At 39.0% G+C, this 72,089-nt stretch overlaps 1 protein-coding gene across 1 annotated transcript; it reads left to right on the plus strand.

Annotated features, from left to right (window-relative positions):
• The first annotated feature begins 239 nt into the window (after positions 1–239).
• Positions 240–37,195, plus strand: LRRC66 (leucine rich repeat containing 66). Its single transcript, XM_036764888.1, has 5 exons — positions 240–319; positions 604–1,104; positions 16,180–16,349; positions 30,896–31,229; positions 33,427–37,195. Exons 1-5 carry the CDS (start codon positions 292–294, stop codon positions 35,433–35,435), a joined length of 3,042 nt encoding a protein of 1,013 aa, XP_036620783.1. The 5' UTR covers positions 240–291; the 3' UTR covers positions 35,436–37,195.
• Positions 37,196–72,089: the final 34,894 nt, after the last annotated feature.

Here is a 72,089-nt window from a genome sequence, read left to right on the forward strand (position 1 = left end):
ACACCTGCAAAGACAATGATGTAAAAACCACCGAAGACTAAACAGTCCATTCCTACTTATTTATTTAATTCATATATAAATTCTAAGCATACAGGATCCGTGTGACCCATTGAACTTTCTGCCATTCAGTGCTCTAGTAATAAGCCACATGTCTCACTCGGGAAAGAATTGTAGATAAGCATAATCGACTTTGCTCCTGCCGTAGAACCAGGGAGGAAGCAGCAAAGTTCCAAACCTTGATAATGTTTCACTAATTCCAAAGTAGCCTGCCGGGTGACTGCTGGGTGACGGATGTTTGAAAAACAAAAGCATTTTAAAGGTAAGATCCAGGGGAGTAAATTACTTTAGGAAAAAATAGATTAGTCGTTCTAAAGTGATACAAACATTAATTCTGTTAAATCTTTAATCTTTTGGAAAATAAATCTTAGCAAAAAAATCTTTAAGAACTAAAATGTTTGGTATCAGAAGCAAGTAAAAGTATCTTTGACAAAACCCTTAAAATTCTTTCAGTTTGGATGTGTATCTTTCTATTTGCTTCTGGCTTTAAAAAATGTCGTTGTATATGAATAATATAATTCATTTTCCTTTTCTTTTTTCCAATAGGCATTATGAAAAGCTCTTACCTCGATGTGATTGCTGTAGTGCTAAGTCTTTATTTTACCAGAACAGCAGCAACCAAATCAAGAAAACCTGATATTCTCTCTGACTCCGGATGTCGATGGAATGGGGACCTTTTGATGGATTGTTCTTTTACTGGAAAATCTGATATACCAATGGCTATACCACAAACAGTGACCACAGTAGATTTAAGTTACAATTCTATTAGAGCTCTCTCAGTGTCTAACAAGAAAAAGGAAGATTGGACCATAAAACACCTGAACCTTAGTAACAATAGGATATCTGAGCTAACTTTCAGCTCTTTTATGTGTTTTCCCTCTTTGGAAACGTTAAACCTAAGTGACAATGGAATCTACTCCATCTCATTGGATCTACAGAGACATAGCAGCTTATTGGGGAAATGCCAAAGAAAGGGTTTCAGAAATGTCTTTACATCTCTCAAAGTTTTGTCAATTCAAAGAAATCATCTTAATGCTACTCCAGGGGGTAAGTTTAAGTACAAAAAATAGAATGTAGTGTACAATAAATGTGTCCACTTGACGTGGGATGCCTTTGTGTAAATATGGGCTCCATATTAGCTTTCAGTTTTACTTGCGTGGAATTAGAGCTGAAAAGAAAGCAGTCTGCTGTCTTTGTAGCATGTGTTGTTTTTAAAAGAAGAGTCTCTTGAATTTAATATAATGTTAACCTTAGTGCTATAACTTAAAGGATTTATTTAAACCACTGGTTTTCTTTCCCATGATATAAATTTCATTCTTGATAATGTCAACGTATCAAAGTACATTAGGAAGTATATAAGTGCTGGATTTTAAATTACCTTTTTATGTGGCCATCTGTTAATTACTGAGCATGCCAAATTATTCCAGTAACAAAAGTCTCTAAGAAATGACTAGGTTTGGATCTGATTCGTTCGACATAGAACTGGATTTAACTTCAGTGTTATTACTAAAGAGAGCATTTTCATTTTTTTTATCTTATTAGGATATATTTTTACCACAGCTTGCCTGATGGGCTGGAGATGAGGATCATAATTACAGTACTTTTGTCTATTAGTATGCAAAGTACCTTTGATTGTTAAATTTTCTTCTTCTATTTGCAAAACAGACTTACAGAAATACATTGTGCTATCAAAATGTAACTAAATCACAAACCCAGATCCATCTCTGGTTCCTAACAAGACTCTAGCCTTCTCCCATAACAAGATTACCCCTTCCAGGGCTCCTACGGTCTAATGGTAAATGTTCTAAGTAATAAATGGTGCTTCCACTGATTCTCTTGGGAGACTATTCAATAATGCAGTGTTTTATTCTAGGAAACATATCTTACTATTCAGTCTAAACTCTCCTTACCTTCCTTTCATTTACCTGTTGCTACTCAGTTTACTATAGTTTTTTTTTTAATCGGGGGAGGGTTGAGATATTTATATATTCGGTCAAAATTTATTTAGCATCTGTTATGTGCAAGACACTGTGCTAAGTGTTGTAGGTCATGCAAAGAAAAATTAGGAGATCACCATCTTCTCTCCATCCCAAATTATACCCATTAAGCTTTTCCACTGAGTTCTTATGTTCCATTTTCTGTTTTTTGTGCCTTTTCTCCAAACTTGTTTTTAGCATCTTTTGAATAGTGGTGGTCTAGAGTTGAAGAGATAATTATTCTGAGGATAATATCAATGGAACTGCATAGAAAAGAATGGCTTCCTCCTTCCCTTTCCTTTTGGGACATAGCCTATTGACTTTTCTCTTTTATATTTCATGGAATGAGGTCAGACGCTTTGTTTTGTTTTGTCTTTCTTTTTTAGTGAGGTGGTGGGCTCTCTTCCTCCATAGCCAGTGAAGGGTATATTTATTGCCCTTTGCTATACTGGTAATCTAGAGGTTATACTACTAGCATTTGGACATCTTAGACATCAAAATAGCATTTTGTTGTGCACCAGTCTAGTAGATGTAATCAAAGAGCCCTGAATCTGGACTTAGAGGGCCTCAGTTCAAAATCTAACTTATCAGTTACATATTGAGCAAGTTATTAAACTTCTCTAGTCTCAGTATTTTCTGCAGTAATTTGAAGTCAAGGTCATATAGCATCAGGGGCATCCCACTCCAGTCCACCCCTCACATGTGGAGCAATTCCAAAAGCTATTGTAAGTTCAAGGCCCTTAGAGGACCCTCATCAACTCAAAACCACAGTTCATGAGCCCCTGTAAAGGTAGTGACTTTTGCCAATCAGCCAGAAGACACAAGTAGTTCAAACTGAAAGCATTTAATGAAATATTACAGAGAGTACAGTAGTAATAGAACCTTTGCCCCACTGCGCCCCTCCATCCCAATAAAATTAAGTCACACTTTCCCAGAAATACACATGCCAACAGTGGGAAGAAAAGTCCAAATACTTTGCTCTAGAAATACTAAGAGGAAAATATCTGATGGAAGGAAGGAAGGAAGGAAGGAAGATAGATAAGGGGATTTTAGACAAGATTCTGTGTATAATTCTTTGTCAGGCCTTTCCAATTCCTTACATTTTTATGACTTGAATTATTTTTCCTTAATTGTACTATCTGACATTTACCAAAAGTAATTTTGTTGTTTTTCATATATGCCTCTGTGGCCAAATTCTCACTTATTTTTGTGAGGTAAGAACATTCTAGGGAAACAGGGCTGGTGAGAGAGAGGTGCTGCCTGGAACCACTTACTATACAACAGGAGTTCTTAACATTTTTTGTCTTGTAGACCCCTTTAGCAATCTGGGGAAGCTTATGGACTGTCTCAGAATAATGTTTTTAAATGCATAAAATAAAATACATAGGATTATAAAGGAAATAATAATATCAAAACATTTTTTTAAAAAGTTCACAGACTCCAGCTTAAGAATCCCTGCTCTAGAGAATAATCACATGATCTGAACCATCTCTGACCTTCCCCATAAAGGCTACTCTGATTTCTCCCAATAGCCATTTGTGCTATTTTTAGTCCTCCCTGCCCCACCCTTAGAAGTTTATAGACATACTAAATGTTGTCACCATAATGACGGGCCACTTCTACATATTCAGAGAGTTTCAATGCGGAAGAGGTAGAGTGACTGAATCAGTCAATGCTGGAATGATTTGACTGTAGCACTGCTCTGTATATAGTTCTATATGGCTGCTATTGTAGGTTCATAGATATTGAGTGAGGAAAGGCCCTTTGATGTCGTCTAGTCCAATAGCCTTATTTGACAGATGAGGAAACTGAAGTTAAGTGACTTGCCCAAAGTCACCCATTTAGTAATCTGCAGAGCTAGGACATAAACCCTGGTCTTATGAATCTAAATCCAGAATTCTTTTCATGGTACCACAAGCTTAGTCATAAATTTGGAATAATTCACTCTTTAATTACAGCTCCATTTAGTCCAGTTTATTCTGGCCTCCTTTATTGTCCTTCCATACATTTTTGTTTACCTTTTCTACTTCCTCAGGCGAGCCTTTAAAAATAATTATCCACTATACATCTTCCTATGGGGAGGGCGCCACATTGTAATGGAAAGGGTAACACCCTTAGAACCAGAAAAAACAGAATTTGAACTACAGCTCTGGCACTTTCTAGTTGTGTGACTATGGGTAAGTCAGTCAGTCAACAAGTGTTTATTAAGTACAATAGTGCCAGACCTTGTGCTCAGGGCTGGGAAAACAAAGGCAAGCAGAAAAACAGTCCTTGCCTTCCAGGAGCTTACATTCTAATGGAGCATAGTGCCTTACACATACCTCACAAATGTTTGCTGAGTAAGTTCATGCAGCTAATCCTTCCTTCCTTCCTTCCTTCCTTCCTTCCTTCCTTCCTTCCTTCCTTCCTCCCTTTTTCTTTCCTTCCTTCCTTCTTTCCTTCCTTTCTTTTCTTTCTTTTTCTTTCTTTTTTTCTTTCTTTCTTCCTTCCATCGGGACCTCACATAAAACCAAACTGAAAGGGGACAGGGAGAGATGGGAATGAAGGTGCTGACACCAGGTACCTGAACTGTGTCTTAGTAGAGCAAGTCAGAAGTTAAGCCTGGAAAGTAATGAAGACATGACTGGCCTGGGCACCTTCCTTAAAAGAATGTCCTGAAGGAGCTATCCAAACAGAGGGAGAGGCCAAAGGGTGGACAGTACTTCCAATGTGTGAATTCCAGGGCCAGAGGGAGCATTTAGGAGGAAGAGGTTTCTGGGGCAGGTAGAGAGAGTCTGGAGTGTAGCCTGGAGAGTAATGAAGACCAATAAGTTAATTAATCTAATCTAATTGTTATTACTTTAATTAATATTTAATAGCAGTAATTTACTTAATTTCTCTCAGCTTCACTTTCCTTGCCCATAAAATGAGACTAAGAATACTTATGCTATCTAGCCCACGGGATTGTTCTCTGTAGAGTATTTGACAAACCTTAAAGAATTAAATAAACGCGAGTTATTAGTTTGCATTATAATATATTCCTTTGACCTAAGCTTGAAGTTATCAGGAAGAAGTTAGAAGGAAATAGTGAATCTAATTTTTTTCTCCCCTAATCAAAAAATAGCTCAGAAAAAAATGTAAGTAAAAAACATAATAGTTTACAAATTAAGGGTTTTATTGCAAAGTGAGAAGGGCAATATGCAGTAGTGGATCTGGGTTCAAGTCACCCCTCAAGCATATTGGCTACATAACTCTGGACAAGCCACTTAATCTCTCAGTGTAATCAGTTCCCTGAGACTATAGGTTGCAAAGAAGCTGCTGACCTATAAACCCCTAAAATAGTAAAAACCACAGGTCCAATCCATATCCCTATTACAAACTTAACATTCAACAGTTATACAAGCTTGCTTCGTAACTAGTTAGATTATAATTAATTAATTTCAGGAGTTTGTCCATTTGTTCACTTCACCTCTCATATAGTCATGACCGGTGAGTCACCTTGTGTTATCTCACCAAAGCCTTCCCATATTTCTGTATTTTCATCCTACTCTTAAGGTACCATGATTTAGTTAACTAGGTCTCTGTTATAAACCAGCCATGTTCATGTTTGAAGATAATTATTTGGGTACACTCCTGGAAAGAAGCAGAGGTGTGTGGGATGAAAGACCTTCACCAATTAAAAGTTAATAAGGAGCCCTCTCAGGGTGGGAACAGAAATAAATTTTATTCAGTTCTCAAGAATAAAGCGTTCTCTGCTAGCACAGAGCAGAACCAGCAAAGGAGGCGCTTTGTAAGAGGCAAAGCACCAATAATTATACCTAACACAAGAGAATTCCTGCCCACCTCTGACCCTTTTCACCATTGACTGGGAGGCAGGCTTACAATCTAAGCACGAAAGCTAGACAAAGAACTGGGAAATCAAGGCACAGAAACTCCAATTCCCATTCCCTTAATTAATGATTACAACTGAGGTGACATCTATAAATCTAAAGAAGAAGAATAGGATAAGGGGAGGGGGAGACGCTCTCCATTCTTCTACAGTACTTTTTATTTTATTTTTTTTTTTTGCTTTTTGGCAGGGCAATCGAGGTTAAGTGACTTGCCCAAGGTCACACAGCTAGTACATGTGTCAAGTGTCTGAGGCCAGATTTGAACTCAGGTCCTCCTGACTCCAGGGCTGGTGCTCTACTCACTGCGCCACCTAGCTGCCCCTTACAGTACTTTTACAGTAAAGGAAAGCAGGTCACAGCGACCCTATCCTTACTGAGCAAATCTTTAAACCAGAACCAGAAGAAAGAACAAAAAATTTCAGGGTAAACTTTCCCAGAGGCTGAGCCATCAGAATCTCATGGCCTCAGAATTTTTTTTTCACTTCCCTGTTTCCCTATTTCTTGATTTTTAAACATTTCTTAGTATAATATAGATATAGATATAGATTCATACATATCTTCCCTTGAAGTCTTCACATTTTATTTACCTCACACGGGGCAATCTGGGGAGCTTTTCTAAATGAGTCTGATAAGGATAACTCATCTTATTGAGTATGTACATGTGAGCATACTTCTCCCCCATGGTGTGTGGGCCTGCCTTAGAGAGAAGATATAGACCATTCCCAATCATTTTTTTCAGGGACTGACCCCCAATATCATTGGTTGGCTAGAATTCTAGTCAGGATAACTGACCCATAGAAGAGACATATGACTTGTTTCCAGTTTTTTTTTGCCTTTTCACCTTTTTCTTTGTCCCTTTCTTCTGGAGCATTATAAAAGTTTAGAGGAGGGATTTCTTCTCCCTCCCTCTCTCTATGCCTCTCCCACCAGGAACAGTTGATAGCAACTTACAGCAGGATGTGACAGAGGGAGATAGGCTTGCCCATATGGCCTGAGAAAAGTTCAGCTTTTCCAAGCACAGGTACAGCACTAGCCGTGGAAATGATAAAATTACTGCAGAAGCATAGAGTGGAGGAAGGCAAAAGAATTCACCATGTTTCTGAACTCTAAGTTCTTGTGTAGAGGAAGAGAAATTTCTGTTTCCAAGGCAACATGATCTAGGAATCTATCCTCCTAGGCGGAGAAGAGACATTTCTTAGCAAGTGAAAACCTCACGGGTAGCTCCCAATTTAAGAGTTAGAGGATAGACTTTCTGGAGAAAGGGATTTCCTGAGCGAAGTCTTCTTAGAGAAATAAGATAGTGGCTCACATGGCCCTGTAGTTTGAAAAGCTAAGAGAGTTGAAGTCCTATCATTGAGTGGAGAGTAAGATATTGGGATCTGTCACCTCCAGCTATTCCAGTGAATTATTCGGAAAGTGCAAATATAATGGGAAAGGTGTTGCTTGTTCCAAAGTACATGTGCTTAAGGGAGGAATCTAAACCACAGAATGGTACAAGTCTTGCAGGGAAAGGAGGGGACTTTGTAAGTCTCTGTGGGAAAGAAAGGTTTCCCTGGAATATCAAAGCATTACCCAGTGGCAACCCTAAGGTCAATTTCCTTCCAAGGGGAAGCTTATGGGCCTCTTTGGGTTCTTTGAATGCCTTTTGTGTTTTCTGTAACTGGGTATAGACTTCTGCAAGTGCTGTGTATTTTCTACATGTTCTCCACAATGAAATATAGGTTGTCCTTTATTTGATACGAATTTGTTTCCTTCAGTGCTCATTTGGGAGTTGGGGATCCTTTTTATCCACATTTGTGGAAACCTAGACATGAATTTTTCTAGAGTAAACTCCAGGCAGGGGTAATGAACCCCAAAGATAAAACTAACTTTTTAGGTCAGCCCCAAAGACTACATAAAGCACATTCCTCCCAACCCTCTAAGGTAAGATAATGTAAATATAATTGCTCTCATTTTTATAGACTCAGAGAGAAATGACTTACCCAAGGTCAAACAGCTTGGAAGTATCAAAGCGGTATTTTGAACTCAGATCCCTTTGATGCCAAGCCTAGCACACCTTTCACTACACCACAATAATCTTCAGCTATAAAAATGAGGAGGGTTGGGCTAGACCAGTGGTGCCAAATTCAAGTAGAAACAGGGCCATTAAGACCTGCCATTGCATGCTGACTTAGAAAACCATAAATTAACATCATCTATGTTTTATACTCTTTTTGTTAATTTTGTCAAGTTTTTCCCAATTATATTTTCATCTTAATTAAATCTAATTTCCCAATTACATTTTAATCTGGTTCAACCATACCTCTAGACTAGATGGCCCTAAGACCCCTTCCAGCTCTGACATTTTGTGATTGTGATTCTGTAAAAAGTTAATTTCACTCTACAAAACTCATTTCTAAACAGAGAGTGTCACCTGTTCCTGACCCAATGACAGCTAGTTTCCTGAGCTCGGTGACAGCTGTGATACTACTAGCATGTTGCTTGTTTGGACAATAGCCAGGGAAATAGCTGGCAGGTGCAGAAGACAGAGGAGAAGCCTTTGGTGAATTTAACACCAGGGACACACCAGCCCTCTTGCACAGGCTTTTTGACTGCAATATTCTTAGCTCCCCTCCCCCCAGTCAATTTAAAATAGCTTTAAATAATGGAATTGATCCCAGGTCAGATTGTCCCAGCTTCAGCAAACAATCCTTTCCAAGCGCCTGCAGGAGATTAGCAATGTATTAGTCTACAAATATTTTATTATTCCAGTTAAGTGTATAGTCTTCAAACAACCATCCAGAGCTAAGTGAATATTAGAAACAGAGGGTGAAAATTGTTAGAAATACAATGGGATGACCACTTAACTTTGAATCCTTCTAGAACAAAAATGAAGTGCGCTGGGACATTTAACCACTGTCTCTTCGGGCGGAAAAGTGTACGCATGACAACTTTTAAGTTTAACTTACATTTATAGCATTTTCTTGATCGTTTTCTTAAGTATAGGCCAGTAGGTCAAACTGAAATAGAAATGGATCCCTGGAGGCCGTATATTGACTGAGAAAACATTATCTACGTTATGTTATTTTTATTAATTTTGTTAAATCTTTCCCGATTACGTTTTAATCTGGTTCTGTCTAGACACTCCTGAGTGTCCAGACCGCTGTTCTAGATCATCAACAAAACAATAAATCAAGCCCTGTTTTGTAGCATTTACTGATATCGGAGGTGTGAATGTCCACTTTGGAAAGTTAACAATTGGCTCTTGGTCAAGCCAGCTTCAGCACACCTTTGCTTGTTCTGCAAAAAGAAGATATGGTTTTTAAATGTATAGGCTTTTGGTTACAAGTGAGTCAGTTACTCTTTTTAAAAACCACATTTTCCTAATTGCTGATAAATTAGTTGTTGTTTTTCAGTCGTTTTCAGTCATGTCTGACTCTCCACGACCCCTTTTGGGGTTTCCTTGGCAAAGATACTGGAATGGTTTGCCATTTCCTTCCCTAGTGATTTGACAGAGGAGGAAACAGAGGCAAACAGGGTTAAGTGACTTGACCAGGGTCACATAGCCAGGAAGTATCTGGGACTGGATTTGAATTCAAGTCTTCCTGACTCCAGGCCTGGCACTCTATCCACTTCACCACCTAGCTATCCTTGACAGATATTAACCCTATATAAACTGTGTGGGATGAAAGACCCTCACCAATTAAAAGTTAATAAGGAGCCATCTCAGGGTGGGAACAGAAATAAATTTTATTCAATTCTCAGGAATTGAGCACCCCCTGCTAGAATGAATCCAGCAAGGGAGGCCCTTTCAAGGGGCAGGGCACCCATAATTATACCTAACACAAGAGAATTCCCACCCACCTCTGACCCTTCTCACAATTGGCTGGGAGGTGGGCTTACAATCTGAGTGCAAAAGCTAGACAAAGAACTGGGAACTTGAGGCACAGAAACTCCAATTCCCATTCCCTTAGTTAATGATGACAACTGAGGTGACATCTATAAATCTTAAGAAGGAGAATAGAATAAGGGGAGGGGGAGGCCCTCTCCATTCTTTACAGTAGAGAAAAACAGGTCATTATGACCCTGTTCTTACTGAGCAAATCTTTAAACCAGAACCAGAAGAAAGAACAAAAAGTTTCAGGGTAACTTTCGCAGAGGCTGAGCCATCAGAATCTCACGGTCTCAGAATCTTCCCCTTCCCTATATCTTGATTTTTAAACACTCCTGTATATAGATATAGATAGATATGAATATTATACACATTCTCCCCTGTGAAGTCTTCACATTTCATTTATTTACCTCACACATTAACCCTACAAATATTGCTCCCAAAGTCAGCACTGAGTTACTATGTGACACATGGGCTCATGAATTTCGATTCAATTCAATGAACATTTTTTTTAAGTATCTACTTATGTGCCCAGCACTTACAGATGCTGGGGTTACAAAGAAAAAATGAGCAGGAACCATGGTACATGCCCTCAAGAAGCTTATATTCTATTGGGGGCCAAAGGAAGGGAGAAAGGGGACATGGACCAGCTATGTAGACAACAAGGTAGGAAGTGACGAGAGCACAGGAGGAAGAAAGGAGACAGTGCTTCTGGAGCCTTTGAGGAGAGAAGAACACTGGAAGCTGGAAAGAAGGAAAGGATTTCCTGGAGGAAGTGACACCTGGACAGAGCCTTGAGGGCCCAGGAGGATTCTGAGGCTTATTTGGTGAAACTCTCCTCAGTGGAGATTTCCCATAACATACGTTGTACACAGGGCACCTCTAATTCCCTTCCTTCTCTTGTTCCCGGTGCTCTTTGGACCTGACATAATTATATCTGCGTCCCATTGGTTTGTGTTTCTGATCACTAAAACCACTTCATTAATCAAAGGAAATGTTTACTAAGGGAGTGTTCCCTCCTTAGCTGAAAGCCTCTTGGGACATTTTTCAATTAGGTTAGAACCATGTGGAATAATCTTTTAAGTTCAACTCCGCACACATCATGTATCCAGCAAACATTTATTAAAAAACACCTACCATGGACAAATCTCTATATCAAATTAATCATGACATTGTTCAAAATGTCTCTGACATGCTCTTTTTTTCTTGTTATCTTAAATTTAGGTCTCTTTCACCTCAGTTACTACAGCATCCACTTACTTCTTGCAACCTGCAGCCTCTTTCCCATTCCAGACTATCTTACATATGGAGGTCAACTTTTACTTAAATACCTCACCTACCTGCCCTGGTCATGAATCTGTTGTGGCTCCCTAGCCTGGAGAGTTCCAACTCCTTTTTCTCGGCTTCCTAGTCCTTCTATAATCTGGTCCCATAATCCTACTCTTACTTTATTTCCCAATATTCACCAATATATTCCTCTGCTCTTGTGAAGTAAGTTCCTTCATTGTCCATTTTATTCACCATGCTTATTCCCACATGTATATTTCCTTCACCTGGGATGTCCTTGAGGTGATACAGTGGGATAGAGCACCAGGCCTGAAGTCAGGAAGACTTGAGTTCAAATCCAGCCTCAGACACTTCCTAGCTGTGTGTCCCTGGGCAAGTCATTTCACCTCTCTTTGCCTCAGTTTCCTCAATTATAAAATGAGATAATAACAGAACCTACCTTTCAGGGTTGTTGTGAGGATCCAATGAGATAATATTTATAAAAATGCTTAGCACAGTGCCTGGCATATAGTAGATGCTACATAAATGCTTATTCCCTTCCCTCTTCCCTCTTCTGTTTCTCCCCCTCCACCTTAAATCCTGTGTACCCTTTGAGGCTCGGTTTTGTTTCCACTTGTCTTTGAAGATTACTGCTCAAGTGGGGTTGGCATCTTCCCTTTTCTTCATTGAAGCCGGAAGGAACTGTAGAACCTCAAAAGACTGAAGAAACTCACAAAGAAAGTCCCCAGCTTTGCCCAGCCCCTCTTGCAGGGGCAGGGCCTTGGTCCTTATCAATGAGGAGAGTCCCACACCAACGGATTTTGGAACTTGGGTTACAAAAAGACTACTTCAGCCTAGTATGCCCACATCATTTCCCTGCCAAGAATGCACACCTTCCCCCAATTCGCCTTTACTCATTCTCCCCTTCCCGGGTCTAGCTCAGCTCTTGCCTTCACTGGGATCCTTCCCTAGCCATCCCTTACTGAAGCTCATCTATCTTTTCTCTGAGGTCTTACAATTTGTTGTCTGTCCCAGTCGTTTGGAACTTACCCTTTGAAAGGCATGTAGTAATAAACCCAAAGAGTCCAGCTTCTGGGATAAGAACTTACTATTTGACAAAAATTGCTGGGAAAACTGGAAAAGAGTATGGCAGAAGCTAGGCATAGACCTACATCTTATACTGTATACCAAAATAAAGTAAAAATGGGGACACAATTTAGATATAAAGGCTGACAATATAAGCAAACTAGGAAAGCAAGGAATAGTTTAACTGTCAGATTTATGGAGAACAGAAGAATTTATGACCAAACAAGAAAGAGACAGAGCATTACAAAATGCAAAATGGATGATTTTGATTACATTAAATTGAAAAGATTTTGCACAAACAAAGCCAATGCAACCAAGATTAGGAGGGAAGCAGAAAACTGGGAAAGAATTTTTACAACCAGTGTCTCTGATAAAGGCCTCATTTCTCCAATATGTAGAGAACTTAGTCAAATTTATAAGAATGCAAGTCATTCCCCAATTGATAAATGGTCAAAGGATATGAACAGGCAGTTTTCAGAGGAAGAAATTAAAGATATTTATAGTTATATGAAAAATACTCTTAATCACTATTGATTAGAGAAATGCAAAACAACTCTCAGGTACCACATCTCTCCTGTCAGATTGGCTAACATGACAAAACAGGAAAATGATAAATGCTGGAGAAGATGTGGGAAAATAGAAACACTGTTACATTGTTGGTGGAGTTGTGAACTGATCCAGCCATTCTAGAGAACAATTTGGAACTATGCCCAAAAGGCTAAAAAATTGTGCATACTCTTGGACCCAGCAATACCACTTCTAGGGCTATATCCCAAAGAGATCGCACAAGTGGGAAATGGACCCATATGTACAAAAACATTTTTAGCAGATCTTTTTTGTGGTAGCAAAGAATTGGACATTGAGGGGATACCTATCAGTTGGGGAATGGCTGAACAAGTTGTAGTATATGAATGTAATGGAATACTATTGTGCTATAAGAAAAGATGAGCAGGAGGACTTCAGAAAAACCTGGAAAGACTTACATGAACTGATGCTGAGTGAAGTGAGCAGAACCAGGAGAACATTGTACACACTAACAGCCACAATGTGTGATGGCTAACTTTGATAGACTTAAGTCTTCTTAGCAATGCAAGAACCTAAGGAAACTCCAAAAGACTCATGATGGGAAATGCTATCCACATCCAGAAAAAGAGCTATGGAATCTGAGTGCAGTTCCAAGGGTATTATTTGCTCTCTCTCTCTCTCTCTTGTTTGTTTCTTCTTTCTCATGGTTTCTCCCATTGGTTCTAATTCTTCTTTACAACATGACTAATGTGAAAGTAGGTTTAATATGAATGTATATGTAAAGCCTCTATCAAATTACATGTTGTTTTGGGGTGGGGGAGAAGAGAAATGGGGAGAAAATTTGGAACTCATCTTATGGAAGTGAATGTTGAAAACTAAAACTAAATAAATAAATTTAATAAATTTTTAAAAAATAATATAGCAGAAAAAACACTAGACCTGGAGTCAAGAAAGATGTGAGTTCAAATCCTTGCCCCAACACTTATTAGCTTTGTGCAAAGCAAATTGCTTAACATTCCTGATTTTTGATTTCCTCATCTATTCTATAAAGACAGTATTTCTTGCAGTTGCTAAAACATAGGGTTGTGGGGAAAGTGCTTTGTAAACCTCATAGGGGCTATATTGCAGAATAGCTAGAACAATGGAGCTGGAGTCAGGAAAACTTGAATTCTCCTACCAATATTTACTAGTGGGAAGAGTCATTTCTTAAATTCTCTGAGCCTCAGTTTCCCAGGTTGTAAAATGGGGATAAGAACACCTATAGCATTTACCTTATGGTAGTGATTCTCAAACTTTTTGGTCTCAAGCCTCTTTACGCTCTTAAAAACTATTGAGGACCCCCAAAGAGCTTTAGTTTTTGTTGGTTATATCTATATTTACCATATTGGAAATTAAAATGTCTTAGTATTATTTTAGAAAACAATTTTGACTTCACAGACCTCCCTAGAAGGTTCTCATGGACTCTAAAGGGGCCCCAAGATCATACTTTGAAAACCACTACCTTAGAGGTTAATTGTAAGGTTTCCATGAGATAATGTATGGAAAGTGCTTTACAAACTTTAAAGACTAATACAATTGGCAATAATTATTCTATCTTAAAAGATCCTAGAAATGTGAGATCTTCTTATCACCACTTGGTATCCTTGGTTATTTTTTCATGCATTGGCTCTTCATATTGATTTTATTTATTTATTTGGCTTTATTTACCTTGTCATAGTCATCGTATATACTTGATCTTCTGGCTCTGTTTTTTTCTGTCTGCATTACTTCATGCATGTCTCCCCAAATTTCCCTGAGGTTTTCATTTGTCGTTCTTTATGGCACAGCAATAGTCCATTATCTTCACATGTTAAAATTTGTTCAACCATTGACCAATGGTTGGGCATCTATTTTCTTTCCAGCTTTCCATTATTGCAAATAATGGTGCCATGACTTTTTTTCTTGAATCGATAACTCAGGGAAGGCTTTTTACACATTACTAAAATCATATCCCATACATGTACCCATATATCTCAAAGGCAGTAGGATTTTATACAAATATACACATATATGCATATGGGAAATAGAGCAAGAGAAACTATGATTTCAGTCATAATAAGTAATTATAAGAAAGGACTTAGACATATAGGAGACTTGGGCAACTTTAGAGCTGGAGAGAGCTCTAGAAGTCTTCTCAACTGAAGACTGCTGCCACAAGAGCTAGCAAAGATAAAAAGTTCTTTGTTCTAGAATATGTAATGGGGTCCTCTGCCAGGGGGACTCCAGTCCAAAAGCACACGCAAAGGGCTCTGCCATCAGCCAGCCCTCACGTGAGTTTGGTGAGCCTATAATGGAGGGGACCTTGGCCCCAGGTTAGAGCAAGGGCAGGTCTTCTGTGATTGCATCCTTTCTGCCTCCTACCTAAAGAAGAGCCTTTTAATTTGCTGTTGAGCCAGCTCTGACTATACATGCCAAAGGGGCCAACAGAGAAATCTTGTCTGTCTTCCCTGGTGGCAAATGAGGAAGAAGAATTGCAGTGAGGTGAAAGAGGAGCTTCTGCCGCCATCTCCTCCTGATACGTGGCCATGAACACATGAAACCTCTATTCAGTTGCCTCCTTGCATTGGTTCTTTCTTGCTCTCAGGTGAATGAGTATTGAGACAGAGAGGACCAGGTTATGACCTTGTGAACTTCAGAAGGCTGGAGGAGCCACCAAAGATCCTGTGTTGGGTGTCCAAGGCAGCATCCATCAATGGCTGCTGCCACCAAACAACAGAGAAATCAGCAAAGAGAGCAGCCCTAAGAAACAACCTGTACAACTCAGGCCACCAGGGAATCTATCCAGCAGCTGAAATTCTGTGTCCTTCAGGCAAGTCGACAACTCCTCCAGGAGCTGGACCACAGCCAGAAAGGCATTTGGGGGGGTGGAGAGGTGAACATTTAGTTTCAGCCATTTTTTGAAAGTTTGAGCCCATTCTCCCCAGGGACTGAAGTGGTTCCTCCAACCAAAGCTCAGAAGGTTGCAGTCTAGTCTATTCTGTCTCAATACTCATTCACCTAAATGCAAGAAAGAACAAAGGCAAAGAGAAAAGAAAGGAGATTCCATGCGTTCACAATCACGTGGCGGCGGAGGATGTGGCTGAGGGAGCTGCTGCTTCCCTCACCAGAGGCTTATTGCTTCTGGGAAGAGAGATGAAACTTCTCTGCTGGAGCCTTTTGTATTCACTCTCAGGCCTAGCTCAACTGTCAATTTAAAAAAAGGCTTTTATTCACCACACAGCAAGTGGACGGGAGCATATGCTCCAAAAATGGGGGCAAGGTCCCTCCAGAAGCTGGTGGCCCTACTGTCCCAAACTACCAACCCGAATTGGCAGCAGGCATGCTCTGAGGACTGAACCACTATGGGCCAGTCTTCCTTCCTCTCCCCATTCTACATGTAAATCAAATCAGATAAACAAAGATGTTCCATATGTAACCTTGTGCAAGGCACCAAATTAAGTCATCTGTTAGATCTTAAATCTTTTTTTTTTCCTTTTTCTTTGAAACTCAGGTCTATGGAAACTTCAGTCTTTACAAAATCTGGATCTGTCATCCAATGCCATATCACAGATTGAGGTGACTGATTTTCAAAACTGTCTACAGCTGGAGAAGCTTTATTTACAAAATAACAGGATATCCAAGATTCACCCAGATGCCTTCAAGGATCTCAGCAATCTTCAGGTTCCAAAAATCAGCTTTTGTTGTACTTAATATACATGTCTACATGTTTATTAGATGGTCAATTTTTCAAACAGTCCTCCATTTCAATGTCCTCTCTGTCCCATGATGCTAATTAGTCATCTAGAAAAGTGAATGCATTTTTTGCTCCCATAGAGCGGGGTGGGGAACCTGCCATAGAGGAGTTGATATAATCTTTCTTACCCGAAAAACATAGGCCAGTTTCAGACGAAGTGTGATTACCTCAAAAAGTCTTCAAACTTAAGAAGCCCAGCAGTATTCAGTGCACAATAAATATTCAGAGGAAAGATACCTTTGTGATCTCTTCAGTTTCTGTTGCCGGGGTAACAGCACAGCATATGCCAGGTTGTCTAACAAGCTTCCATTAGTGTTGGGCTTGGTTACCCAAGGTCATTGAGGACGGAAATACCACAAATGTCTGAAAGCTATGACTAATCCCTAAGCTTCAGCTTAACCATTAATTTCAACCCTCCCAATCTTGTAGCCCACCTTTCCTGGGGCTGGAAATAGGTGGCAAAAGGACTGAGCTTAGTGTCCTGACCTTCCGCTTCCCCTGCTACCCTCTGGTGGTGGAGATGTCATGGATGACAGGAATGATTAAAGAGAGGAAGGAACTACTTGCAATAAGGCAGAAGTCAACCCAAAAAAGCAAAACAAAACAAAAACTATTTACCTAAAGCTACAAAGACTCTTGAGAATACAAACATGAAAGAACCTAGAACTTTAAAAACCTAGAATTCAGTAGACTGGGAATTAAGACCTAGCAATGTAGCCTTGGGCATGCCAGTCATTTGACCTCTCTGGGACTCAGTTTCCTGATTTGTATTGTTAGAATACTCACACTACCAACTTCATGAAGTTGTTGTAAAAATTAAATTAGAATGAAAAACCCTTGAGGAAAGGTACTGATTCACTTTTGTGTTTGTATCCACAGCACCCACCAAGTACCTGGCATAGAGTAGGTGCTTACTAGGTGCTTTATTGGTTGGTTGATCAAATGATACAACAAATCTAGAGCCCTTTATACATATACAAGGTGGTGGTAGGTACTAGTATTAGAATTGAAGTCACGGAATAAATGGATAATTACAGCCAGAAGAGCAAATCCCATGCATGTAAGATAAAGAACTAGTCTCTGAAAATGTGGAAGATGAAAGTGGGGCATCATACTGGACCATTAAGCTGAGTATCTTGATAAATGGGCTATTTAAAAAAAAAAAGGAGATCTTAGCAGGTAGGAACAAGAGTTAAATGTTTTTTTTTTTAAAAAACCATGAGGCTTTCTCCCTGCTACAAGAAATTCCATTTCAAAGTCTCCAGGATTCTTAAAACAGAATGCTGTAGGAGAGGCAATACCATACTGACAAGGAAACAAGAACTGAATTCAGATTCTAGAAACATGGGCTTTAGTCCTGGCTCTTCCATTAAGGAGTTAGAGGATTTAGGGGCAAGTCTCCCTTGTGGGGACATCATTGTCCTCATCTGTAAAATGAAGGGGTTACATAATGCTAAGGTCCTTTCTGACCCTAATGATCTTAGATTCTTTTGTTATTCGCAAGAGAGCCTTCGGCCATGGCTTAGAAATACTTTGGTTCAGTGGGATTTCATAAAATTTCACAAAATCAAACATCCAGAGCCGGAAGGCAGAGGCTGCCCTCTCCAGCCTCTTCCTTTTACAGGCTCCAGGCCTCAGGAGGTTATTTATATAAATTGCCCAAGGTCACACAGATGACAACAAGAGGAGATTTGAAGCCAGATTCTCAGATCCCAGAACCAATGTCCTTTCCACTGTATCATTTGTCATAGTAGAGTTTCACTTCTATATTCAGTGTGAATCAGACCCAAAAAAATATTCCATGAAAGACGCTGCCCTGAGGCATCGCCGGATCTCAGGCCCACATCAGCTGGGTTTTCACAGTCCCAGAAGCAGCAACAGAAAGCTTTGGGATTGAGGCTTAAAGACCATGCCAACTTGTGATTCAGTAACAAATACTTATCAAGCTATCAATAAATATTAAAATGTTTATATACAGTGCTGGTCACTGGTTATGCAAAGATGAAAAATGAGATGACCTTTGCCCAGATCTAATGGGGGTGAGGGAGAGGGAAATACATGCAGCTGGTGGCACAGTGGATAGAGCACTGGGCCTAGAGTCAGAAAGACTCATCTTCCCAAGTTCAAATCCAGCTTCAGATGCTTCCTGGCTGTGTGACCATGGGCAAGTCACTTAACCCTGTGTGCCTCAGTTTCCTCATCTGTAAAATGAGCTGGAGAAGGAAGTGGCAAACCACTCCAGTATCTTTGCCAAGAAAACCCCAAATGGGATCAAAATGAGTCAGACTCAACTGAAACAACTGAATAAAAACAACATATAATTATGGAGTAGGGAATTATTAGAAGTTAAAGAGAGTGGCTTGAGATTTGACAAGGGAGCAGGGAGGATGATGGGAAGATTGGTATCTGACTTCAGCTCTGGGGAAAGAAAGATTTAAGTAAATAAAGATGTTGTCTCTTCCGTCTGCCTGTACTAGGACAAGCCAGTACTTGAAGGACACTGTGACAAACTTTTCCAAGGCACGCTCAAGGAAAGGAACCCTACATAAAAGGCCAGCAGGGATTTTAGAGGTCATCTGGTCCCACACCCTCACTTTTCAGAATAAGAAAATGAGGCTCACAGAGGGTCAGTGACTTGCCCAAGGTCTCATGGGTAGTAACAGAACTGGATTTTAATTCACTCAGCTCCTATGACTCCAAATCCATCATTTTTTTCCCACTAAGCTACACGCCACGGTCCTTCCCACTTCTTCCATCCAAGGAATTGAAGGGGTGTTTTTTTCCCCACTTTGCACCATGAACCTTAGCCCATCTCTGCATGCCCCCATCACACCTGGGTCTCTGAAGTGGTTTATCAGCATATCATGCGCTCAATAACTTGTTCAGATACAAATTCTCTACAGTACGAAAGATTTTGAGGCCATCAACACAGATGTTTGGGTTAGTTGTTTGTTTTAGGGTTTGTTTGTTTGTTTGTTTTCAGTTTCAAACTATTTCACCCTCAGGCCAACTAGCTACTCCTTAGTACCAGACCTGATGAAACCAGGTCCTTTCTGGCCAACCTCCAAACACAAGCTGCAATTCCAAACTGAACATATACCTCTTCTTTCACCCTTTCCCTCCTCTTCTGACCACCACCTCCCCCAATCGGCCCTCTCTTCTGTCAGCCACCCCACTTATGTTATCTCTGAATCCTCAGCTACTTCATTGTCTGCTTCCCCAGAAGAATCTCACCAATTAGCCTCATTCCCCAAGCATTTTCTGCCTAGCTCAGAGTCCACAACGGATTTCTAGCTTCATTTTTTTTTTGCTTTGACTAACTTCCACTAGCCTTTTCTTTTAGTGCTTCTCATCATCTTCCTCTTTATTTGTCTCTAATTGTACCTTTTAAGATAACATATCTGGTGCCATAGACTTCACCTCACTTTGGGGAAGTGAATAGTGGGCCTGCCTTAGAGTCTAAAAGATGGGTTTCAAGTCCTACCTCAGACATATACTGATTGTTGACCATGGGCAAGTGCCCTTAGGCAAGTCTGTAAGACTGTAAGTGTAGATAAGTTGCCAATATGAATTAGTGCACAAAGTTTCTACACTGGGAGTTCCTCACCACACTGGAATCACATGTGCAGAGAAAATAACTTCTTCATTCATACTTCCTCCCCGTCCATGGATTAAGGAGGCATTTTTTTCTGTGAAATCAAATTTTTTTAATGGTCAACAAATAATAGGCACAGTAAGCTCTTATCTTCCCTTCACCTTCCAGACAATAGTGTGACTGTAAAATGTAGTCTGCTGTAGAATATAATTTGAAAAAGCTTGCTTATTCCCTTCTAACACTTTCTCCAAAGATATCTTTGATGGGTACATAGTCTCATATTTAGCAACGGAAAAGTAGGCATAATTGCCTATCATTATTAATATGTTCTTAATTACCTTTTTGTAATGATAAGGTTCATTATTTTTTCCAAGCATTATTATCCTCCCCTCTTTCATATGTCTTGAGAATCAGTTTCTCAGTGTTTTCAGAATTGTGTTGTTTCCAACATACCTCAGGTATATATACTTTTTTAATAATTTATTTTACTTTTAATTTATGGAATAAAACAAGCATTTCCATAACAGTACAATAAAAAAGATGATTGCACATGAAACTACAAATCTACTATGGACAACTTGCTATTCCTTTCAAATATACAACAAAATTATTATGTAAATTTTTTTCTTCCCTCCTCCCCCCACCCTAGAGATGGCTACCATTAGACTCAAATAGGTATGTAGATAATAAATATAGATATGTATGTGAAATTATTCTATACATACTTCTAATTATCAGTTCTTTCTCTGGATTCAGATAGCATCTTTCTTCATATGTCCTTTATAGTTCATTTGAGTATTTATTACAGACAAAATAACTTATTCACTCCAAGTCATTCTTAAAATCATATTGCTGCTATATATACAGCATGTATATATATATATATATAATATATATATATATATGTATACAGTGTTCTCTTGGTTCTGCTCATTTCATTCTTCAGTATTTCATGCCTTTCTATGTTTTTCTAAAAATATTGAGCTCATCATTTCTTATAGCACAGTAGTAGTCCATCACAATGAAATCGGGTATATATACTTCATAAAGTCCTTTCCCATCTTTATTTTTTTTATTAAGATCCCATCTTTACTTTCTTTAGAACTATTTCTCCTTCTTCTTGAAGCAATAGAGGGCAGTGATGTTAGAGTTCAAATGTAATGATACCAGTGCTCTTGATGCAGAGAAGAGCTGGCTCTGTAAATCTTTACAGATCTTTTCCATTTGTAGTCTGTTTGTTGTCTTCCTTTCAGTTTCATTTTTAAATCCCTTCATGTTGAAGCTGTTTAGTTGGGTCTCTCACCAAGATTTTTGTAAACTTGTTTTTCTTCTACTGATTCTTACTATTTTTAGCAGTAATACTATCTAAAATCTTCCACTATTCTCCTTCATCAGATAATACAAATACATGTGTGGTCTCAATCAGTGTTACCTTGGCTATGTTTTTCCTCTTAGCAAAAAGATCAGTTACTGGCTGACTTGGCTTCTAGGCTCTTTTGGTGTCCTTGTTAGTGCCAATTGGTTTACAGAGTAAACCTACTTAGGAAATTGTAGTAGTCTATACTTTTATTCATTTTCCATTTCTTCACTAAATTTCTTTGCCTAATCATCCTCCTTAACTCACATTGGCAAGAAATTGTAATTATCTTCATGGTAGCCTTTATACAAATGTTTATCATAAGTGCTACCATACAATGACCAAGTAGCTCATGAGATTTCTTGCTGCTTTTGGATGCAAAACAATACCAACTCTGCAAATTCTTTTATTTTCCTTCCCAAAAAAAGAACCTGTGAGCCATCCTTCCATTTAGCTGCAATTGAGTTTTTGCTTCTGGTCCTATTTACGGCAAGAACATCAAGATTCATCCTGTTCAGTTCTTCTGAATGTCAATTTATTGGTCCCTGGACAAGGTTTCACATTTAAAGTACCAACAGCTAAATCAATGTTCATAGATGGTCTAAAAACTGTGCAATTCCTGGCCCGCTCTGGCCCATTCACCATTACTCTATCTCCCTCACTATAGAAGGAGAAGGAAGGGTGCCACACAAGATTGAGCACCCCTTTTTATTTTTATTTTTTTCACGAGTTGTCATGGCCAAAGAATTCATCATCAAGTGGCCAGATGATTAACTAGGCTAGTCTTCAGAAAGTAAATTTAGTACATTGGAGAGACTATACTTGAAGCCCTCCCAGCATAGTAGAATGGACCAGGGCCTGTGCTCCATTATCAGAGCATTTGAGAAGCTAGGCTCACCTTCATGCCAGAGTGAAGCATCAGAATAGGATTTTATGGAAGTTATAAACTTCAAGTACGTACTATAGAAATGTTGGCCATTGGATTTCTGGCCAAGATGGCTGCCTAAATGGAAGGTGTATTACCCATCTCCCACATGCCTACTCTAGCAGAACCTTAAAGTTTGCACTGGATTAAGTAATGATCAATAATTTTGGTAAGAAATGATAGCTGGTTACTGCTTCCACCCCAGAACTACATAGAAAATAATTAGAAGCCTGAACACAATAGAAAAAAGGATTGTCAACAAAGCTAATACCAGTACAAGGCAGACCCAGGGTGAGCAGAGATGGACCAGGGACACGTGTGGTTTGCAAAGCTCTGTATCCAGAGGCATCAAGAATGGAGAGCTCAGCTAAGAAAGCCCCAGGGTGGTCAGAAAGCCCCAGGGAGACCTCGAAAGTACTAAGGAACATCATCAGGAAGTAACAATGACACGGGAAGGGTTGCAACTCTCAGATTGGGACACCCTAGGCCTGGGGGCTCTGAGGTCCCTAGAACTCTGTCTTGAGATGCCAAAGAAGTCACTGAACATCCAGTACTCTGAACTTCAAAGGTTAGGGGGAACCAAACCCAGGAGGTAGAGGTTAGCAAAGAAATCCAAGTGACTCTGATCAAGACCAAGCGGGGCTAACCATCCCATGCTCAAATGGAGCCTAGACTTGGGAGAAAAAATTCAGGAACTAAAGCTGGAGAGATGAGTAAATCAAAGAAAATACCTGTAAGTATTTTAAAATTATGAAATCTCTAAACGTCCCCACAAAGGAAGAGAGCAATTTTGTGACAACTAGATGCATAGATTCAAAGGAGAAAATGAGTATTCCATGAAGACTATATGACTATCTCAAAGCAATTAAACAAAAGATAAAAAATGAAATAAAATCGTTTCAGGAAATAATTGAAATAAATGGCTTAGAACAGAGATTAGTAAGTGTCACCCAAGTAATGGTCTCCTTGAAAACTAGAATGGTATAAGCAGAAATCAATAACTCCATAAAACTGTAAGAAACATTGAACAAAATCAAAAGATTGAAAAATGGAAGAAAATACAAGCTATCTGCTATCAAAAACAAATAACCTGGGGGAGGGGGGAAGCAAAAGACAGATAATTTAAAAACCTATGGACTCCTTGAAAACTACAATTGATTTTAAAAGCCTTAGAACTGTATTTCAAGAAATCAAAATAAAACCTGCCCGGTGTAGAAGAACCAGAGAGCAAAGTGAAGGTAGAAAGAATCTACCAAATACCTCCTCAAAGAAATCACAAAAGGAAAAGTCCTAGGAATGTCATAGCAAAAATCTAGAGCTACACACACACATACACACACACACACACACACACACACACACACGCAAGGGTGTTTTAACTGTGTTTAACTCTTAGTCAGGAATACTACAGTAAGCAATTCATTTTTCCTTCTCAGTTTTCGCATGTAATAAATGTCTTATTTGGGGATAAATCCAAAATAAGATATACATAGCTGGAACAGGAGAACATGATATTAAAAGGGCTATTCTATTTATTCATTCTTCAATTAATTTAAACTTACACTGATCCATGTATCTTCCTACCTGAGAATTCTTCCTCTCCACAAACCAGATGGACTTTTCAAGTACACCATATGGAGACAGAATGAAATATGTTTCATTGAGAGTTCAAAAAATTTCCCTTTTCTTAGTCTCATCCCATCTCTTTTAGATGTAGCAGTCTGTGCTGCAGCATATCAGGCCTCGCCTCATCTTCCCTTGGAGGATAAGCCTTCTAGTTATTGATAGATTGCTAGCACATTTTTCTGCTTAACTCCAGTAGCATTTTCTTTCATAATTTTTTTCTCAGAAGTTATTCTTCCCAAGGCTTTCAACAACCTCGTTTTTTTCCTTCATCTTATCAGTTTTGTCCCCAGCTGTCCCATAAAAAGTTTTGCAAGATATTGCAAGGCTAGACTGTACCAGGCCCCAGGCAAAGTTGCAGAAGTAGGCAAAGTTTGTCTTTGGTGTCTCCTAACTCTAATGCAAACCCTACTCCTACCCTCCCCCATCCTCACTCTAATAACCCCAGTAATGACTTTCTTAGCTCTACTCCCACCAAGAACCAAAATCCCAGCAGGTTAGAGCTGTATCCACCCTTATCTCTGAAGTTTCAAATTAAGCTGTGAAATACTCCATAAATTTTCATCTCAATCACTGTACAGAAAAAATCACTGTACAGAAGGCCCCTATGTAGTATATGATGACTCCAGATGATATAGATAATGACTGTAACCTATAAATAACTAAATTAAAAACTGAATGAATGAACAAATGTGGTAGCAAGTTGCTTTTCAGACCTCTAGGAACCCTCAAGTAGGGGGGGACTAGCTGACCTCTAAAAAATTTTTTAACTCTATGATTTAATTCAATTCAATAAACATTTATCAAGGTCCTATTATGTCCCAGCCATGTGCTAGGAGGTTCTGGGGATACAATGGCAAAAATAAAGCATCTCTGCCTTCAAGGAACTCATTTGAGCACTGTGCTACTATCCATTCATAGAAGATGGATAGTATTGTGAAACTTGGAGTTAGAAGCCTTGGTTTGCATGTGTGGCCATACTACCCTAGCGGTATGACTTTGAAACATTTAACCTCTTTGACTTACTCATTTAATCTTCTTGAGCCTTACTTTATCTACAAAATGAGAATCGTTAGGCTTATACTTCCTGACAGAGTGGTCTACCAGAGCAAACTGGTAGAAAGTACTTTGTCAATGGTAAAGTGTGTGTGCTACAGTTGACAAATTAAAATCAGAGGCATCTCAGGTAGAAAGTAGAAAGGAAATTTTATTACAATCCAATGGGAAAGGGCAACTCAGGCACCAAGAGCACTGAGGGTCCTCTCACTGTCAGAGCGCACTGGACACAGAAAATTCAGGTATTTTTAGAGGTCCCTAACCACAATTCCCCCTCCCAACCTCCTTCTTCTCGGCTTGAAGATGCAAGCTTTGAGGGTACAATCTGGAGGCAATAAATCTACCCCAATGACAATGGCAAAGAACAAATGGTATGGTTATTTTTGACAAGCAGGTGATATACCATTCTTACATCGTAAGTGATAAATCTACCTCAGTGAGAATGACAATGGACAAATGGTTTGGTTATCTGTGACAAGCAGAAGCCAGTTGTTGGTTACCTCATCTTCACATCTGTGGCAAACTAGCCTTTCCCACCACCCTGCTTCTGCAACGGATGCCGTCCATCACCCTTCCATCTGTGACGGACATCCCCCAGCACCCTTACATTAGTCTCCCATCATTCTTATACCTAACTGGTCTTTCTGACCAGGTCTTACACGGCTACGTTGCACCTGGCTTTCCAGATTTTCCATCCATTTCTCTTTCAGGAGCCCCTTGCCCTTAGGTAAATACACAGGATGTGAGCCTCCTGTGTTCTATTCTTGTTCTTAGAGGATCTCACAGTTACTGACTTGTCTTGCAGAAAAAAACTTAAGTAGAAAGCTGAGTTTTAAATTTCATGAGAGGCCTTACTATCTTACTTATTTCCCACTAATTTAATTTGTCTCCTTTTCTTATGAGAGGTCTTTGCTTATCCCACTCAATTGTTATAAAAACATGAGCTATTGTGACCTATTTAACTATTTGATTTTTAAAAAATGTAATGAGAACCTACTATGTGTAAAGTGCAAAGAAAAGGATCAAAAGATAAAAAAGACATACTCCCTGGCTTCAAGGGATACAAAGCAAAAACAAGCAAAAATATATAAGTTGTCTCTCTCTCTCTCTAATGGGGGAGGTTATTTATATGTAAATAGATACATACAAGATGTGGATGGTAAGTCACCTTAGAGAGGAAGACATAAGCATCTAGGGGGACAAGGAAGGGCCTCGTGTTAAAGTCATCTTTGAGCTAAGTCTTAAAGGGCTCTAGGCATTCTAAGAAGTGGAGGCAAGGAAGAAGAGCATTACTGACATTGGGACCTTCAGTACAAAGTTTCAGACAGGAGATAGAGCATCGTGAGTGGTGAACAGCAGTAGGCCAATATTGTTGGGTGTATAGAGGAAAGTTGTGTGTAAGTAGAGTAACATGTAGGTAGAAAGGAGCCAGGTGGGGAAAGAGGACATCTTTAAATTCCAATTAGGGGAGCTGATATACGGTTCTAGGGGCAAAAAGAAGCCAGCGGAATTTATTGAATGTAGGAATGAAACAGTCATACCCATACTTTATGAAAATCATTTTGTTAGCTATGTAGAGAATGCTTAGAAGTAGGAAAAGACTTGAGGCAAAAAGACCGATTAAGCAGTGAGACAAGGAACTATGTGGACAGGATATTGTCCAAAGCAGTCACTGGATCTGATATTTTTGCTTAATTGTTCTTCTTTCTCACAAGGGAAGATTAGATATGGGGAGAGGGGTAATATGATTATGATGGGGAAAAATGTATTTTTTATTTATTTAATTTATTTACTATTTTTAGTTTTCAGCATTAATTTTCAAAAGAGTTTGAATTACAAATTTTCTCTCCATTTCTACCCTCCCTCCCACTCCAAGATGGCATGTATTCTGGTTGCCCCATTCCCCAGTCAGCCCTCCCTTCTGTCACCCCATTCCCCCACCCATTCCCTTTTCCCTTACTTTCTTGTAGGGCAAGATAAATTTCTATGCCCCATTGCCTGTATATCTTATTTCCTAGGTGCATGCAAAAACTTTTTTTTTAACATCTGCTTTTAAAACTTTGAGTTCCAAATTCTGTCACCTCTTCCCTCCCATCCACCCTCCCTAAGAAGGCAAGCAATTCGACATAGGCCACTTGCATATCATCATGTAAAACCCTTCCACAATACTCATGTCATGAAAGACTATATTTTGCTCCTTCCTAACCTATCCCCCTTTATTCAATTTTCTCCCTTGATCCTGTCCCTTTTCAAAAGTGTTTGTTTTTCATTACCTCCTCCCCCATCAGCCCTCCCTCCTATCATCTCCACTTTTTTATCTCCTTCCTCCTTCTTTCCTGTGGGGTAAGATACACAATTGAGTGTGTATGTTATTCCCTCCTCAGGTCAAATCTGATGAGAGCAAGATTCACTCTTTCCCCCTCACCTGCCCCCTCTTCCCTTGCTGCAGAACTGCTTTGTCTTGCCACTTTTATGTGAGATAAATTACCCCATTCTATCTCTCCCTTTCTCCCTCTCTCAATATATTCCTCTCTCATCCCTTAATTTTATTTTATTTTTTAGATATCATCCCTTCATATTCAACTCACCTTGTGCCCTCTCTCTCTCTCTCTCTCTCTCTCTCTATATATATATATATATATATGTATATATATGTATGTATATATATATATGTGTGTGTGTATATATATACATATATATGTGTGTGTGTGTGTGTATATATATACATATATATGTGTGTGTGTGTGTGTGTGTGTGTGTGTGTGTGTGTGTGTATTCCCTTCAGCTACCCTAATACTGAGGTCTCATGAATTATACACATCATTTTTCCATGTGGGAATGTAAACAAAACAGTTCAACTTTATTAAGTCTCTTATGATTTCTCTTTCTTGTTTACCTTTTCATGTTTCTCTTTATTCTTGTCAAATTTTCTATTCAGCTCTGGTCTTTTCACTGAGAAAGCTTGTAAGTCCTCTATTTTATTGAAAATCCATATTTTGCCTTGGAGCATGATACCAAGTTTTGCTGGGTAGGTGATTCTTGGTTTTAATCCTAGCTCCATTGACCTCTGAAATATCATATTCCAAGCCCTTCAATCCCTTAATTTAGAAGCTGCTAGATCTTCTGTTATCCTGATTGCATTTCCACAATACTCAAATTGTTTCTTTCTGGCTGCTTGCAGTATTTTCTCCTTGATCTGGGAGCTCTGGAATTCAGCAACAATATTCCTAGGAGTTTTCTTTTTGTGATCTTTTTGAGGAGGCAATTTGTGGATTCTTTCAATTTCTATTTTACCCTCTGGCTCTAGAATATCAGGGCAGTTTTCCTTGATAATTTCTTGAAAGATGATATCTAGTCTCTTTTTTCGATCATGGCTTTCAGGTAGTCCAATAATTTTTAAATTATCTCTCCTCAATCTATTTTCCAGGTCAGTGATTTTTCCAGTGAGATATTTCACATTGTCTTCCACTTTTTCATTCCTTTGGTTCTGTTTTATAATATCTTGATTTCTCATAAAGTCACTAGCTTCCACTTGCTCTAATCTCATTTTTAAGGTAGTATTTTCTTCAGTGGTCTTTTGGACCTCCTTTTCCATTTGGCTAATTCTGCCTTTCAAGGCATTCTTCTCCTCATTGGCTTTTTAGAGGTCTTTTGCCATTTGAGTTAGTCGATTTTTAAGGTGTTGTTTTCTTCAGTATTTTTTTGGATCTCCTTTAGCAAGTCATTGACTTGTTTTTCATGCTGTTCTTGCATCATTCTCATTTCTCTTCCCAGTTTTTCCCCTACTTCTCTAACTTGCTTTTCCAAATCCTTTTTGAGCTCTTCCATGGCCTGAGACCAGTTCGTGATTTCCTTGGATGCTTTTGGTGTAGGCTCTTTGACTTTGTTGACTTTTTCTGGCTGTATGTTTTGGTCTTCTTTGTCAGCAAAGAAAGATTCCAAAGTCTGAATCTGAATCTGAGTCCATTTTCACTGCCTGGTCATTCTTCCAGCCAATTACTTGACCCTTGAGCTTTTCGTTGGGGTATGACTGCTTGTAGAGTAGAGAGTACTTTGTTCCAAGCTTGAGGGGATGCACTGTTGTTTTCAGAGCTATTTCTACATAGCAAGCTCTGTCACACCAGAGCTCCTCCTCCCCCAAGAACTGCCAGCCCCGGACTGCAACTCAGATCTGGGCAGGCTCTGCACTCCAGGTCTGATCCTCCACTTAATTCCTCCCACCAGGTGGGCCTGGGGCCAGAAGCAACTGCAGCTGTAGTTCTGTAGCTGCACCACCCCAGCTGCCCCCTGGGTGGTGTCTGAACCCTTCAGTCTGTCCCCCGCAGCTTTTCCCACTAACCTTCTCTGTTGTCTTTGGTGTTTGTGGGTTGAGAAGTCTGGTAACTGCCATAGCTCACTGATTCAGATGCTAGGGCCTGTTCCACCTCTCCCAGTCTAGTTGGTCTGGGCGCAGCCCACACTGGGCTCTGCTCCACTTCACTCCCAGCTTCTTGCATAATAGAACTTACCCAGTGACCATCCAGGCTGTTCTGGGCTGGAGCCCTGTTTCCCTCTGCTATTTTGTGGGTTCTGCAGCTCTAGAATTTATTTAGAGGCATTTTTATAGGTGTTTGGAGGGACCTGGAGGGGAGCTCATGCAAGTCCCTGCTTTCCAGCTGCCATCTTGGCTCTTCCCCCTGGAAAAATGTATTTTTAAAAACAGATCATAGAATAATAGAATGTCAGAGCAGGAAGAGACATTAGAAGTCATATCAATCACTCCATGGCATTTCCAGGCTAAATTCTTCTGTACAACTTGGCCTTCTCTTTCCTTTCCAATCTTCTTACAAATTACTCCCTGCCATGTACTCAGTGATGCAGTGACAGCGGACTCCTTGCTTTCCTTCCACTGGACACTCCATCTCCAGACCTTGGGCATTTTCACTGGTTGTCCTCTGTGGCTCCCTTTAAGTCTAGCTAAATTCCCACCTCCTACTTCTAAAATCCCCTTAATCTTAGCGCCTTTCCTTTGTTGATTATCTCCAGTTTATCTCGTATGTATCTTGTTTGTTGATAGGTGTTTGCAGGTTGTCTCCCCCAATAGACTGGGAGCCCCCTGAGGGCGGGGACCATCTTTTGCCTTCTAAGAGCTTAGCACAGTCCCCAGCACATAGTGGGTGCTTAATAAGTACTTATTCACTGACTGGCTGACTCAGTAGTAGTCTTTTGCAGTACCTCTGATTCAGTGACAGCTGCTCCTTTCATGGTCAAATCACTTCAAAATTATTAACAAAGATTTTATTGGAATAACATTTCCAAGGCACAAAAATGCAGCTTATATCTACTGTCGACCTGAAAGTTTAGTTAAAGGAGGCAAACAGGCTAGGTGTTATATAAATTCATATAGTTTATTCCCTTAAAGCTAGCAGATACATGATCATGGAATCAGAAGCAAACTTCTCATTAACTGGAAGAAGAAAGACAATGTTTAAGTAACAATCCCAACTCCAGTTTGTGATCTCCATATCTTAAGACAGGAAATTCTTAGTTGAACAAGACAATTGACAAGGTAGTGTCACTTAGAGATTATGATCGCAAGATGCAAATGTCCCTAGAATAACAAGATAAGAGAAATCCCACTGTTCTGGTTGCAGACATCCTGTCACCAACAGTAAAGATACCCCCTTGTCAATCTTATCTGGTCTTTGAACTTGCTGACACAGAAAGGGGCATTTCTAGAATAGAGCAAAAACAGCTTGGATGCTTTGGATATTATTGGGGTTCAAATAATCTGAAAGGATTGTCACTACTTATATGACTTATATAACACATAGAGGCTCAAAAAGGTACAGTTGGTATAGTTTTTATTGTTATCTTTATTTTTTTTAAATAAATGTCATTCATCTGTTATTCCTTCCTTTTGTCCCTTTTCAAGCAGATTGTGAATCTTAGCAATAATACTATGACCACCATCCTACCAATGATGTTCATTGCCTTAACTCTGCCACATCTGGATGCTGACCTATCAAACAACCAATGGCAATGTGACTGTAACATATCTGTCTTTCAAAATTTTATTTCTGAATCCTGGAGGAAAAAGTGGAATAGCATTTGTAGTGAGTCCATCAGTGTGCCTGGAGTATCTTTTCTCTCTCTGGAATGGCTCCATTTGAACTGTAAAATCCATATGGAAGATTTGATCTCTTTTAAAAAAGTTACAGTCCCCCATGGAGCAACAACCTTCCTAGACTGTGACTCCGATCAACCTTGGGGTAAGTCCCAGAATAAGCATGGATGTCTGTCCACTTCTTCCAGTTCATTTGGGGTTGGCTACAGGATGGGCAAAAACACTTTGTTCAAGCAGTCAAATCATGGATAAACCAGAAAGAGAGAATTTCAAAGGTCATTTGACATTCATTCAGCAATTGTTTCATAAGGACCTATAAAGAGTTATGCTTGAGAGGCATCATGCCATCATGGATAGGAGGCTGGCTTAGGAGTCAGAAAAACCTGAACTCAGGGCATACTTCTGATGCATGATTGTGACCAAGTTACTTACCTTCACAGTAGCCCAGGCAGCCCTCTAAGATGGCATTCCAACTGATAAGCTACTAGTGCAAAGCAAGTTTCCATGCCAAGAGGTCCCCACAATGATTGTAATGACAGGTCCAGCCCATTTTTAGTGCACAATGCTCTTTGCTAGACGCTGAAGGAGATGCAAAGATGAATAATATAGCTAAAGACCTCAAAGAATACCATTCACTAAAAGGGAATATAGGATATCTCAGATTAATATTACATGAATTGGAATATTATAGGTGTATAGGAGGAGTACAGTCTGCTAAGAAATCAGATGAGAGAAAAACTTCTTTGTGGGAAGAGAAAAATAACAGGACAGCTTTATCTCACTTTTCAGTAAGATTAACTGAAGAAAGTCCATTATTTTAAAATGTTTACTGTAATGTCTGATTGGACTCAAATCAAAAGAGGTGGTAGGTACCAGGACTTGTTATAAAGATGAAAAAGGATCCAGTCCTTGCCTTCAAAGAGCTTATGTTTTCCTGGGAGGATGGAATGACAGGAAGGTACATGTGAGTATGTACAAGTAAGGGAGGTATATACAAGTAGAATGCAAGGTAGAGTGTGGTGGGCCAAAGGAGAGATCCAGAAAAAGGGCTCTGGAGAAATTAGAGAAAAGGAGAAAGCTCTCACCCGAGGGGATGAGGGAAGATTTCATGGAGAAGGTAGCATCTGAGCCAAGTCATAGAGTAAAGGAAAGCTTGAAAAGCACATATTTTGATGAAGAAAGTCTATTCCTCTTTTCATGTATTTGGTACTTCTTTTGCAAATGAGTACAGGTCACTGAGGGCCTGTTTAGTGGGAAATTCATCATTAAATTAAAAGCTTCTGGATGAAAAACCAAAAAAGAAACCAAACTTTGATCTAAAGACTGCCTTTTGTGCTACCCAGATGTGTTGTAACTTCCAGTGACTTTAGGGAAGAAAGAGGTGGAAGTTTGCTCACCACTAAGATCTGGATCAATTAATCAACAAGTTTTTATTAAGTACCTACTATGTGCCAGGCACTGTCCTTGGTGCAGGGGATACAAGTACAAAGAATGAAACAATCTCTTTCTTACAATGAGTTTGCATTCAGATGAAGGAGACAAGTACATATGAAAATATATGCCATATAAATATAAAGTTAAATATATGCACACAAAGGAGTTAAAAGTATTTGGGAAGAAAAGCAGTAGCAATGGGGGAACAGTGATGTAGAATCATTAGCCTGGTGTTGCCATTCTCTGGGGCAGTGTGTCAGGGCCTCCTCCTCCTAGATAAAGACGTGACTCGTATAAGAAGAACAGTGTCTGATACTCTGGTCTGAGTACAAGGGTACCTGCAGAGTGTTAACACCATCACTTTGAGGCAGAAAGACCACTTGGAAGCACAAGAGAACAACCTCTGTGCTGACTTCTCTGACTGACAAAGGTGAATGGATACTCTAGCCCCAGCCTGGCTTGGAGACTGGTTTTGGAGGTTTTCTCCTCTCCACTCCAACTGCCCTGGAGTCTAGTGATACTCTGCACCAGCTCACTGTAACAACCCTGAGATTGCTGAGGCAGATTCTCCCAGGACCAGAACCTCAGACTCTACCTTTCTCACTTCTAGTCCTCCGCAAACCCCAGGACCTGAGCCTAACCCTGCCCAGAGCTTGGGCCAGACATGCTTGCATACCCTGAGGCAAGCATTGCCATAATACTTCTCACATTATAAGAATGCTCACTGCAAAGGGTGCCAGCATCCCCTTCCCCGCAACACACACAACCCATGATGCTATGTACACCTACAGACCAGAGCCTAGGACTAAAATTGCAAGATAAGCATGAGTAGATTACTTTAAAAGGTTATGTTGAATAAGGTCCCATTTCAATGTCTATCTCATTCTTGCTTTTCTTTTTCCTCCCAGTTTCAGGGGAAAATGAAACATACTGGTGGACCCCCTACAACAGAATTTCTGAGAATACCCAGATTTCTCGTATTAGTCTAAATCAAATGAAAAAATTAGTTATAAACAAGGCAGAGACACCCCTAGAAGGATTGTATGTTTGTTTTTCCACTTCTGGAAGGAAGAAACACATCATTTATGAGATCTCTGTGAAGCAAGAACATTCCCCAAGATGGGTAAGAAAGACCAGGGAGATTCTCGCTTCTACCAGAGAAACGTCAACATCTCAGGACCTCACTTTGGCAGTTTGCCTGTCTGTGATCATTACTTTCCTGTGTGCCTTTTGCCTTGGTGCCTTCACAAGACCTTACATCGATCATCTATGGCAACAAAGGTGCCAGACCAAAAGTTCCATTTCTGAAAACGCATATTCTAATGAAGGGTTCTATGATGATGTAGGGATTACAGGAAACCCGAGACCTCTATCTGAGAGTCAGCATCAAGATTCATATAGTATGAGTATTTATGAAACTACAGAATCTCCAGACCTGTACTCTGTCGTTAATAATGGAACACCCCGAGCAAACAAAATATGGAAAGACCAGGAGGAGAGAAGGAACAGAGCTGTCCCAGCAGAGATGAAGAGAAATGAAAACGTGCTTCCAATAAACCATGGTTCCTGTTCAATTAGCTCAGAAGACATGAATATGGTCTACAATGATGTAATTTCAGTAAAGGGGGAGCATGTCTATGGGAAAAACATTCTCAGAGAATTAAAGAGGGATGATTCTTTCCATGAGGATTCAAGAAGAGCCTCTTCTGTAGACAAAAGCTTCCAAAAAGACGTTGGTTCATTCCAAAGCCATTCTCCTGAGTTAGACCTGACACACCCAGGGGAAATGACATTTCCTCTTCCTGAAATGTCAGTGTACCCCAAAGCCCAGCACTTTGGAGAGAGTGGAGAAGTAGATGAGGCTGCACACTTACCATCAGAAGTTAGAGGAGCTCAGGAGTTTCCTAAAGAAATGCAACTGAGTTCTCACTTGTATTCACCAACCACTCAACAACAAATGCTCAGTAGGGGCAATTCTAGACCACAGTACGGGATGAATGAGAATAGGACTGTACTCAGTGATGACCTAAGAGATTTTAATCACTCCAGTCTGCTTCCCAGTTGGGAAAATGATTTAGATGCTGATCACCCTAACCACAGTCCAACACCAAGTTTCTTTTCTGATCATAAGAATACAAAGATTATCAACAATGAAGACACACTCACAGATGACTCAGATGAAGGGTCACTGTTTACTTTAAGCTCCATTGATTCAGAGTATGACTGGAGCAATATTCAAGAACAGCCACATGGTGAAAGAGATCACGTAGCCACGTGGCCATCAATGGAGGAGAATTGTATAATTAAGGGTTCATCTGATAGAATGGACAATATCCAATCAGAAAGTCCTGAGGACAATGCTAGTTTTGAGAAATGTGAGAATGAAAAAAAGGAACATTTTGAAAACATTATTTCCAGACCAGATATTAATTTGTCTGAGACAGATTTACCAACTTATCAGATTAGTAGTAGTAGTAAAACTAGAACACAAGAATCCCCACCCAACTCATTGGCCAGCAGTCCTGTAAGTGTTGAAATTCCTGGCATGTTCATATATGATCATGTTTTGACTCTTGGTCCCGAGCCATCAGAATGGCATCATTCTCGGGAAAAACAAGAACAAGTCCCCATTGTGAATTCTTCACCCCAACAAACCTCATTTATGTATCCTGAAGTTCCATCAGATATTGAGAAAGGTGATTTCAAAGAAATAGATCCACAGATTTATAAATATGATACCTACATGCAGATATCAGACACTATTAAAAAGGAAACTCTTCCTGAGATCATCCCAGAAGAAAAAATGAAAAGCTCACAACAGAGTTTTGAAGGTAATGACACGGAATTAAATGTAATTAATTCTACTGACCTGAAAAAAGATCTTTTATTTCCCTCACTAGACTCTGGTTCCAAATGAATTACAAACCAAGCACAGTCCCCACAACCTAATGTCCCCAGTGATGAACATTCTTTTCAGTCAGAAAGAGATGAAGAACATTTTGAAGCCTATACTAAGAAACAGGTACCATTACTACAAAAAAAACTTACTAATAAAGATAAGACCAGTTTACTAAGAATACAAAAAGACTTTAGTGATAATCATTGGGGCCAATGTTCAGAAGATACATTGGAATTAGATAAAAACCATCCTAACTTTTGTGCAAATGAACCACAGCTCCAGAGTCTCATAGATCCTTCAGCTGGTAGCGCTTATTCCTATGAGAAGCAACTCTACAGTGATGGAAATTGATAATAAAAGAGAAGCAGGAAATTAACATTTTTAAAAGTATATTCTGGAATACTTAAGTGAGAAGACTCAAACCATTTCAGGGAATTTGCCATGTACCAAAAATTGACACAATCTCAAGGAAGCAGACCATGAAGCTTTCTATGGAAAATGAGAATATAAAGAATTCCATATATGGGTGATCTATATTGTGCTAAAAGAGGACTGTTTTGTAAGACAAACTGCACATATTCAATCAGTTAAGAAGAAAGACTTCTTACTTACAGTGGCAGTATCAAGAAGAGTAGGAAAATGTTAGAAATACATAATGTGATTCCGAGTATGCAGTACAAAGAACACTGAAGCTCCGGAGTCAGGAACATGAGTTCTTCTTGCCTCTTAATGCTTACAACTTATATACCCTTGGACAAGTTATTTAACCTCCCTGGGCCTTGGTTTCCCCATTTGTAAAACGAAGGAATTGCTACTAGATGTCCTTCTCTGAGGTCCATTCCAGATTGTGAGATGGTTAAATGGTTCTGTCATCTAAGATGATTCTCTAGGTCTAAAATCTTAAATAGTCAATGTCAGATTATTCATCTCCTAGATAACAACTATATTTGCTAGCTAATATCATGGAATATTTTTCATTTTTGAAAAATATCACTAAATTAAAAATGTAAAATAATTATACGTATCATTTAGAATACATCTCCTTTCATGCAGATATATCAGGGCAAATTGAAACCTTGGTTCACGTTTCACACCCCATAGTTATAATATGTAGTTCCCCAATATTTGTGCCTTTGTGGGGAAGGAAGGTATAGCATCAATTTTCTTGACTTCTGAAAAAAAACATATGATCATTTACATCTTCTTCTCCCTCCCCCCCTTTTCCCCCAGTCACCACTGCCACATTTAAGTCTGGCTCTCCAGATGTTATTCTGCCACAGCAGCCTGTCCTCAGACTAGTTTTGAGACATCAGGGGAAAAATATTTGGTAGCAGTGACTTTAGGAATAAGGGCCAACCTCAGAGAAACGTGATACAAAGGACAATATGTCCTTCCTTTGCCAAGTTCACAACTAAACCCAAAAAGGAGAAAGCAGTGAAAATACGAATTATGGAAGAAGAGGTAATTTCTGTCTGGTTTTCCAGTCTGACTTTCACTCAGGACTAATACTCCATATGGACAGAGTAGGTGCCCACTCATAAAAAGTAACAAGGTCACACTTGCCTGCCAATGTCTCCTGTACCAGCATATTATGGTGCTAATCTTTGCTCTATCTGCCTTGAAGTGTTCACCCTCAGAGTCATTCCTGTGGGTGAGGCAACAAATGCAGGAAATACTGTTAAAATATATAGGCCAAGGAGGAGCCAGATAACATTTTTTCACTAACACATACCCATTGATCACCTTATAAGACTAAGTTGGTTATTATTTTAATAAAGTGAAATTATTTTAAAATATTTATTTCATCTTTATCTTATCCTTTAAATTTTTATTTTATGTTTTACAATATAAATAATATATAAGCATAGTACATATATTTTATTATATTATTATTATATTAGTACAGTATCATATATATAATTTATAAATATAGATGTATTGGGAAGGTGTGCTCAAGAATCTTACTGATGGCTACCAGATCAAAAAAGTTTGGAGACCATTAGATTAAACTACTTTTTAACTTTGAAAGCCCAGAAAACAAAAATAAAGGACATGGAAGTAGAAATGGGAATGGGAGAAACACGGTAGTCACAATCCTTCTTGGGAAACTAGAGTCAGATGTAATCTTAATTTTTATTGCTATCTTTTGTTTTTGCATTGTCAAAGTTTTTTCCAGATTCTTGCCTCCTCCCACTGTCCCAGAGAACTATCTTGTTGAACAAATATTTTTAAAGAAAAGAAAAATAGGAAGAAGAGAAAAAATCAGTAATCAATACATTTTTAAAATCTGAAAATATATGCCATGTTCCATACCCATAGACTCCCCCACCTCTGCAAAGGACTGAGGTGGAATACCTTCTGATATCTCTTCTTCGATGTCATAGGTTTTTTTTTACTGATTCTTCATATTTTATTATTCAATATTTTTAGTTTTCAACATTGATTTCCACAAGATTTTGAGTTACAAATTTTCTCCCCATTTCCATCCTTCCCCCACTCCAAGATGGCATATATATTCTGATTGCCCCATTCCCCAGTCAGCCCTCCCTTCTGTCAACCCACTCCCCTCCCAATCCCCTTTCCCCTTACTTTCTTGTAAGGCAAGATAGATTTCTATGCCCCATTCCCTATATATCTTATTTCTCAGTTGTATGTGAAAACAACTTTTTTTTTGAGCATCCACTTCTAGAACTTCTAGAGTTCCAAATTCTCTCTCCTCTTCCCTCCCTGCCCACCCTCCCTAAGAAGGCAAGCAATTCAACATAGGCCACACATGTATCAATATGCAAAACACTTCCACAATAATCATGTTGTGAAAGACTAATTATATTTACCTCCATCCTATCCTGTCCCCCTTTATTCAATTTTCTCCCTCGAAAGTATTTGCTTTTGATTACCTCCTCCCCTGATCTGCCCTCCCTTCTATCATTCCCCCTTTCTTATCCCCTTCCCCCTACTTTCCTGTGGGGTAAGATACCCAACTGAGTGTTTATGTTATTCCTTCCTCAAGTTGAATCTGATGAGAGCAAGATTCACTCATTCCCCCTCACCTGCCCCCTCTTCCCTTCCAATAGAACTGCTTTTTCTTGCCACTTTTATGTGAGATAATTTACTCCATTCTATCTCTCCCTTTCTCCCTCTCTTAATATATTCCTCTCTCATCCCTTAATTTTATTTTATTTTATAGATATCATCCCTTCATATTCAACTCACCCTGTGCCTTCTGTCTATATATATGTATATTCCCTTCAAATACCCTAATACTGAGGTCTCATGAATTATACACATCATCTTTCCTTGTAGGAATGTAAACAAAACAGTTCAACTTTAGTAAGTCCCTTATAATTTCTCTTTCTTGTTTACCTTTTCATGCTTCTCTTCATTCTTGTATTTGAAAATCAAATTTTCTATTCAGATCTGGTCTTTTCATCAAGAAAGGTTGAAAGTCCTCTATTTTATTGAAAATCCATATTTTGCCTTGGAGCATTATACTCATTTTTGTTGGGTAGGTGATTCTTGGTTTTAATTCTAGCTCCTTTGACCTCTGGATTATCATATTCCAAGCCCTTTGATCCCTTAATGTAGAAGCTGCTAGATCTTGTATTATTCTGATTATTTTTCCACAATACTCAAATTGTTTCTTTCTGGCTGCTTGCAGTATTTTCTCCTTGACCTGGGAACTCTGGAATTTGGCTACAATATTCCTAGGAGTTTTCTTTTTGGGATCTTTTTCAAGAGCCAATTGTTTCCACAATCCGGCTAGCAGCTTCTGTGGGGGTATAAGATCCACCCTTAGCCAGCACCCAGAAAGCTGCCAACAGCACAAGTTCTTTTGATCTGCTTAACTAAGGAAAGCAAGGTGAAGGGGTTGGCAAACCTACTTTAATTCAGCACACAAATATCATTCACTTAGTTCAGGGGAAAAAGCCAACACACTGAACTTCAGAGCAAAATACAAACAAATTACAAACATCAACAGACAGACCTTGTCTGATTCAAATCCCAATAAATAGTTACCAGAGTTCAACAAAGTCTCAGCATCCAGGTTTACAAGCTGGAGGGCTCCTTAGCTATAGCTGCCCAGAGTCTCCTCATCAACACCATCTCCAGAGCCCTTAAACAAATTACAAGCAGACAGACCCAATACAACTCATAGTTACCAACATCTAGGTTCAGCCCGGGAGCTCAGAGCAAGGGCTGGCCCAGTCACGCATGCCACCACTGGTGTGGGTAAGAAAGCTCCAAAGAAAAGACAGCCAACCCCTGGTTTTATATCTTTTTCAGCATCAGGGGTGAGTCATACATGCGACTCACCCACGTGACCTAGAATCTCACAAAGAGGCGGACTTAAACCCACGTGGTCTAAAAGCCTCTGCTGTCCCAGACATGTAAACTAGGCCCTCCCTTGAGTTAGCCCCACATTGGGCCCCACCTTAGTTGCCAATCCACACCCACATAGGTTTCACACCTATTAGGGGTTTGGGCCTGGGGCTTAGCACCTAGTAAGGCTCACTGAATTACTCAAAGAAAACAAAGGCCATTTTCCTTACCAACACACCAATCGGTGGACTCTTTCAATTTCTGTTTTACCCTCTAGTTCTAGAGTATCAGGGCAGTTCTCCTTGATAATTTCTTGAAAAATGATGTCTAGGCTCTTTTTTTGATCATGGCTTTCAGGTATTCCAATAATTTTTAAATTATCTCTCCTGAATCTATTCTCCAGGTCAGTGGTTTTTCCAATGAGATATTTCACATTGTCTTCCATTTTTTCATTCCTTTTGGTTTTGTTTTATAATTTCTTGATGTCTCATAAAGTCACTAGCTTCCACTTGCTCCAATCTAATTTTTAAGGTGGTATTTTCTTCAGTGGTCTTTTGGACCTCCTTTTCCATTTGGCTAATTCTGCCTTTCAAGGCATTTTTCTCCTCATTGGCTTTTTAGAGCTCTTTTGCCATTTGGAATTACTCTATTTTTAAGGTGTTATTTTCTTCAGTATTTTCTTGGGTCTCTGTTACCAAGTCATTAACTTGTTTTTCATGATTTTCTTATATCACTCTCATTTCTCTTCCCAATTTTTCCTCTACTTCTCTTACTTGCTTTTCCAAATCCTTTTTGAGCTCTTCCATGGCCTGAGACCAATTCATATTTTTCTTGGAGGCTTTTGATGTAGGTTCTTTGACTTTGTGGACTTCTTCTGGCTGTATGTTTTGATCTTCTTTGTCACCAACAGAAGATTATATAGTCTGAGTCTGAGTCCTTTTGTGCTGCCTGGTCATGTTCCCAGCCAACTACTTGACCCTTGAGCTTTTTGTCAGGGTATGACTGCTTGTAGAGTAGAGAGTACTTTGTCCCAAGCTTTAGGGTCCAAGCACTGCTGTTTTCAGAGCTACTTGTACTCCACCATCACCACAAGCTCTGCCACAGCAGCACTCCTCCCCCCTAAGAACCGCCAACCAGGACTGTGACCCAAATCCAAGCAGGGCAAAGCAAGAGAACCCTGCCTCTGTGTCAGCAAAGCACTCTCTGCACTCCTGCTCTGATCCGCTGCTTGATTCCTCCCAATGTGTGGGCCAGGGACTCTGGAAGCAGCTGCAGGAGCTTCTTGCTACTGCCTCTGCCACTGCCACCACTGCCCCTAGGGCTGGTGCCAGACCGCTCTCACCCTGATGCAGGAGTTTTCCCGCTAACCTGCTGTAATAGTAATTAAGGTGGGACTTTTTGCTGTTGACCTTTAATGATTCTGGCCTTTGTTTGAATGGGGCAGATAAAGTGGGATGTTTTTTTTATTTCTCAGCACTGAGACAATTGGGAGTCATTAATTTGTATCTGATGTGATATTGGGGGTGGGGAACTTTTCCACACCCAGCCTGGGTAAGGTTGGGGCCCTTGGGGCCCTGAACAGGATATATAAGCACAGAAGTTAGTGTTCTCTCTCGGAGTTCTGTGCCACAGCAGGAGTAGCTTGTGACTCTGGGCCAGCCATAGTAATGAGCTCCCCGGCTGAACACTCAGATGTTGATAACTACGAATTGTATTTGGTCTGTAATTCAGGGTGCTGGTTTTTTCCCCTGAACTAAGTAAATGATATTTGTGTGCTGGATTAAAGTAAGATTGTTAACCCTTTAACGTTGCTTTCCTTAAATAAAGCAGATCAAAAGGACTTGGGCTTGCAGCGCTCTGTGAGCTGGTTGTTGTTGGTTTTACACCCTCACAGCAGCTGCTAGCCGGATTGTTGATACACCTACTCTGTGGTCTTTGGTGTTTGTGGGTTGAGAAGTCTGGTAACTGCCACAGCTCAGTGATTCATGGCCCTACAGCCTGGGCCTGCTCCACCCACCTCCAGGTCTGGTCAGTCCTGGCACAGCCCATGCTGGGCTATGCTCCACTCCCAGCACCGTGAGATAGACCCTTCCCGGCCACCATCCAGGCTCTCCTGGGCTGGAGACCTGTTCCCTTCTGCTATTTCATGGGTTCTGAAGCTCTGGAATTTGTTCAGAGCCATTTTTTACAGGTGTTTGGAGGGATTTGGGGGAGAGTTTAAGTGAGTCCCTGGTCAGTCGCCATCTTGGCTCCACCCCCCATAGTTTTTCTTTGTAATTTTGCATCATTTACTTTTGATTTTTTTTTGTGGTTATTCTTTCCATTTAAATTGTTGTAGTCATTATGTATATTGTTTCTTGGCTGTGTTCACTTCTCTCTACATCAGCTTCTGAACTTCATGCTTTTCTGTATTCTTCATATTTGTCACTTCTTGCAGTGAAGCAATAATCCCATTATATTCATATATTACAATGTATTTAGCCATTTCTCAATTGATGGACATATCTAGTTTCTGGTTCTTTACTACCAGAAAAAGTGCTGCTATAAATATTTTGGCGTATAGAGGGGCTTTCTTCTTATCAATTACCTCCTTAGGGTATATGCCTAGTAGTAGAATCTCTGAGTCAAAGGGTATGGACATTTTAGTCATTTTATCAGCATGATTTTAAATTGTTTCCCAAAATATTTGCATGAACTCACAGCTCCATAAACAATCCACTGCTCTGCCCTTCCAGCAATATTAATTTTTCCCATCTTTGTCATCTTTGCCAATTTGCTGAAGTCACAGGGTTATTTTGATTTGTATTTCTTTTGCTATTAGTGATTTGGAGCATTATTTCATATGGTTATTAATAGTTTGCAGTTCTTTTGAGATTTCAAAGGATGACCCCCATTCTTTTGTCCCCTCTCCCTAGATCCCTCCAGTAGAGTTTTCTCTCTGCAGAACTCTTAGTTAATTATTTTAGGGAAATTATATTCTAAGGTATTCTGGGCAGTGCTCAAGATGTGACAGAAGACTAGTCTAACAAATCCAATGCTCAGTTTTCCAAGTCTTTCACAAGTGTCATGTGCCATGTGATGGTGGCTATTTGCCATTCAATTTAGCCCCAAGATTTCAATAGTTCAGGCCCAGACCTCTAGACTCAGGTGATTTGTGTTCTGCTGTGCTCAGTCAGCCTTGGAGGAAGGTAGATTTGCTTCTATATTCACACTCTCAATCTTCCAGGGATTTGAGAGAGGATTATCATTTATCACCCCCTCTTCTTCCAACAGGGCATTTAACAGATTTTCTCTTCTCTTGGTTCTGCTTGGCACAGGCTGGGCTACTACTGCTGAGAACTTCTGTTCTCTCCAGAGAGAAATAACACCATCATCCAACCAAATTCTCCCTTAAGAGTCCTTTTTTTATTATTATTTTCAGCAGCCTAAGTGGGTCTATATTGAAATCTTTCCCACTGAAAACAGATTTGACCCAGCTGGCGGCAACCTTGTTTCCACTGAGAGCAGCTGTTATCACCTCCTCAGCCTTTTCTCAAGTGACAAATTTTTGATATACCTTATGTGACTGACCAGGTCTCATTTTCCTCAGCTACAAGCAAAAATATCATGCACAAAAGGAAAAAAAACTCTCTTCCTAGAATGTTTCACTATCAATCTATACAAATTCATTGAGTAAGTACTTAGGAACCAGGCATTGTGCTAGACCTAATGGAAACACAGGTCAAACAGTACCTGCCCTCAAGGACTTTACATTCATGTAAGCTTGGAACCAACTATAGATAATGGGCTTGATAGATTTTCACTCATTGGCCACATAAGCAATGCCTCTTGGCATCCCTCCATCCCTCTGCGAGATTTACTTATCTGTAGTTTCATTTCATAAGAAGAGCTACTCCGTGGCATTTTGGTGAGATGAACATCACAAAAATCACAACTGCCATTTACGTGAGTTGTAAGGTTTACAAAGTCCTCCCATCCCCGCTCTTCAACTACCTTTTATGAGTTGTGTTCCCCACCCCCAAATATAATAAGCTACTTGAAGGCAGGGCCTAATTTGCTTGCTTGTATTTATTTGTATCCCCCAGTGCTTGGCCCATGTTGTTTTTGTTGTTCAGTTGTTCAGTTTTCATGATCCCATTTGGAGTTTTCTTGGCAAAAATCCTGGAGTGGTTTGCCATTTCCTTCTCCACTTCATTTCACAGATGTGGAAACTGAGACAAACAAGGTTAAGTGACTTGCCCAGGGTCACACAGCTAGTAAGCATCTGAAGAGGATGAGTCTTCCTGACTCCAGGCCCAGTGCTTTATCCACTGCATCATCTAGCTGCTCAGGACACAGCAAGTGTTAAATAAATGAATGAATTTAATAAATAAATAGCAAATAAATAAATGTATTATTCATTCATTACCTTATTTTAGCTTCACAAGAACGATGTGTGGTAGATATTATATTATTTTTATTATTCCACTTTTTCAAGTATGAAAACTGAGGCTCCCGAAGCTTAAATGATTTGTATAGGTAAGTCCTGGCACACAGGAAGCACCAGTCACCGCGTTCAAACCCAGATCTTGCTGGCTCCCAGTGGTGCATTGTATCCATGAGGCCAAGCTGTTTGTGGTGACAGGAATGAAGCTCACTGGGAGACATCTGCTGGGTCAAAGTGCCCAGAAAGTCATTCCATTCTGCAGTTAACATTAAGTACATACCAGAAGTGGCTATAAAAATGCCTGAGTCAAAACCTAGGCAATGATTTACAAAACAACGGAGATGGAAACTCACTCACACCCAAATCTAGAAAATGAAACAGGACGCAGAGTTCCACTTGTATTTTCTAAGGACAGATTGATTACAAAATAAAATAAAATAAACAAACAAAATAAATCGTTACATCTCTGCAAAACAGTTTATTGACAGAGAAGAAGGATCTCTCCTATGAAGAGAACATTATGTAAACACCCATGCCCTTGGGATTCCCTTGAAGGAAAATCTTTATGAGATCTTTTCATTCTTACTTTAACAGACCTGGTAATTGGCAGTCAACTTAAATTCCCAGACTCACTGAGCCTTCTCTTACAGCCATCTCCTGGTCTGAGTACACAGGATCATAGATTTTAGAGCCAGGAAAAATCCTCAAGAGATCGTTTAGTCCAACCTCTTAATTTTACAGATGAGTAAACTGAGGCCAAGAGGGACCGAATGACTCATCCAAGGTTAGATGAGTAATAAGTTACAGAGCTGGAATCTGAACCATCATCTTCTGTTTCCCTGTTTCCACATGGCCCTTCAGAGGCCTGGCCCTATATTGTATTTTGGCAGCAGCTCCAGAATTGTTGTCATCTTCTTTGGACCAGATCATAGAGCAGGGGCTCTAAACCTTTTTGTGTGTCATGGCACCCCCTTTGGCTGACTGGTAAAGCCTATCGACCCCTTGTCAGAGTAATGTTTTTAAATGCACAGAGTTAAATGTCATCATTCATCCTTCACTTCGAAGAGGACCAATGACATCATGGAGTGATATCTGGACTTGCACATGAGTTAGATTTAAGTGAGGCAGAGTTGCACGAAGTCATCAACCTCACTCTCACTTCCAGCATCATCGAAGTCCAGTGGCTAGATAAAGTTAGGACAACTGGGGATGACCCAGGATTCAGTGCACCTTGGCATCCTCAATGTCTGACCAAGCTCCTGCTTCAGCTGCCTTCATGGTCTTTGAAACAATTTGTTCTCATCCGCCCATTCTACCGTGGGAAGTCTTCACGTACTTCGGGTAGATATAGTTCTAATTCACCAGTGTTCAGAAAGGACTGCCACCTCTGGTGTAAGGGTTATCCACCTTTGGTGTCTGCCTTTCGCCCAGCTCTCACCTGTGGCTCCAAGAAGCTGTAGCATGTGCAGGGGCTACATCCTGGTAAAACTGTCTCAGCAGACAGACTAAACCAGGCTGAGGGTAGCCAATAAAATAAAATACATAGTATTTCAAAGGAAACCAATTAGATTGAAATACAGTTACCAAAATATTTTTAAAAACCAAATTCTGGGACCCCTGGTTAAGAACCCCTTCTATAGTAAGACTGTTTACCCTCTGGTGCATCTTCAAATATATAATGGACTCTGCTTGTGATCTTTCCCTCATTCTCCAATTCTACCTTACGCAACCCCTATAACACCCACACACACACACACACACACACACACACACACACACACACACATCCTAATGCTCTCTTACTTCAGACTTAAAACATCTAAAGGGTCTTTACCATGTTAGGTTATTTTTTAGAAAGGAACATCTAATAGAGGACCAACATGAACCTCATTAGTGGCCAGATAACTAATAGTGTAGAAAGAAGAAAAATTTATAAATGAGGGTTCTGAGGTCTATTTGTAATACTATTGTAAAAGATGATCTATACCAAATTTGAACTCAACAAATTAAATCAACATATGCTCTGATACTTGGTGACTTCGAGGCAAAGATAGGAAAAGGTGAAGATGGGGAGAAATGTATGCTAAAGTATGGGCCAAGAAGAAGGAATGAGAGAATCGAAAGACATATAGATTCCATGGGAGCCTCCCTTTTCTAATGCCATGCATAGAACATGGAGAGCACTAAAATAACTCCATACAAAAATGAACTTGATTAGATTCTAACAGACAAGAAAGACTTGTTACTGGTGTGGGAGTTATCTCTGAGTCAGCTGTCTGTGTACAGTAAGACCATTGACTTGTCAGAGCAAAGATTAGAATGAGTAAAACACAAGAAAAAGAAGAATGGGGAAAAGGATATAGTTCATAATGGAAATAATCCTCACCCACATAAACAAGTTATTGTCATAAAAGTTTTGAAAGCCTTAAAGCATGATGAAAATGCCAGTCATCATCAGCCACGGTGTTCTTGCCTTGATATGTGTTTTCCTAAGAAGAAACAAGACAGCAAGGTGGCACAGTGGATATAGTGCCAGGCCTGAAGTCAGGAAGACTCATCTTCCTGAATCCAAATCTGGCCTCAGACACTAACTGTGTGACCCTGGGCAAGTCACTTAACCCTGTTTGCCTCAGTTCTTCATCTTTAAAATGAGCTGGAGGAAAAAAAATGGTAAACCACTGCTGTATCTTTGCCAAGAAAAGCCCAAATAAGGTCGCAAGAAGTCAGATATGACTTAAACGACAGAACAGCAACAAGAAGTAACAGCCCCCAAAACCCTGTGATAGGATTAAAAATGTAAAGAGGGATCTCAAAGTTGAAGGTCAACCTAAAATGGTGGTCCTGGAGAAGGGGGTCACCAGTCAGGAGAGGACAGTCTCAAGGTGGAGAGCTCTCCAAGGTGGCATGGCCTCCAAAGTCCCTTCCAATGTGATCCTGTAATCCCAAGGTCATTCAAGGATGAAAATGGAAAAACTTCAAAAGGATAGTGGAGCCATTTCAACAGCCACATCATAGTCCCAGGGGTACTTAGAGTGAAATTAAAATGGAAGCAAAGACAGGAAAAACAGCCAGATTAGAACAGTTGTTTATAAATAAAGGAGATCTGTGCCAGTAACTGTAAGGGGATTGAGGATTTAATACACAAGGCATCTGATTGTGGGAAAGATATCTAAGGTGTGGAAAAACATCTTGGACCTTATTACACACCCCACCCCCAGAAAAGTGACCAAGAGAACATCTATAACTATTGGCCTGTCTACCTCCTCTCCTAGATATACAAAATTTTTATGATAGTCATTTATTTTTATGTGAACTGAGCTTATTGTCAGTGAGGGTATTAGAAGGGAACAAGCAGGCTTTCATAAGCAGTATTCAACAATGGCCCTCATCTTTACTATTTCACAACTAATTTTAAAATGTAGAGAATAAAAGATTCCACTGTGCTCATTATTTGTTGATTATGAAAAAGCATTTGATTAGTTGTAGTTCCTTGGTGACACAGTGGATAGAGTGCTAGACCTGAGTGAGTTCAAATCCAGCTTCAGGCATTTATGAGCTATGTGACCCTGGGCAAAGTCACCTAACCTCTGTTGCCTCAATTTCCTTGTCTGTAAAATTGAGGTTATATTAGTACCTATTTCCCAGGGATTTTTGTGAGGACCAAATGAGAAAATATTTGTAAAGCACTTTGCAAACCTAAAAGCACTCTATAAATGATAGTAATAGAACAAAACCATGGGCTCTTTTACCCCAAAGTTGTTCACCACTGTGGTGGAGTTCATCCAGAGTAGAATCCAGGTCAGAGGGATTCCTTGTGTATGAGGTCCTCCAGGTGTTCCTGTTTTCCAATGAAATTGCACTGATTACATCATGCTCCCTTGCAAAGCCTTCTGGTAGAGATCTGTAATCACTAAAAAGAGTTTGTCCTGTCCATGTGCTCAGGAAAGATAAAGCAGAACAGAAATAGCTATCACTCAGATCTCAACATGCATTTGAAAGGATGGACACCCCACAGAACTTTCCCATTGTGTATATCTGAGACAGACAATAGAGAGGAAGAAAGAGGTGGGCACAGATTCAACAGGCAGAACAGAATAGACTGGATCACCATTGGGAAATTATGGGGCACCTTTAATGACCCAAGCTTCCCATGAAAGCCAAGGTCTGTCTTTACGATACCAACATTCTATCAGTGTTTTTTATGACAAGGAAACATGGAAAATGACTGCCTCTGAAAAATGCAAAATGAGAGTTATTTAGAGAGCAATGGAGGGGTACATGGTGGATATGGGCAGGTTGTGACCTATATAACCAATAGAGAACTTGGAGGAAGAACAGAGTAAGACTTGTACGATAGGCTAGTCACATGGAGAGAGTAAGAGATGACAGGGGGACCCACAGGTAGGTACCTTGCAAGGGCAGGAGAAGGCAAAGAGGGCCTCCAGCACAGTGGGCAGATACTCCTGTTATGAACTTGTGGGACGGCATAGACCAAATGGGTTTCAATCTGCATCACTGGAGACAATTCTCTAATCAGTGAAAGCATAAATCTATTCATGGACTGCAAGACATGATCCCTGGTCAACTTAAGACTCTGTGTTCCAACTACAGGTATCAACAGAAAACATATTGTCTGAGTCTGGGTCTCAGCTATGAAATACAAGACAAATACAATTCAAACATAATTGTGGAATTTAAATACCTTTTAACTTACTCATGGCCAGTAATGTTGTTATTCAAGGCAGGAAATCTTCCACAAAATAAAAGATTACACTTGATAACAGAAATGCAAACAGGCCCTAATTCAAACATTTTCTAATTTTGCTTCCTTGATACTGTGCCACTTTTACTTGTGATGGACATTATAGATGTAATTTCAGTTTAGATACACAGGAGGAAAAATTTACTTTGCAAAATCCTTATGTTTGTAAAAGATACATATGGACATTAAAGAGAAGAAAGGCTTATTGGATTTTCCATCCATATGCATAAAATTTTATTTGCCTACCAAATCTTTTTTTTAAAGTAATTCGTGTTGGAAGCAATTCCTAGGAGGTATAGGGATTATAGTGCCTGACTTGGAGTTGGGAAGAACTGACTTAGAATCTAGTCTCAGACACTTAATAGTTGGGTGACCCTGAACAAACCATTTTATTCTCTCTGCCTCAGTTTCCTTATCCATGAAATGGAAATAATAGCACTTATGTCAGAGGATTGTTGTGAAGGTCAAATGATATAATCTAAGTAAAGCACTTTGAGAACCAGAAAGTGCTATGTCAATGCTATCTATTATTTTTCCAGCTTTTAAAAGGTTTGCAAAATAGGAAAAGAATATTTATTTCTGATATTTGAAGCTATTTTCTTTGCTTAAAATTAGTCTCAGTTTTCTATTTTTAAAAAGTTTTTGAAATTTGAATTGGCAGCTCTATTAGCTTCTTGCTTTGGGCAGTGTGCCACAGCAAAGCTCCATCTGAAAAACAATTGAACTGATACAGCCCTTCCAAATTCCACAAAAAAAATATTTACAAAGCATTTTTTTATTAAGGAGGACAAGCCAAAATTAAAATTATTGTGATCCTATTGAGTTGTGTCATGAGTCTGAAAAGGATTGTTGCCTATTTTTCCACCGAAGTTGCATATGTACTCTCACTTTTTGTCCACCATATACCTTATCATGCGTTACATATATGAAACACATAATTTTGTCTCCAGTTCCATGTTGGCTTACCATGCTGCCCACATTCCAGAATGACTGAGATTGTAGAGTCCTCATGGACGGAGACTAGGAAAGTGGGATGATTCACCTTGTGTTCTGCCAAACTACTGAGGGTCTCCTAAACTTCAATGAATGACTTGCTTCAAGTCTTGTTATCCAATACACCATGATAAATTCTGATATGAAAATCCTTAAATGTATATGCAATTGATAATAGCCAAATGACAGTTGTGGTCATAATCAGGGAAGAACAAATAACAAATTCATTAGTTGTGTCTCTGTTTGGACTGCCATTCCCAAAACAAATGGATGTTTTAATTAAATAAATGTTTCTGCTTTGATTATAGCCCTTAGTAATTGTGGATTTGAATGTCATTGAATCAGAGAGTTTTAGAGCTAAACATCTTAAAGATCATTTAATTCAGCTACTCATTTTATCGATGGGGAAAATGAAACCCAGAAACTTTCAGTGATTTGCCCAACATCATATAGATTAATTAGTGGGAACTATAATCCAAGACTTTTTTAACAGATTTTCTTTTTATTCATTTTTATTTATTTTTTTGAGGGGAGAAGACAGGGGGTTAAATGAGTTACCCAAGGTCACACAGCTAGTAAATGGGTCAAGTGTCTGAGGCCAGATTTGAACTCACTGCGCCACCTAGCTGCCCCAATCCAAGACTTTTGACTTTCCATTCGGTCTAGTTCCACTCCTATACAATGTGAGATGTTGAGTGTAGTGTCCTTCTAACAGCCTTAATTAGAGCAAGAACTTTTGCTTAATCGACCTTAGGTTTAGAAAACTTATATAAGGTGTGTGGGCGTTCACTGCCTATATGGTTTGTGTGTTTCCACAGGGGTTCGTCAAATGTGGCTCACAGGGGAACATGATTAGAGTTCTCAGTCTCTTCTTCCCACTTTTTTCCAAGAGACACTGATTCCTGCCAGGAAGAGAGCAGGAAATTGGGGGCACCAAGCCAGCCACTCTACTCTCCTCCACCTCACCCTTCTAAATATTGCTAATCTAGGAGGAATAATTTTTAGGTTTAAGCTGTGCTTCTGGTCTCTATCCTTTTAACAGGGAAGGATTGCTCCAAACTACATATCCAAAGGTTTGATTCTCTTCCCACCAAATGCCAGTTACAAAGAAGACAATTACACAAAGTTAGTAGCAAAAAACCCATTTACCCAAGCCAATAGCAAACAGAAATCATAAAAGTTGCACAGGTTAAAATATACTAGACAATATACAGAGTGAATGAGCTCTTCCCCTGGGAGCAAGATATCTCAGCTCCATCATAGAAGAGACAGTCCTTGATGTCACCCAAGGGCAAATTCCCCAAAGTTTCTATTCTAGAAACAGGGATGAGCTCCAAGGTACTGGCTCTTCTACATGCAGACTCTACAACTTCTTCCCAGAGGCTTTCTCTCCTTCCAGAGACCTTTCTCTGAAGAGAGGCTGGAAGCATGGGTGCCCTCTCTTATCTCCAGAAGCCAGAATTAAGATTTCTTCTGTCCCATTGTCTCACCAACTCATCCCCTCATTTAGACTCAGAGTATCAAGTAATCATTCTCCACCAGTAAGGAGAATCTTATGCAAATGGGCTTGAGCTCCAGGCTACCCTTAACAAAAACATAACTCAAGACTTTGCTGATTTTCCTTCTGCCTCCAGTCTTTATCCTAGAAACATACACAGAATCTTTACTCTAATCATAATAGCTGAAATTTATATACTACTTTAAGGTTTGCAAAGCAATTCACACACTTTATCTCATCTGATCCTCACAACAACTATCTAAGGTAGGTACAACCCATGATATGCTAGTAAATGTTTAACAACCAGCTCTCTGGTGGGGGGGGGGAGGGAAACAGGACACACTTTTAAGTTTGGTTAACATTAAATTAACATTATCTTCATCACTTTCTTAAGTCTGGACAGGCAACAACACAATAAATCAAGCCTTAATTCAAAGCACTTGCCAATTTCGGAGGTGTAAATATTCATAGCGAAAATTTAACAATCAGCTCTCTTGAGCCAGTATAAGCAGGCTCCAGAATTCTTCTGGATACAAATAGATTATATTTCCATCTTATAACATGACAAAACCAAGCTTAAGAGAGGATTAGTGACTTGCCCATAGTCACACAGCTGTGAAACAACAGAGCTAGGATTCCAACTATGTCTCTTCTGATTTCAAAGTCCAATGCCTGAGCCAAGATGGCAGCTGGAAAGCAGGGACTTTCCTAAGGCTCTCCCCCAGGACCCTCCAAACACTGATAAAAAATGGCTCTGAACAAATTCTAGAACTGCAGAACCCACAGAATAGAGGAGGGAAGAAGGGATCCAGCCCAGGACAGCCTGGATGGTCTCTGGGTAAGGTCTATCATGCACGGAGCTGGGAGTGGAGTGTAACAGAGCCCAGTGTGGGTTGTGCCCGGACCAACCAGACAGAGAGCTGGGTGGAACAGGCCCTAGCTTCCTGAATTAGTGAGCTGTGGCAGTTACCAGACATCTCAACCCACAAACACCAAAGACAACAGAGAAGGTTAGTGGGAAAAACTGTGGGGACAGAATGAAGTAAGTTATCAGTTTGGCCACTGCCCCTGGGGGCAGCAGAGGTGGTGCAGCTACAGAACTACAGCTTCCGGCCCCAGGCCTACCTGGTGAGAGGAATTAAGTGGCGAATCAGACTTGGAATGCAGAGCCTGCTCAGATCTCAGTCACAGTCTGGGTTGGCAGTTCTTGGGGGAGGAGGAGCTCTGGTGTGGCAGAGCTTGCTGTGGAGAAATAGCTCTGAAAACAAAAGTGCAGCCCCTCAAGCTTGGGACAAAGTACTCTCTACTCTACAAGCAGTCATACCCCACTGAAAAACTCAAGGGTCAAGTAGCTGGCTGGGAACATGGCCAGGCAGCGAAAAGAGACTCAGATTCAGACTCGGACTTTGGAATCTTTCTTTGGTGACAAAGAACATATAGCCAGAAGAAGTCAAAAATGTCAAAGAGCCTACATCAAAAACCTCCAAGAAAAACATTAACTGGTCTCAGGCCATGGAAGAGCTCAAAAAGGATTTGGAAAAGTAAGTTAGAGAAGTAGAGGAAAAATTGGGAAGAGAAATGAGAATGATGCAAGAAAAGCATGAAAAACAAGTCAATGACTTGCTAAAGGAGACCCCAAAAAATACTGAAGAAAATAACACCCTAAAAAATAGACTAACCCAAATGGCAAAAGACCTCTAAAAAGCCAATGAGGAGAAGAATGCCTTGAAAGGCAGAATTAGCCAAATGGAAAAGGAGGTCCAAGAGACCACTGAAGAAAATACTACCTTAAAAATTATATTGGAGCAAGTGGAAGCTAGTGACCTTATGAGAAATTAAGATATTATAAAACAGAACCAAAGGAATGAAAAAATGGAAGACAATGTGAAATATCTCATAGGAAAAACCACTGACCTGGAAAATAGATTCAGGAGAGATAATTTAAAAATTATTGGACTACCTGAAAGTCATAATCAAAAAAAGAGCCTAGATATCATCTTTCAAGAAATTATCAAGGAGAACTGCCCTGATATTCTAGAGCCAGAGAGTAAAATAGAAATTGAAAGAATCCACTGATTGCCTCCTGAAAAAGATTCCAAAAAGAAAACTCCTAGGAATATTGTCGCCAAATTCCAGAACTCCCAGATCAAGGAGAAAATACTGCAAGCAGCCAGAAAGAAACAATTTGAGTATTGTGGAAACACAATCAGAGTAATACAAGATCTAGCAGCTTCTACGTTAAGGGATTGAAGGGCTTGGAATACGATATTCTGGAGGTCATTAGAGCTAGGATTAAAACCAAGAATCACCTACCCAGCAAAACTAAGTATCAGGCTCCAAGGCAAAATATGGATTTTCAACAAAATAGAGGACTTCCAAGCTTTCTCAGTGAAAAGACCAGAGCTGAATACAAAATTTGATTTTCAAACACAAGAATCAAGAGAAGCATAAAAAGGTAAACAAGAAAGAGAAATCATAAGGGCCTTACTAAAGTTGAACTGTTTTGTTTACATTCCTACATGGAAAGATGATATGTATAATTCATGAGACCTCAGTATTAGGGTAGCTGAAGGGAATATACATACATACATACATACATACATACACACACACACACACACACACACACACACATATATATATATATATATGTATATGTATATATATATAGACAGAGGGCACTGAATATGAAGGGATGATATCTTAAAAAAGAAAATCAGATTAAAGGATGTGAGAGGAACATATTGAGAGAGGGAGAAAGGGAGAGATAGAATGGGGTGAATTATCTCTCATAAAAGTGGCAAGGAAAAGCAGTTCTGTAGCAAGGGAAGAGGGGGCAGGTGAGGGGGAATGAGTGAATCTTGCTCTCATCGGATTTGACCTGAGGAGGGAATAATATACACACTCAATTGTGTATCTTACCCCACAGGAAAGAAGGAGGAAGGAGATTTAAAAAAAGGGGGGACAATAGGAGGGAGGGCAGATAGGGGAAGGAGGTAATCAAAAGCAAACACTTTCGAAAAGGGACAGGGTCAGGGGAGAAAATTCAATAAAGGGGGTTAAGATAGGAAGGACCAAAATATATTTAGTTTTTCACAACATGAGTATTGTGGAATGGTTTTGCATAATGATACACACGTAGCCTATGTTGAATTGTTTGCCTTCTTAGGGAGGGTGGGTGGGAAGGGAAGAGGGGAGAGAATTTGGAACTCAAAGTTTTAAAAGCAGATGTTCAAAAAAAAGTTTTTGCATGCAACTAGGAAATAAGATATACAGGCAATGGGGCATAGAAATCGATCTTGCCCTACAAAAAATTAAGGGAAAAGGGGATGGGAGGGAGTGGCGTGACAGAAGGGAAGGCTGACTGGGGAACGGGGCAATCAGAATATGTGTATATGGAGAAATGGAACAGGGCTAGGTAGAACTGAGGAGGCTAGGGAACACATATGCATGTATGCATGTGTGTATGTGTGTGTATGTATTTATAGGATGCTCTAAAATCAGAATACATCATGGCAGCCAGTGAGATGTAATAGAATGGGCAATGGACATCTTGGAGTTGGGGGGAGGGTAGAAATGGGGAAAAAATTTGTAATTCAAACTCTTGTGAAAATCAATGCTGATAACTAAAAATATTAAATAAATAAATAAATAAATAACAATTAAAAAGAAAGTCCAGTGCCCATTCCATTACATCTCACTGGCTGTCATAATGTATTCTGATTTTAGAGCATCCTATAAATACATACACATGTACACACATACATACATGCATATGTGTTCCCTAGCCTCCTCAGTTCCACCCAGCCGTGTTCCATCTCTCCACCCATGGGGAATATGAAATCCTCAAGATCTCCTAGTTCTCTTACACATCATCTTGTTTCTAATTCCCTCTTTCCTTCCTTAAAAGTCTTTGGTTTTGGAATTGTTTATATGATATCCTGTTGAGGTCAAAAAGATGTAGTTTTTCAGCAGCTGGACACTAATTGGTCATTGATCTTTGTTCTCTCTTTTTTTTCTGCCTACCCAGCCAAGAAAAATGACAAACATTTGCTCTTTTGGTCTGCTCCCTTAAAGAACAGGCTGGCCCAAACAGACCGAGATTTCAGTATTGCACTATGGGATAAACTTTCTGCTTTTGAACACACATTTAAAACAATCAAAAAAAACCCTGAAAACAATAAATCAGGTAACAAGAAGGTATGTCTGAAGCAAATTACCTGTTTATTATGCAAAGAGAAATGGAGACCTTTGACCTTGCAATTGTTTTGACACAAGATGTGAAGGAACTTCTACAGGGCGTTCCTAAAGTCTGGACACATAGGAAATCTCACTAACATGTCCTTAACCATTTCGTTGAAGACTCTGTGTTGTTCCATGACTTCTTTTCCTGGGGTATGCTAAAGGAGAAGGTGTACTCAGTGAAAATCACAGATGCAACACACTTGATTGAACACATAAAGAGTGAATGTGCTAAAATTGACAGCAATGTGGAGTTATTACATCAAATTCATGTGAATCTTGCAAAGCGCATCAACCTTTGCATCACAAATGATGGAAATCATACTGAAGATGTTATTTGTTAATATTCCAATTAAATAAAATGTTGTTGAAAATTTCATTCATTTCATTTCTTGAAAATATGCATTTTGGGGGCAGCGAGGTGGTGCAGTGAGTAGAGCGCCGGCCCTGGAGTCAGGAGGACCTGAGCTCAAATCCAGCCTAGGACACTTGACACTTACTAGCTTTGTGACCTTGGGCAAGTCACTTAACCCCAATTGCCCTGACTTCTCCCCTCTAAAAAAAAAATGCATTTTTGCCTATATGTCCAGACTTTAGGAACACCTTGTAATAATAATAAACAGACTAAAGCTTTTAAAGCGTGCAGTGGTTTACAAAGTGATTTACAAATATGACTTCCTTTGAGCCTCCCCTCACTCCTCTCAGAGCTGTAACTAGGAATTCTTTTATTTGGATAAAAAATGAAAGTGATCAGTGTTGGGGGGAGGGGGGAGTGGGAGGGGAAGGGAGGGAGGTTGGTGGGAATGCAGACTATGTGCATATATGCCTTGTCTTCCCAAGGGGACCGTGAACACTAGGTGGCCAGCTGGCCACGTCTTATTCTTGTAAGTGGCCCTCTCAGCACAAAGTATCATACTCTGGACGTCATGGATGTTCAATATCTGACTATAGGCAGGGAGGCTGTGTCAGCACCCAGCAAAGAACCAGCAGACTTTCTAAATGCCTTAACTTTCATTACTGTGTTCAAAATCTTCTCTCCTAATAACAGCAATACCAACCACAATAGTCGCTAGCATTTAGGTTGGCAAAGTGCTCTACAAATATGATCTCATTTGAGCCTCACTACAGGATCCTAAAATCCTAGACATCAACACGATCATTATTCTCATCAGCTAAGAGACTTGCCCAGGCTCATACAGCTGTTAAGCATAGGTAGCGCACTGGAGACAGCACACAACGGGTAAGGTCAAAAGACCTATCTCTTCCTCACTTACCTGCTGTGTGACCCTGGGCTGCTCACTTAACTACTCTGTGCCTCGGTTTCCTCATCTGTAAAACGGGAATAGCTGCTGCAAGGATTAAATGATTTGACATTTGTAAAGCACTTTTTAAACCTTAAAACACTAAGTGCCAGTTGTTAGGAGGAAGAGGAGGACAATGAAGTGCCCGAGTCCAACTCAGGTCTTCCTGGTTCCAAGTTCAGTGTGGCTAGGTGGTACAGTAGATAGAACACTGGGCCAGTCAGGAAGACCTGAGTTCAAATCTAGCTGTGGGATTCTGGACAAATCTCTCCACCTCTCTTTGCCTCAGTTTCCTCACCTGTAAAATAGGGGTAATCATAGCACCTACCTCCCAGGGTTGTTGTGAGGATCAAACAAGATAACATTTGCCTGGCACATAATAAACACTGTAGAAATGCTAGTTATTCTTATTATCCACTGGATCAACCTCTTCCAATTCCATCTTAGAATAACATTGCACTATCAAACTAAGGAAGGCTTAAAAGAGCAAAAATCATCAAGAAATCAAAGAAATACAAAAATTCCCACATCACTTCTAAGTGGCCCCCTACTATACATGCAGATTACTTCTCTCCTAGCTCCTGATAATAATAGCTGACATTTATACAATGATCTAAGGCAAAGGTGGAGAATCTGTGGCCTTAAGGCCATAGATGGCCTTCTAGGTCTTTAAGTGTGGCCTTTTGACTGAATCCAAATTTTACAGAACAAATCCTTTTATTTTTATTATTATATTTTTGTCCCTTATATTTTTTATTTTATTTTTTAAAATGAACATATTTAAAATGCCAAAGAATAAAATAAGTTTCAATGAAATAATCTTCCCAGATTGACCAGCACAATTAGAAAATTAGTAAGCCATAAGGGCTAAATTAATGGCTGCTACACTCATTACTTAGTACTAACTTCTCCCACCTGACTGGCATTACTACCACACAAGGTGGCTAGAAAAAGTTTGGGGGGGTTGAGTACATCAGTCTTTTATCATCTTTTGACAACGGTGCACTGTATTTCTGTTTGAAGTGGAATTTGTGAATAGTGCAACAGTATTTTTTAATTCTGTCTGCTTAACAGCCCATCATGTCAAAGAAGACCAGGAGAATGCTGAAGGAAGAAAACAGATTTTTTAAATGAAGATTGGGAATTACAATATTATCTTGTTTCTGCTAAAGCTCAGATGATTTGCTTACTTTATGATACTACAATATCAACATTAAAGAGATTCAATGCTCATCAGCATTATAATACTCATAAGGACCACAAATATTTTAAATTAGAGGGAGAGGTAGAAAAGGTTGTATTGCAGAAATTAAAAGATGAAAAGCAAAAGCAAAGATAATTCTTTCAAGCAGCAATAGCACCTGGAAATAATGCCACTGAAGCAACTTATAAAGTAGCTATTTACTTGGGGGAAAAGGGAAGCCATTCAGTGATGTAGAAATTGTGAAAGAATGTGTTGTCAAAGTTGTAGGATGCTTGGACCCTGATAATATTTTAAAGTACAAAGAACTGCCTCTTTCAAGGAGAACCATAACTGATCAGCAGCATGAATTAGTCTTCAACTTAACAAAACAGCTTCGAACAATTCTTCAAAAGGAAAATATATATTATTCAATCACTTTGGATGAATCAACTGATACTGACTTGGCACAGGTTTTATACTTCAGTCGAGTCATAAAAAAAGATTTTCTTTGCTACAGAGACTTACTTGCTTTGGACACTCTTACGAACAAAACATGGGGAATAGATATCTTCAACAACTTTCAAGATAAATCTTGACATCAAACTCAAAATAGCATTTCAGCCTCACCTAGTTGATATCACCAAGGCACCTAAAGAACTATAGATGGAATTGATTGAGCTCTCAGTAGAAGACATTTTAAAGTCATTGTTTGATGCTACAAAAGAACCAATTGAAATATAGGAAAATGCAGCAGAATACCCACACCTTCAGCAGTATTCCCAAAAAATGCTTTCTTGCTTTTCAACCATTTATTGCTGCGAATCTACATTCTCCTGCCTAACTCAAATCAAGATGCCCTTAAGGTCACAAATGACTGATACTCATCTACAGGATCAACTGAAACTGTGGACCTCCATGCTGAAACCATTCAAATGCTTTCCAGTGAAAAGCAGACACAACAAAGTCATTAAAAGGTTAGTCAACTTTAAAATTAACACATAGTTTTAATTTTTGAAATTATTAATTACATAGTAGCTAGATTTTTAAAATTAATGTACATTTTTAAGTATATCTAATTGAAGATTCTTGAATGTGGCCTTATTTGATTGCAGCTGAATATTAATGTGGGCTTGCAACATGAAAAAGTTTCCCAACCCTGACCTAAGGTTTGCAAAATGAATTACATTACTATCTCCTTTGAGTCTCACAATCTCCCCGTGAGGTAGGTAGTGGTATTACAATCCTTATTTTACAAGGAAGAAACCTGCCCTGCGCCGTACAGCTAGGAGGTATATGAAGTGGGAATTAAAGCCAGGGCTCTCTTGACTCAAAGTCTGCTGCCTCCACTGTAAAATAATCTTTTCCCCCAAAAGATGGTCTTTCTAGGTTATCTCTAAGTTATATTTGTAGATGTGGAAATACCATATGAATCTACTTTATCAGCTGCAGTGGCCAGATAAGAATTATTACTTCCTTAACTTTGTATTTCTGGGGCAGAAAATCAATACCAGATGCCTCTAGGGGAGTGTTTGGTTCTTTTCCTGTCACATTACACATTGAAAATTAGTTGATTGCCAGGGCAATACCACACAATCCTATATGCACTCTGAACCTGACATAACATAGGCCCCATGACTCCACTTATAGCAGGCCAGAAAAAAAATGAATTCTCATGGTAAAAATGAACAAAAACTCTATTCGGGAAGTGTCATCCACAATGAGCCCTTGTTCTTCTAAGTCCTCACCTAAATCTGAAGAGAGATGGATCAAGGCAAGTCTAAAGGTGTGACAATAAATGAATCAGCAGGACTAACCTGAAGAGAAATGGATCAAGGCAAGTCTAAAGGTGTGACAATAAATGAATCAGCAGGACTAACCCTGGTTGTTGGACATAGAATGACACGTTGAGGGAGGCTAAACCTGGAAAGTCCTGTTGACCAATCTGCTACAACAATACATTTCAGGGAATCCTTAGTAGTTGGAACTGTTCAATCAGCTTGAACATTTCTTTGTTGATACAATGGGGTGAGAAAGGCCCCATGTTCCCAGGCAGGCATGCCAGAGCAGGGCAAGTGGCAAGAAAAGCCAGTGTGGAAAAGGGTGGACTGAGGGAAAAATAGAGGTGGAATAGAGGTCATAATCAGGACAAAAAGTAGTTTCTGTGTCTGTGGAAGGGAGGAAAAGGTAATAGGAGAGAAGATTATGATCAGAGATTGAGATACTAAAGTTCAGCATCTTGGCAATAGAGCTATTCCTAGAGACAATGAAATGTAAGGTCCAATCATGCCAGCATGGAGCTAAAATGTAATGGAAAAGGTTATTAGAGTTGAACAAGTTGAAGAATTTGGAGGTCATATGTCACTACAGCATGACTAGCCAATGAATACCAGCAATCAGGTCAACACCAAGGTTAGTACCTACCTAAGAGTAGCAGACACAGGGTCCAAACCAACAGCCACACAAGTGTATATCTATATCTGTATATATTAAATGATGCAGGTGAATGAGAAATGAATGAGAAAAACCAGTTGCTAGAACGAAAATTTGAGTCTAGTGGTCAGCCCTGGATCAGGAGATAGGATATACAGTCTATCAAGGATATCTAATTTAACCCATTTCCCAAAGGTTACAGTGGTCCTTGGGAGGAAGAGAACTGGTTAGAAGAAAATGAGGGTTCCAGAGGTGGTATGGGCTCCCATTTACTTTGGGTGCTGAGACTACATGGCTGGGATTAAAGAATCAGAGGGAACTGAGGGTAGGTAGAAATGGGTATGCTCCATTGACAGAGCCTAAATCAGAGAGGATTTGCAGAATAAATCTTCCCTCCTACCCTCCAAGTCTGAAACAGATTTTGGAAAGCTAATAATGTAATAGACTGACATTTTATTCCCAGGTGATCTGCTTCAGGGACTGGTGGGTCCCCCCCACTGGAGGTCTTTCAAGAAAAGGCTGGCGATATATTATAGTGGAGATTCCTGTTGGGTATGGGCTGGACAGGTCTGGCTACTGAGATCCCTTCCATTTCACTTTACCTCCTGAAGTGAACTGCAGAGATATTGACTAAGGAAGATAAGAAGAATGGTTGACATGAAGCCTTCATGAAATCTCATACCCCTGTTCTTCTAAACGTAGTAGGCCCTTAATACTTTTTAATTTGAATAGATAAACATTTCTTGTTCACTTTCCATGGAAAAGGAGGAGCCACAGCCTAATGTGTGCTATACTTTTCCATCGCAAGCTTTTCAACAGCAGACTGAATTCTAGGCCTACAGACATAGCTTCAAATGAACAATTCCTGGATGTGGGCATATCTTGTGACTATAATCACCTTTTGTGATAACAATGCAAATTCCTACCAATAAATCCTTTATCATCAGATAATTCATGTTGACAGTTAGTGAACTGCAGAATGCTTCAGTTTCTGGGCTGGCTACCTCCTCAATAACCAAAGCAATATAGTTACCATCTGAGATCCCAAACAGTTAATTGTGCAATCTGATCAGCCTGAGGATGTGGATTAGGGAGTTTTGTTAACAGCAAACATTCCAGTGGAGGTGGCATTATAGAATCTGGGATCTGTATGGTCAGACAACCCAAACATTCAAAAGTACTTTTTCAGAGTTGGAAATAAACATATGGTCTCTCATACTGCCTATGGGCAACACAGAAGAAAAAATGTTTAAGCTACAAGAGACCATAGACACTCCAGTCCAATGGCTTTAGAGGCTTCAGATGGGTCCGATGCAGAAGGGACCTCAGAGGCCTTCTAGTGCAACCACCTCACTTTATAAGTGAGGAAACCAGAGCAGTTAAGTGACTTGCCATAGGTCCCACAAGTAGTAAGTAACAGAAGTAGAATTTGGACTCAGGTCCTCTGACTCCAATACCAGTGACCTTTCTACTATACTGCTTCATTTTGCAGAAACTAAGACCCAGATAGGGCTTGTCAACAAGGTCACACAGCTGGACTAGAACTGGGACCACAACCCAAGTCTCCTGATACTCAATTCAAAGGTCTTTCATTTCCATTACTACAGAGTAAAAAGTTCTGTCTCTGTCCAGATACTTCCCATTACCTCAAAATAGCAAGAAATATGCCAAATAAAATAAGAGTAAAGGAAGCTAGGAAGCACAGTGGATAGAGTGCCTGGAGTGAGGAAGACCTGATTCTGAATCTAGTCTCAGACTTTTAATAGCTGCGTGACCCAGAGCAAGTCACTTACCCTGTTTGCCTCAGTTTCCTCATCTGTAAAATGAACTGGAGAAGGAAATGGCAAACCACTCCAGTATATCTGCCAAGAAAACCCCAAGTGGGGTCACAAAGAGTCAGACACAACTGAAACGACAGAACAACAACAAAAGGAAAAGAATAATAATAAGTAAAAGAGAAGAAAGGAAAGAAATCTGTACAAGAAAATTCTCACAGAAAACCATCAAAGACAATAAATTAATAAAGAAATGTTCCTAATACAGTGAAGAAACATCTTGGTGTAAAAGAAAAAGATTTCCAGGGGAAATTTAAGAAAAGATCACGTAAATGCCACAAAACCCACTGAATGATTGAAAGGGCTAACTTTAGAGAGACAGAGAGAGACAGAGAGAGAGAGAGAGAGAGAGAGAGAAGTGATATTAGAGTTCTTAAAGGAAAATTTGAAAGGACGACTGAAGACTTTGAACAGAACTTAGAAAATCTTAATAAAGTAGTAGACATCCTGAAAAACAGAGGATCTTATATTTAGAGCTGCAAGAACCTTAGAGGCTATCTAGTCCAATACCTATATTATTTTATTGGTGAAGAGTTAGAACTTGAAAATACAAATAAATCAAAAGATTATTAAAGCAAAGTCAAAAGTCAATAAAATCGGAAGACTATGTGAGGTTCAATGATTCAAGCCAATTGAACTGGAAGACAGAGCTTAAAGAGATAATCTAAGAATTATTGGCCTCCCACTAAAAAAAATGATTAAAACAATAAAACAGAAAACAGGAAACCAGAAAAGAAAATTACCAAAAGTACTGACCCGGAAGGCAAAGCACAAGATTGACAGAACACCCAGAAAGGAACCAGAAAGCCACCAGAAAGGAACTCTAGTTTAACTCACCAAAATATGTGGTAGCCAAGTTCAAGGTGAAAGTATTGCAAATGCCTAAGAGAAACTGCTCACACATTCTAAGTAACACTCAACAAAATAACTCCATACTATTCAACAATAATAAGAAAGGAGAGGAGGGGAAAGTGGTATATTCTGATATACCAAAAAGCAAAGTAAAATCATTTTCTCCCAATATTCTGCAAAATTAAGCATAATCCTAATGGAGAAAAGATGAATATTTAATGGAATTCATGGCTTTCAAGTATTCATTTTGAGAAAACCAAAGCTGTTGTATGCAAATACAACACACAATAGACATTTAAGAAAGGTAAGCCAGTTTGAACAGCTCGAAAGGACTAGGTAATGATCTGATGCTTTCACAATAAAAGAGGGAAACAAGACTTTTGTCCCATGGAAATTTCACTTTGTATAAGAGTCAGAGGGAATAGAAATATAAATTCTGAACCTGTATATTCCAAAAGAAACATCTGAGAGAAGAAAAAGGCAAAGAAAGCAATTTGGTATTTCTTGAAAGTGCCACAAGTGAAGGTCATTCAAAGATAGCGGTAGGAGTGTAGGAAACATGAATCTTATTATCATTATACTACAATTAACATTATTGTAACTTATCTAATTAAAATATTATGAATCAAATAGTAGAATTAAAATAAAATGACCTAGGATAGAAGGAATGGAGTCTTTGTGGTACATTGCCAGAGGTACATCAAATTATAGCTAAAGAGGACTGATTACCAAAGTGGGGAAAAAAGGCAAAAACAAGACCCAATGACTTTATTTTGGGCTGAGAGGGAAAAGAGAAGAGAGGAGACTGGATTCCAAGAAATATAAACTACAAATACTCAGTATTAATTTCTTTCTTTAAAAAAAGAAATAATTGTAATAAATAATAATAATAATAATATTACAACTGAGTTAAATGTGGATAAAACGAACACAACTATGAACGTGAATGGAATGGACTCACCCATATAATGGAGTAGGGTAGCAGAATGCAGTAGAAAGCACATCCTAATAATTTGTTATGTACAAGAAACACACTTAAAAAATAATGAATGATCCAGAATTAAAATGAAAAACTGGTGTAGAATTTATTGTGCCTCAAGCTAAATAAAAATTTTAAAAAGCAGAATTAGTCATCTTGATTTCTGACAAAGCAATAGAAAAAAATAGACACATTCAAGGGAGACAAAAAGGTAAATAAATTCATTATGCTTAAAGGCACCACAAATAATGAAATAATACAAATATTAAATATGCATGCAACCAATGGTATTTAAATGCTTTAAAAACTGAATTTCAAGAATATCTATATAAGATAATTACACGTGACTTCAATGTGCCTTTTTCAGAGAGACAAATAAAAAAGAAAGATTAAACAAGAAATAAATTAAACTTCTGAACTGAATATTAGAAAAATTGAGTATGATAATCCTTTGGCAATTATTTAATAAGAATGCCTATGTTTCCAATTGGACAGCAATTTAAAAAATATTGACATGATAGAATATTAAAAATAAAGGCAAAAATATTAGTACATAATTTATGGACAAAATGCAAATTAAATATAATCAACTTGATACATATGAACAAATAATAATAATAATACTTATGGCTAAAATTTATATAGTGTTTATTATGTGCCAAGAAACACTAAGAATTTCACAATTATTATCTCATTTGATCTTCACAACCATCTGAGAGGCAGGTGCTATTATTATCTGCATTTTACAGATGAGGAAACTGAGGCAAACAGAGGTTAAGTGATTTGGCCAGTGTCACAGAGCTAGTAAATATCCAAGGCCAAATTTGAACTGAGGCTCCTTGACTCTAGGTAAGGTACTGCATACACTGAGCCACCTATCGTATTTCCTCATGTATAAGATGCACTCCTTTTCGAAAAATTTGGGGTCTAAAAACTGGGTGTGTTATAGGGTGGTTGTAGATTTTTTTACTTGCATTTCCTGCTTTTTCACACTTGTCTTTGCACTTATTGTTTCACATTTGTTACCAGCATATTAGTTTACATTTTGCCACGTTCTGCCCAGAAATGGGCTCAGAAAAGATTTTTGTACAGTGCTGAATTCAAGTTAAAAGTGATCCAGTTTGCAAAAGTGAATGGAAATCGTGCTACTGAACATAAGTTTGGTCCTCCTCCAACTGAGAAAACAATCCAAGACTGGCTATGGGAAGAAGAAACCCTACTGAAAACACCATGGCAGAAGAAGGCCATGAGAGGCAAGTCAGCAAAGTGGCCTGATTTAGAGAGGGAATTGGAGATATGGATTGAAGAGCAAAGGGCAATTGAAATTCCTGTGTCCACAAAGATGGTTCAGCATGAGGCAAGAAGGATTGCTGATGAAAAAGAAGTTACTGATTTCAAAGGAGGACACAACTGGTGCTTCAGATTCATGAAACAGAATGGACTAAGCATGCGTACATGCACCAGACTTGCCCAAAAGATGCCTGAAAGCTATGAGCAGATGAATAAAACTTAAGTTCAATAACTTTATGTAATACATTTTTTTTCAAATTTCAGGCCCCAAAATTAAGGTGTGTCTTATACATGGGGAAATATGGTATCTGTTTCATTTACATGGAGACAAATAATATCAACTTAAATGGCATATAGGTAAAACAACAAATTGTAGAAACAGTAAATATCTTTTTTAATTGAAGAAGATGATAACGAGATAACATCCCAAAACTTATCAGTTTTAATCTAAACTACTTTAGCTTCATTTTATATCTTTGAACACATTTAAACAAAAGAGAGATAGGAAACACCAAGGATTTAAATGTCCAACTTAAAAATAAAAACTTAAAAATCCAATAAATTGATGATCCCAAAGCAAGCACAGGAGTAGAAATTCTGAGAATTGGTAAAAAAAAAAATTGAAAATAAAAAAGCTATCTGACTGATAAGCAAAACCAAGCTACTTTAAGAGAGAGGGAGGGAGAGATTGAGAGAGAGAGAGAGAGAGAGAGCAGTAAAATGATAAACCATTATCCACAATGAAGATAAGAAAAGGAGGGGAAAAAAACCATACTACACCAATTCAAAATAAGAAACTAGAATTCAAAATAAAGAGAAAATAAAGAAAATTATCATAAACTACTATACCTTATTATATGTGAAAATAATGATGATGATAATAATACTGATAACAATATTAATGATAGCTAGCATTTACATAGCACTTTAAAGAACTTTATACATGTCATCTCATTTGATCCTTACAACTCTGTAAGATAGGTGTTATTATTGTCCCCATTTTACAAATGAGGAAACTGAGGCTGACAGAGGTTAAGTGATTTGCTCATCATACAACTATTAAGTATATGAAGTGTAATTTGAACTCAGATATTCCTGACTCCAAGTCCAACTGTCTTCTGCCCCATCAAAATGAAAACTTAATACTTAAATTAATAAAATAAGAAATAGAAAATCAAATATTATTTCAAATAGATAACAGTTACATATAGTATTTTAAGGTTTAAGGTTTGAAAAGTGCTATAATATATATAGATATAGATATGGATATATATAGATATATATTTCTTAGCCTCACAACCTTACCTACCAACCATGTGAGGTAAGTGCTGTTATATATCCATTTCACAAATATGGTAAACGAGGATCAAAAAGGTTAAAGAACTTGCCCAGGGTGACATAGCTAACAAGGGTGTTTAAGACGTGATTTGTACTCAAGTGTTTCTGACTCCAAGTCCAGTCCTCTATTCACTTTTCTATACTGCCTCTCATTCTAAATAATCTATTCCCTTAAAAAAGAGAGAGAGAGAAATTGAAAATGCCATAAATGAATTTGCAAAGAAACAAACTTCATGTTCCAATATGGATATGTAAGTTAATTATAGTAAACATTTAATGAGCAAATGATTCTTATTCTACCTAAGATGTTTGCCAAAATAGAGGGAGTGGTATCTTAGCAAACTCCTTCTGTGAGACAAGTGTGTTCTTAATACCCAAGCCAGAAAGTTTTAAAGTAGAAAAATAATACTATAGATCAATATCACTGATGAATATTGATGTAAATATATCAAATGAATTATTAACAAAGGGGCTACTGAAACATTTCCCAAAAATTATTTACTCTGCCAAGTTCTACTTACATCAGAAATACAAAGATAGTTCAACATCAGAAAACTATAAACACAATCATATTAATAGCAAAAATCTTGTGATTTGTGGTATTTTTGCCAAGAGCCAAACAACTAATAAATATCTGAGGCAGATTTTGAACTTTGGTCTTCCTGATTCCAGGTCCAATGTTCTGCCTACTATATCACCTAGCTGTAATACCAATACATTTCCTTACGATTTTATCCTGTCTGATTTTATCTAATGACCTCCCCCCAAAATAAGGACTTGTTTCCCCTTAATTTACATCTTTGAATGATTCAATCCGGAAGACTAGTCTGCATCTACATTAATTGGAGTGGGGGCGGGGTTTCCACCCACACGTTGCAGCTATATAAATTACATAGTTTAAATATAACTATAAAATTTTTGCCAAAATAAAAGACCTAATAATTGAGAGATTCACTGTTCAAGGATGGATCATTCCAACATAGTAAAAATTATGATATTACCGAAATGATTCCACAGATTTAAGTGATATCACGGTCAAATTGCCAAAGACAAACTTTACAGTATTAGACAAAAGGTAACAAAATTAATTTGGAGGAGTAGAAGGTCAAGAATACATGAGAAAAAGATAGGAATCATGAGTAAATTAAGAGTTACCAGATTCCAAATTATACTACAAAAATTAAATGAAATAATATTTGTAAAGTGCTTAAGAGAGTGTCTGGCACATACTAGATACATGGTAAATGCTCATTCCCTTCCCTCTCTGCCCTCCCTCTACAAAATCGTAATTATCAAAACTATCTGGTATTGGATTAAAAATAGAAAAGTAGATCAGTGGAAGTGACTAGATTAGTAAGGCCTAGGAAGAAATTCACAAGGATAGCCAGTATTCATTCAATATGAGAACACAACTACTGGGGAAAGGATTATTGAGGAAGGGATTTAAAAAAAAATCATCTAAAAAAATTCATCTGGAACTGCTGGAAAAATTGGAAAGCAATCTAAAAAAAAAGTTTAGGTAAGCACCTTACACCATATACCATAATAAATCCTAAATGAGTAAATGATCTGAATGTAAAATATCACACCATTAAAAAAACAGAAGGTAAAAGGCTGTATCTTCCACAATTATGGTTGTGAAGAATTCATAAACAAAGGATAGAAGAGATCATTGAAGAGAAAATAGATAATCTCAATTATATAAAACTAAATAGCTTTTATGCAAATAAAGGCAATGCAGACAAATTCAGAAGAAGTGGATTGGGGAAAATTTTGCATTAAATATATCTGGTAAGTCTCGCATCCAATTTCTATAGGGAATTAACATAAATCTTCAAAATTAAGACCATCAGTCTTCAAAAAAAAATAACCAAATGATACAAACAGTTTTCTAAAGAAGAAATATAGAAATACAAACTACCCATAACCACTTGAAAAGTGTTAAAAAAAAAAAGTCAAAGAAATGCAAATTAAAACAACTCTGAAATATCTGCTCCCTTCAAAAGCTAACAAAGATTAGAAAGGAAATGGCTATGAGAAGAAATGTACTCTACATCACAGCTGGTAGAGCTTTGGATTGATTCAACTGTTCTGGAAAACAATTTGGAAATTATGCAAAAGAGTCCATGTGTACAAAAATGTTCATAATAGCATTGCTTGTGATAAAAAGAATGGAAACAAAAATGTCCCCAAAGACTTGGGAATGACTTAATAAATCATGGAATATGAATATGATGTAGTATCATGATGAATATGAAGAATTCAGAGAAATGTGGAAAGATTAGTATGCAAAAAGAAGACAGCATAGCAAAAGACAACAACAAAACCCCACCAATACACATGCTGAGTTCAATAGATGCTCTTGATTATATTAAGATCTTCTTGCTCCATGCTTTTTAGTGTTTATATGAGTGCTACATTTTGTCTAAGGCTTTTTCTGCATGTATAGATACAATAGAGAGGCAAAAAAACTCTGGTCAACTATTACAGTAAACATAAATACCATATTGTCAGATGTAAGAACATGCCCCCCTTCCTGTTAACAATGATTTTTTTTAAACTGCTTTCAGGGAATGTACTTTGAAGGGTGTGTTATTTGGGCATTTTGGGAGAAGTTCCCGTTGTTAAAAATAAAATGCAACAATTATTTTTAAAAGACATTTAAAAATTTACAAAGATAACTCCAATTCCCAGTGGATAACTAGTCAGAAGTTATTAGTAATTTTCCAAAACAGAAAGAAAAATTATTAGTAATCACTTGAAAAATGCTCAACTTCACTAATTATTAAAGAGATGTGATTCAAAACAACTATGCAATATCGACTCACATCAATTAATTGGTGAAAATAACTAAAAAAGCAAGGGAAGTATTTTAGGAATGCTGCAGCCACACTTCACTCCCTACTCTCTATCTCCTCCATAGTCTAACCCTCTCCTACCCTCCTCTACCACCTTAAGTTACGGGACCATGAATTAGGATCACATCAACTCTAACATTAATGGTTCCTAGATGAGACATGTCAATCTATTCCCCTGAATCCCCGTTCTCCATCCCAACAACTCTCTGGTCCAAAATGCTCTTCTTTGGCCACCATCCCCCTATGTGTGTTGCCTTGCCCATTAGAGGGTAGGTATTTTTGTATCCTCATTTAGCACAATGTTTGATACATAGTAAGTGCTTAATAAATTATTTTTATTCATTCTTTCATTCAAACTCAATGCAGGCAGGTACACTTACTCATTGGTAGAATTGCAAATTAGTAGAATCTTTCTCATAAATAAAATCCAAAGGCAATTCCCAAAATGTTTTGAGTAAAGCAGCATTACAACTGATGCAGATATTCGAAGGATATGTGACGTCCTCAGCATATTACTCAAAATGGGAATTCCCTTCACCAGTGCAGTTACCAACCCATCAATTCAATCCAATAGGTCATTAAATGCCCTAGTATATGCCAGGCACTGTGCTAAGTGCTTTGTTTTTGTTCTTCAGTTGTGTCTGATGCTTTGTGACCCTGTGCATCAACAATCCAGCTAGCAGCTACTGTGAGGGTGTAAACCAACAACAACCAGCTCACAGAACGCTGCAAGCCCAGGTCCTTTTCATCTGCTTTACTAAGGAAAGCAACATTAAGGGGTTAACAATCTTACTTTATTCCAGAATACGAATGTCATTTACTTAGTTCAGGGGGAAGAAACAGCACCCTGAATTACAAACCAAATACTACTCATAGTTATCAACATCTGGGTGTACAGTCGGGGAGCTCATTATAACGGCTGGCCCAGAGTCACACGCCACTCCTGCCGTGGCTCAGAGCTCCGAGAGAGAACACTAATTTCTGTGCTTATATATCCTGTTCAGGGCCGTGACCTCACCCAGGCTGGGTATGAAGAAGTTCCCCACCCCCAGTAACACATCAGATACAAATCAATGGCTCCCAATTGTCTCAGTGCTGAGAAATACAAAAACATCCCACTTTATCTGCCCCGTTCAAACAAAGGCCAGAATCATTAAAGGTCAACAGCAAAAAGTCCCACCTTAATTACTATTACACCCTGTGGACCATGTTGTCCATGATGTTTTCTAGGCAAGGATACTGAAGTGGTTTACCATTTCCTTCTCCAATAGATTAAGGCAAAAAGTATGATGTGTTCTAGGAGGACCAGCACCTCTGGTGTGAGAGCTTGCCCAGCCCTTCTCAGGGCTGCTCATCCACATTTGGTGTCCATGTGTCCTCCAACTCTTCACCTGTGACTCCAAAAAAGCTGTGACATGCACACAGTGGCCACACCCCAGTAAAACTGTCTGGCCTAAACCTGATTGAGGATAACCAATAGACCTCAAACCCATTGGTGAGTTTGAGTATACCCCAAGCACATGAAAACTTTTTCTGGTGGAATGGGCGGATGGGAACAATCTCTTCCAAAGGCCATGAAGACAGCTGAAGCAGGCACTGTGGAGCTTTAGAATTCAGTCACAAATCAAACATGCCAAGATCATCCACTGTGTCTTGACTTTTGTCTTGCCACTGGACTTCAATGACTGTGGGAGAGAGTGAGACTGCAACTGTGCCTCACTTAAATCCAATCACCCATAAGGTAAGACCACCCTCTGGTGTCATTAGTCCTCCTTTTCAAAAACGAAGGTTAAACAACAAGGCAAACAGAGTGGAAGTGACAGGCAAAGATGAAGGAGTGATTTACCATTTCCTTCTCCAGTGAATTAAGGCAAATCCAATTTAAATGACTTGCACTGGGTCACAGGGCTTTGAACTTAAGTCTTTCTGACTCCAGGGCTCCATGCACTGAGGCACCTAGCAGCCTCTGTACTAAGCACTAGGGATACAAAGAACAAAAGGAAAGACAGACCCTGCCCTCAAGGAATTTACAATCTACAAAAGGAATCTGGAAAAGGGAGAGGGCGAGATACCTGGGTGTACCCAGAGTGGAGGTATCTTGTTCTGAGGAGCTGAAAACAGGCAGAGCTGCAGACGCAAAGTGGAGGAAGCTGAAAGTCCAGTTTGTTCCCTCTGTGTTGTCGTTTAGTCATTGAAGTCATTTCTGATTCTTCTTGACCCTTTTAGGGGTTTTTCTTGGCAAAGATACTGGAGTGGTTTGCCATTTCCTTCTCCAGCTCATTTTACACTGTTATCAATATCCTAATATGAAGCCTTTGGACTAATCTGTTCATTTTAGATACTTGCTGGATATGACCTAGCACAA

This window comes from Trichosurus vulpecula, chromosome 6, assembly GCF_011100635.1.
Source record: "Trichosurus vulpecula isolate mTriVul1 chromosome 6, mTriVul1.pri, whole genome shotgun sequence".
NCBI lineage: Eukaryota > Metazoa > Chordata > Mammalia > Diprotodontia > Phalangeridae > Trichosurus > Trichosurus vulpecula.

What these genes read in the sequence shown, in the direction of transcription:
- LRRC66 (XM_036764888.1), top strand. Translation starts at nt 292, where the DNA reads ATGTTTGAAAAACAAAAGCATTTTAAAG. An exon ending in AAAACAAAAGCATTTTAAAG is followed by an intron (nt 320 to 603) that starts GTAAGATCCAGG and finishes TTTTTCCAATAG; the next exon opens with GCATTATGAAAAGCTCTTAC. An exon ending in TCTTAATGCTACTCCAGGGG is followed by an intron (nt 1,105 to 16,179) that starts GTAAGTTTAAGT and finishes TTTGAAACTCAG; the next exon opens with GTCTATGGAAACTTCAGTCT.